We start from the raw sequence: 72,089 nt of genomic DNA, 5'->3' as shown, positions 1-72,089 counted from the left end.
TGTGGCAGCTTTTTAATGTGGTTGTTCCCTTCTCAAAAAATGTTTTATCTATCATCCCCATCTATCCTAGCTGCTTCCACCGTCTTGCATGTGCAAATGTCAAATCCCTAATAGATGATCTCTTTCTCCCCTTGACTGATTGGCCCGCACTAAGTTTTTACCCCATTGCAGTGCGTGGGATCGAAGCACAAAATAGCCCAGGAGAGTATCCCCAGGTTTGATTGATGGCTGTCCCTGTGCCAGATGCAAGCTATGCCTAACACTTGACATGGGCCTCCCATTTCTGAGGAAGCACAGTGTCATATGCCATGCTTTTCTTTGTTGGTACAGTTCTGATTCTACCATGCAAGCCACTTCGTTTTAATAAATTTTCCACATTCCAAAATCAGTATTTTGTGCTGCCTATGTTAACCACTGGGGTCAATTAGCAGCTTTGTTTTAAAACTAGAAAACAAACAAACCCTGTTTTATAATATAATTGGTATTTTGAGGGAAAAGGCTCTGAGAAAATTTTGAGATTTTATCAAATCCAAAATAAAACAAGTTAAAAGAAACTTACATCATAAGCAATCAAAAACATATTATTGCTCCTCAACTCCAAATTATAACATGAACCTTTGACTGCAGGGAATAATAGAGGAATTGTGGCAGAAAAATGAAGGCTAGAGAATTTAGCTTTGTGGTTTTTTAATTTAACTTTTAATATGGGGTAAATTTGATTTGAAAGAAAACATATATAAAAGTATTTCATTTATACTCCAGTTATGCATGGGATTTCTATGTGCATTTTTTCTAAGTGTACCTTGACCTACCTCAGTTCATCCTCAGCACTAGACATGGGCATGATTTGAAGGGTACTAGAAATATCCCACACCCCAAAATAATTATCTTTGTACTTTGGTACAAAAACGTATCAGAGCAACCCCTAGAGAGAATCTTCCTAGAATTCCATGACTGGTAAATTTCCGTCACCACCTTATGGACCAAGGCTTTTTCTTTTTATTATCCTTGAATGTCTCTAGCTTTCTCTGCTTTCTGGCTCCTGTTATTTCCGTCCAGTCAGTCACTTGGGTTTTAACATGACATTGTTCTGCAGTGAGGAAATTTCAGAATATTCAGAGTCACAGGAATACAGTGTGGCAACTTAAAACAGCTTTGATGCTTCTTAACTCACTAAACCCAATTTTAATAGATTGTTCCTCAAAATTCACTGCCAGGCCGGCTGGTAATTCAGCTTAGTCCTAGCCACCAGTTACTGCTTTCACTCCCAACTGAAGATAAAATGTTCTCTGCAACCTTCAGATACTGCTTGGGCAGTTGTATTTAATATTTGGATTCCATCCTAAAGCTCTTTATCAAATTTCTCATCTCAAGGTTCCTTCAGTCTGCTTAGATGAAGTGATTGAAGCTGCTGCTTCTTTTCAAGGCTTTTCTAGATAACTGATCTGTATAAAGCTTATGCCCTTCTCTCATTGGACTCTCCAAGCATCCTTGCAACTTCCTGTGTCTGCTCCAGTTTCCCATGCTTCCTGAGCTTTTCCCAAGTGTTTCTCTAACTCACATCCAGATTTAATTCTATCCATCCTTTTCTCTCATAGTTATATCTCTAGCCTTCTCCTGTCAGTATTTTCAGAACCTTAATCCTATACCACTTAGTACAACATAAAACCCATTTACATCTCAATTACTGCTGCCTCCATATAGACAGGAGTACTATATCCTTAAATCCACACACTCATTGAGGGAAGAATTATCTTTTTGAATCACAAGTTTTAATCAACCAAAATCTGGTTAGCAACAACAATTACTTTACAATTGAGCACCTGATTGAGATAGAAAGGTCTTACTATAGGGCATGGCCTAGAGCCAGGGAGTAGAGATGCTGAGGAACTGCATAGAAGAGTGCAGTAATTCATTAAGGCTCCAAATAGGATATAGCTATCCTATATATAATTATACATCCTATATATAATTTGGGGGTAAAGTCGAGGAAAAGTTAACTTGATATTAAAACTAATAAAAATTAGATGCACCTGCAGAAATAACTCCCATTAAGTGGTTTATAAACAAGCTCAAATAGAGCCACTGTCTCTTAGTCCAATTAAGGAAGTCACTGGATTTTTCAAAAAGCTGTAGTGTACTCAGTGATATTGTCAAATGCCTCAAATTACTGTTGTGCTGCCATACAGGAGGAGAAAAGAAATGCAAGAAAACAAATTGATACTAGTTTTATCCAGCCTTTCCAGAGGGAAGGGCACTTTCACTTTAGAAGACCAATGTCAACGTCTACGTAAGAATACACCTAAAATAGACCAGGGCAAGCTACATCTAATTATATAAAAATAGCCAGTAATTATATCTAACTATTTTTGTTGTAATTATTTTCATCAAGTGTTGTAGTAGGCAGAAAGAACTAGCAAGAAGAGTGCATAGGAATGTCATGGAGAGGAAAATAATGCACATTTATTTAGTTCAAGATGGAGAAATATATTCCCAAATGGAAGTTTTCAAGAGAGATGCATCTCAGGAGTGGGTGAACAGAAAGAAAGGCTAGAGAAAGGCAAGGGTGACCTACTGATAAGAGAACGTTAGGATGAGACATAATCACAGGGAGTGCATCTGTAGATAAATGCTGAATCTGAATGCTTGAGCGAAGAGGAAAATTGAAAGAAGATGTCCCATGGAGAGGTTGCCATAGTAAGCATTTTTCCAAATGAAGTTGATATTTTGTTATGTCAAGTGACGGAGGGGTAAGCATTTATGAGTATAACCAGTCAAATAAAGTAGGAGATAGGGAATAGAATGGGATTCATTGGATGGGTCAAATCAGCTATAAAGACACATTGTGTAAATGCTGCTAAAACTTTGTTACTAATATAAGGTGAGAAATAAATTCCCAAATTTTAGTCTTTGAGTTCTACCTTCGTCATCTTTGCCATATTCTCATACCATTCTTATCTGCTTAATATAATTCTTTAAAACAATTTTTAAAAATTCTTTACACTTTAGCTTCATTCTAAGCCACAATATCTAGGACACCAGGAGTTTGATAAGCTAGTTAGGTCTTTTGCTAACACACATTAACATAAATGCATAACCTTAAAAAATAAAAGCTCTTCACCTGGGTAAAAGCTAAAATCAACCAATGTACTACTAGTGATACCAAGATCCCATTCTGAGAAACCCTGAAATATATATTGTTTGTCCACAGTAATATTGTAGTTTGCAATGCAGGAAGGGAAGGTATTAAATGCACTTAGGACCCACTTCACTTTTGCTTCAGACTTGATATTGCTTTTGTTTGTTTATTTGTTTGAAACAGAGTTCCTTTGTCGCCCAGGCTGAAGTGAAATGGCATGATCTTGGCTCACTGCAACCTCCACCTACCAAGTTCAAGCGATTCTCCTGCCTCAGCCTCCCAAGCAGCTGGGATTATAGGCACGTGCCAACATGCCCCGCTAATTTTTGTGTTTTCAGTAGAGATGGGGTTTCACTAAGATGGCCAGGCTGGTCTTAAACTCCTGACCTCAGGTGATCCGCCCCTATCAGCCTCCCAAAGTGCTGGGATTACAGGCGTGAGCCACAGCACCCAGCCTCTCAATCTTGCTTTTTTGAGAGAAAAAAAAGCAGGAGAAAATAAAGTATCACTAACTTCCTCCTACATGGATGACTTCAGGGCTTATTTTAAGTTATTGAAACTGCTGGATTACTAGAAGTATAAGCCCTCTAGAGGAGCAGCAATTTGATAACTGGGCTTTAGATTAAGAGAAAAGCATGATCTTCTCTGATATGGGTACAACTGTAGGTCCTGATAGATTCTCCTAGATAGATACTCTGAATATACTTCTATCAGGGCTACAAAAGAGAAAATCTATATGGGAATGAACAGGTACCTATTGAAAGACAGACCTCTTTGAGGAAAACCAACTAATATTTATGCAAGTACACTCATACTGTGAGTTAAGAGAGCAGGTGAAGATCCCTCTTACCTGGACCCATCACACACCCTTCTACTGTTTTCACCATAGCACAGCACCAACAATTTGTTCTCTCAAGTGGATTTACCACTAAGAGAAAGAAGTTGTAGCAAATAGCCAATACTGGCATCTGAGGAGATGTAAATTCTGCCACCCATAAGTTCTGATACTGACTTCCTGACTTATAAAGCATCCTTTTGTGAGTTAAGTTAAGTAAACTTGCACACTTTGTAGGAAGTAAAAAAAAAAAAATCTAGTTTTTCAGCCCACAAAGCTAAAAGTCAATGGTTCCTCCACCAAGAAAACTTATATCACTTGTATTTGGGGCCCAGTCTAGTCTGAGTGATGTGCTTTCTTTGAAACTTCAGTAAGTACAATAGATACTAAAGACAAACTTAATCTCTAGTCTAATTTTCCAAAGGCTGGCCTTGTCTATTGGATATCATTATGAGGGCAGCCCTACTACATTTCAAGGCTATGACTTATATCTTACTGGTGGAGTCTCTGTCATGACATTCAATGAAAGCTATTCACTAATGGAGCTGTTTAAGAAATAAAATGAGTTTAGGTGGTAGCTAAGGTATTTTCAACATAGCAAAGAGTGGTTTGTGCCACAAGTCTTCATTTGGTAAGAAGCTTGGCACCTTGTCCTTGAACCACCTGTCTATTTTCCAAGTCCAAGGGATATGCTGACCTTCTTGTTAAATTGTATTTTTCTCACTTAGGTCATCAGTTAACATTCTCTGTTAATTAGATGCTAAGAGTACAATGTGATGTCTAGGTAGCAGAACTCAAGACCAACATCTAATTACATAGTATTGAAAACAAAAAGCCTTTGGCACTAGGTAAGTGCTCTCTGGAGCAGATTAGTGCATAAACTATATTCCTTTTCAACATTTCATTTCAGTTAGTCATGCTGAAAATGTCACATAAGTATTTGATGTCATAAAACTCTTAGAAGAAAATATAATGATAAATCTTCAGGGCCTTGGATTTGGCAATGAATTCTTAGATATGACACCAAAAGCATGAACAACAAAAGAAAACTAAACTGGACTTTTCAAAATCTAAAACTTTTGAGCATCAAGGGGCATTATCAAGAAATGGAAAAGACAGCTCATATAATAGGAGAGAATATTTGCAAACCATATATCTGACAAAGGAATTATTTCCAGAATATATACAGAACTCAACAATAGAAAGACAAACAACCCAATTTAAAAATGGGCAAAGAAGCCAGGTGCAGTGGCTCACACTTGTACTTATAGCACTTTGGGAGGCCAAGGTGGGTGGATCACAAGGTCAGGATTTCAAGACCAGCCTGGCCAACACAGTGAAACCCCATCTCTCCTAAAAATACAAAAATTAGCTGAGTGTGGTGGCAGGTGCCTGTAATCCCAGCTACTCGGGAGGCTGAGGCAGGAGAATCTCTGGAACCCGGGAGGCAAAGGTTGCAGTGAGCCGAGATCGCGCCACTGCACTCCAGCTTGCACGACAGAGCTAGACTCCATCTCAAAAAAAAAAAAAAAAAAAAAAAAAAGGCAAAGAACTCATATAGACATTTCCCTAAAGAAGATATGCAAATGGCCAACAAGCACATGAAAAGATGCTCAACAGTGTTAGTCATTAAGGAAATGCAAGTCAAAACAACAATGAGATGCAACTTTATATTTAATTGAATGGCTATCATTTTCTTTAAAAAGCAAAATAAGCATTGGTAAGGATGTGAACAAATTGGAACACTTGTATGTTGCTGGTGGATACGTAAAAGGGTGCAGCTGCTGTGGAAAACAGTGTGATTGTTCCTCAAAGGGCTAAACATAAAATCACCCTATGACCCAGCAATTCTATTCCTAGGTATATAGACAAAAAAAATTAAAATAAGTACTCAAACAAATTCTTGTACATGAATGTCTACAGCAGCACTTAGTCACAATAGCCCAAAGGTGAAAACGACATAGATATCTGTGAATGAAAGAATGGCTAAACAAAATGTGGTATATGAACACAATGGAATATTATTCAGCCATAAAAAGAAACAAAGTACTGATACATGCTGTGACATGGATGAACCTCGAAAATGGTATGCTAAGTAGAAGCCAAACACAAAAGTTCACATATACGATTCCATTTAGTTTAGATATCCAGAATATGTAAATCCATAGAGACAGAAAGCAGATTAGTGGTTGTGTCAGGCTGGAAGGAGAGAATAATTTTGAGTGACTGGGTTTTCTTTTCTTTTTTTTTTTTTTTTTTTTTTTTTTTTTTTTTGTAGAGACAGAGTCTCACTCTGTCGCCCAGGCTGGAGTGCTGGAGTGCGGGAGTGCAGTGGCACAATCCCGGCTCACTGCAACCTCCACCTCCTGAGTTCAAGCAATTCTCCTACCTCAACATCCCAAGTAGCTGGGACTACAGGCGCACGCTGCCACGCCCCACTAATTTCTTTTGTATTTTAGTAGAAACTGTTGCCCAGGCTGGTCTCAAACTCCTGAGCTCAAGCTGCCCAAAGTGCTAGGATTACAGGCGTGAGCCACCACGCCTGGCCAATATGTACAGGGTTTTCTTTTGGGATAATGAAAATGTTTGGGAACTTGATAAGTTAGTGGTTGTAGAACATTGTGAATATATAAAATGTCACTGAATTGTATACTTTAAACTGGACAATTTTATGTGAATTTAACCTCAACTTAAAACAAAAAGCAGTTGATAGTTGTTATTGAATGATCCGATGTACAAATTTGAAGCCAGAATCAGCGAACAATTGATGGAGAATTGGTTCAGAACAGGTGGCATTAACGAACTAGACTGGCTATCTGAAGTGACTGCGAGATCATGGGGAACTTGATAGTGTCAGATGACAAAGCTGATAGATACATGGCATGGCAGCTGATAGCTTAGAAACTATAGAAGTACATCTGCTATTCTGTGGAGTACTTATTAGGACCAGAGTCCACAAAAAAGGTGCTTTGGAAGAGCTGTACCTCATTCTACTAAAAACAGAGGAGCCTGTCAAGAGAGCGAGTTCTATTTTGTATCTATTCAATACAAAATTGAGGTAGAAGAATTAAGAATCCTTACAGAGAGGATGTGCTTTCCGCTTTATAGAAGTCAGTTTCATTACCTTCCAAAGAAAATGCATTGATATGATAAGCCACCTGAACCCTACCCCTTCATGGTCTGTAATCAGCCTCATTTCCAAACTGGTTAAAAGTTATTATCACTTGGAGGATGATTCTTGAACTGTGTTACATGCACATCTTGATAATGAACTGTTTGCATAGTACCAAACTATCACTTCTTTTCCATCCTTTCAAAAAGGTCCAGCTTACTTACTGAATCAAAGAAAAGTTATAATGATTATTACAGATAGAACAATCTTACCTAAAATAGATAATAAATGAAAAGTATTCACTTACCCTTTGGAGTGGGGGGTGGTTTTTAGACTGAAACTTAAAAACAAGTCTGTCATTAGACTGTTTTCTTGGTTGTTAAGTATTCAGAAAATCAAACTAACACTGGCTTAAGCTGAAAGTAATTTATTTGTCTCTCATAATTAGAAGACAGGAGATAGCAGGTTGGATCTCCTGGTGAGTGATGTCCTAAAAGACCCTGGCCTTTTCTGTTTTTTCATTCCACAATCCTTCACCTTATTCTTTTGGATTCATGGTCACAATATGGTCACCACAGTAACAGGTATCAGGTTCACATTTAAGGCATAAAGAAGAGGCGGGGGAAGAGGTAGTACCAACAACATCTGTTCCTTTATTAAGAAAGAAATGCTTTCCCAGAAAAAGAAACCTCATAGTAGACTTCTGCTTATGCCACCCTGGCCAGAACAGGTTCACATGGCCACCCCTAGGTGCAAGGGAAGTAGAAAAAAAAATATTCAGCATTTTCAGCCTCTCTAGTGGAGGACTGCAGATAGAGAAGAGGGCTGGGAATGGGCTTTAGGCTGGCCAGCTTTCACTATTTACCACACTTTTCCTTGTACAAATGTAAAAGAGATTCTTAGATGAAGAAATAAAATAACTAATTTTAGGCCTAATAAACAAGAACATGAACAATGTTTTGACTTTTATTTCAGCTGTCAACCTAGGAAGTACGTAGTGGCTCAAGTTTCACTACATCACAGGAAAAAAGAAAACTGACATTCTCCCCTTCATGATTTGTGGCCTTACTTTTCAGGTCCTAAAGATCTTGATGTATATTGATCTATTTGGTTTTACTACATTTAAGAGAAAGACACTGCGGGTTGGGAATGGGAGAGATGAGAAACAAGCTACATGACCATTTACTTACCTAAATTTAGAACTTTAAGGGGTCACGATTTGGAATCCAGGATATTTGGTAAGACACTCTTTCTCTACTATTCTCCCTACTTTTAAATGTCCAGTTAAATACATGCACACACGCACATGCAAAGTGATATAAACATAGTCACCACCAGCATAGAAGAAAGCAATTTTCTAAACGTTGGCCCGGGCAAATTAAATTTGTGACTGAATCCCCAACGTCAGGAAAATTATTTCCCTGGGGAATACAAATCTTTTAAGTTATCACACCTAAAAACTGGATTTATGCAGCAATATTTCAGGGAACAGTGGTCAGATTTATGACATAAAATTCATTCAATTTACAAAATAATCCAGCTTCCTCTTTGTTATCCACAGAACCTATCTTACCCGACCAGACAAAATAAGCTTAACCTTGACAAATTTTCTCCCTGCAGCAAATGCTTGCATCAACTGGCAGATTTTCCCGGCTGTGTATTTGTAATTACTTTCTGAATTTTGAAGAACAGATTAAATGACTACATAAGGATCTGAATATTACTATCCACAAATCTTTGTGCTAACTGATTACTATGAAAACCCATTACTATGTTATTAAATGGGTTTTCCATGTTTCATAAGCATTTCCTGTGCTGGTGCAGCTTTTGTGATACACCATATTGCCTCTGACAAATGATTCAAAAAATAAAATATTAGCTTTAAAGTAAATTAAGCCAACTATGTGGCAGAGTAGATTTCAAGGAAGATTTTATAGTATCCTAGGGGAAGAACTTTAAAACACATTTTCCAAGGGAAAAAAGCATATAAATGTTAAAATAAATTTTACCAAAGGAACAAAAGCCTTTATAGAATTCAACATTTATAGGTTTAACATTTCAGCTTTAAAAACTTGGGTTACAACTGTGATAGAAATTATCTGTAAATACCACTTACAGACAAAATATATTCTCTTATACTAGGTTGAAATGGTCTTCTAATCAGCTAGCCAAAGGGCACAGTTTATCTCTATGGCAACCATCTTTTTCATTTATTGCAGCCTCTGAAGAAAGAACACCCTGTATACAGCTGGGTAATGCAGTTGTCCTAGACTTCAATAAATTTGCTTTTCCATGCTATTTACAGATTTCTATCATATCTATAATCTTAGTCATTAAAGTTGAGAGATACACAGGGTCTTCATGAAGTTCTTCTACAGATATGTGGTAATATTAATCCCCTTTGACAAACTCCTACAGTACAATGCTTTATGTTCGGAAAGTACATTCTAATCACTTCCATTAATCTTCTCAATATCCGTAAGATGCAATAACTTCTGGACAGGGAAAGTGCTGGTTAATATGGAAGGCAGAGGAGGCTGCTGACCTTTCACAGAGATTTTATAACAACAATAGGATGTTGAGAAGACATCATCTTGTCACAAATGCCATAATAAAGAGGACATCCAAGGATGCCAAACTGAGAACCTAATGTTGGAACCCAGGAAAAGAGTTAGACCTACTAACTTTTGAGTGCAGAGAGAAAAGCCCGTGATTGTTGAGCTTAGTGTGCTGGGCACTGGTATTGCAGTTTACATACTTAATTGTCACTGAAATCTCATAAGAGTCCTGTAAAGAAGCTATTATTTCCCTCATTTTTCACATAAGGACAGGAGGTTTATGGAAATTTCTTAATAAGGGTTAGTATCTTTTCTGCTATTATCCATTATGATATTTGATGAATGATGACCATTCATTCACTCATTCTTGTATTCTTGCTACAAATATTTAATGTACAACTATTTAATGCAAGGCACTGTGCTAGTCATTGAGTAAACCAAAATAAACAAGGCCACCATAAGCCCTACCCTCATAGAATTAACTTTGCTAGTCTGTGTGGCCCAGAGTCTGTGTTCAAAATGATAATAGCAAATACTTGCATAGCATGCATTATATACAGGTGCTGTTCCGTTTGACATATATTAATTCATTTAATTATCCTAACGACCCTTTAAGGTAAGTATTTCTACTGTCTTACAAATGAGGAAACTCTGTCATGACTAGAGGTTGAGCAATCTACTTGAAGTCACGCTTGTTGTCATTGGCAAAGTCAGGATTTGAACTCAAGGTCTAACTTGAGGGACCACTATGTTAATTACTATACCATTCCACCTCTCCAAAATGGAGTGTTGAAATAGGTTGATTAGATACTTCTCTCACGACTCTCAGGGCTGTAGGATGTTAAATGTGGGATATTTTTCTCTAAGGGAATTTGAAATGAGAAAATAATAACATAATATCTCCTCAGGGCATAGGCAAAAGAGGGAGTTTTGGTGGATGTGACAAAGTAGAGAGGTCAGGAATTAGAGAAGACAAATGAGGATAAGACAGGCATAGTCCCTGTCCTCTTAGGGCTCGCAGTTAGCAGAGAAGTGCCATGGGATTATGTGACAAAGACATACCTGCCCTGTGGGGTCAGGAGAGTTTTCTCTGAGAAAATGATGTTTGAGCACACCTGAAGAATGTGAGACAAGCCGTGAGGGCAGAGGAGACATTTGTGGAAGGTCTCAAGGCAGGAGAAAATAAAACGTCATCAAAGAACTAAGAGAAATCCACCACAGACATAGAGGAGGAGTGTAGCATGAGATGGAACCCAAGATGTTGATGGAGAGGGTAGAGCCTTGATAATGCAGGTTAAAAACTTTGGACTTTATTATAATGGCAATAGCGAGCCAGTGAAATATTTTTTTAAGAAGAGAGTTGTGAGAGAAATTTGCTTTTTAAAAAGATCACTTTGGTTAAAGAGTGGAGAACAAATTAAAAGGGGCAAAATGTGCATAAAAAGACAGATTAGGGGGCCATTGCTATAGTCTGAATGAGAGATGATGGTGAGCTAGATTGGGGTGTTGGCAGTGGTGATGAATAGAAGAGGAAAGATTGAAAGATGTTTAGATGATGTTTAGGACCTTGTGACTTGATGAAGCGACAGCCAAGGACATCCAAAGGTATAAGTCTACTGTCTGGGTAATAACTAAGTGAACTAGTAGAAAAATGCTATTGTGTTGCAGAGCAGGTAAAATGTATGGCTGCTGGATGAGAGTCAGGGATCGATGGCCTGAGATGACAGAGGGGAAGAATGTTGGTGGTTGTTGGCAGAGTCTGCAAGTTGGGGGCTCCCCTACAGCTTCTTTGGCACTGTCAAATATACTTCTTAAACATTTTACTAAAATTCATTTCGGCTATCTGGTGCAGATTTACTGCTCAAGACAGAATTTAAAGAATAGAGAATTTGAAGAATGGAAATAGTTATTAGTACATTGATATATTAATCAATTATAAATACAATACAAATATAAAGAAAATAGTTTTTTGTTTTTTTTTTTTTTTTTTTTGGACGAGTCCTCGCTCTTTCCTCCGGTGCTGGAGTGCAGGGCCGGATCTCAGCCACTCAAGCTCTGCCTCCTGGTTTATGCCATCTCCTGCCTGAGCGCCTCACCAATACTGGAACACAGGCGCTCAGCCACCTCCCCGGCTAGCTTTTTTTGATATTTTTATAGAAGACAGGTTTCACCATGTTAGCCAGGATGATCTCCATCTCCGACCTCGTATCCGCACCTCTCGGCCCGCAAAGTCTCGGGATTTACAGCTTGAGCCACCGCGCCCGGCCAAAAATATTGTCTCTCAAACTCAAATCAACTTAACTGAACCCCTTACTTAATAAAGCATGCACTGGCTGATCATTAGTACTCTTCTACTTGACTCCTCTGGGAAAGGCATCACAACCTAACCCTGAAATCACCTTATGAAGATTAGTTGTAAGACCACGGTTGAACTCGTGCATACATAAAATAATTTATAATATGAATTTATATATTGATACTCATAAAATGTTTTATAATATCATAATATATGAATGATTGATATAGTTATAATATATAGTAGAGATTATATTATTATAGCTTGTTTATATATATATATATATTTTTTTTTTTTTTTTCAGAGAAAGGATCTCACTCTATCACCCAGGCTAAAGTCCAGTGGTGTGATCAGAACTCACTGCAGCCCCAAACTCCTGGGCTCAAGCAATCCTCCCACCTGAGCCTCCTGAGTAGCAGCTAGGACTACAGGCATACCACTACGCCTAGGATTTTATTTTCTTTTGTACAGACAAGGTCTCATTATGCTACCCAGGGTGTTCTCAAACTCCTGGCCTCAAGTGATCCTCTAGCCTTGGTCTCCCAAAGCTCTGGGATTAGACATGAGCCACCACACCAGGCCCCTATATTTTCCAATGAACAAACAAGACATAAATTGTGGATAAATTTCCAAACCAGTTCACAAGAACTTATTTTAAGCCTTAATGTAATTAGAATAGGAATTTTTTTTCCTTTCTTTTTTCTTTTAAAACTGGCAAAGACAATAGAATAGGAATTTCTACATGTTGCAAGGGCAGGTGGGAGAGGCTAAATGCTATTGTGTTGCGGGGCAGGTAGGCTGTATGACAGCTGGAGAAGGCAGGGATTGACGGCTTGAGATAACAGTGGGAAGAATGTTGGTGGACCTCTTCAGGCTGAAGAGATCCATCACAATTATTGAATAAACTCAATTGAGCACATCATGTGGTAGATGCCGTTTATGTGCTGAGAAGTTAACAATAAACAATGCAGTCCCCTGTAGTCTAGTTGAAAATAAGGGACTGAGAGTAAGAAGTTGTGACAAGAAGGTTTCCATTCCTCTTCTATTTTTCCTCATGTCTTTATCCTAAGAAGTGGAAAGCAGAAATTGGGCATGGAATATAGAATAGTGAAATTTACTAAAATAAAAATGTGACAGGCTTTCCTTCCTGCCCCTTCTCCCCTTCCCAGATGCTGACTAAAGTTTTCCCTTCCTTTGTGCTCCTTCCTTCTGCAGAATCCCCCTTCCTTCGCCAACTGGGGCTAACTAGTGCATCAGTGGTAGGAATGTGGGAAGGGGCAGGAGATGAGAAAAAAAAAATGGTCTTGGGAAGAACAAGACATAGTTACCAAGAAAAAAAAAAAAAAGAGAGAGAGAGAGAGAAGGAAATGTACAGCCCCAATAGGAGGAAAAAAATTCCTATCCAAACCAGAAGTAGTTCATATGCAAGATACTCAGATCCAGATAGTGCAGGGCTTTACCTTCTTTGCAGCATTCCCCACCAATCTTTTTTTTAAGAAAAATAATTATCAGGAAGGCAAGATTTACTTAAGAAAAGCTAATTAATTAGAACCTCGCTAATGTAACTTCTAAAAGGTAGGTTTCTAGTTAATTAATTGGCCAAGGACTATACACATCTAGGTTACAGCATCAGAAATTGACTTTTGCTAACTTCAGTAGAAAAGGAATTTGTTGCAAAGGTATAGAATGGCTCAAAGATTGGACAGGAAGGCTGGATTTGAAGGCTAGAAATTTGATAGGGGCCAGGGAAGGTTAGGGAGAAGGAACTAGGCCAAGGTCCTACTGCAGGAATGGTCTGTTTGGGATATCTCAATGGACATGACTGCCACTGCTGTAACTAGACGCATCTCCCTGTCACTTCAAAGCTGTCTCTGTACACTGGCTTCACTAACCCCAGATGCAACATCCTGGGCAGGAACACCCAATTGGCTTTGTCCCTAAGGGAGTAGGGAAAGGAAGTCTCTGGCTCCATCATTTCCAAGAATTACACAGTACGGATTCCATCAAAATAGATGCTGTGCAGCCAGGGAAAGGACAAATGTTTATGCACACTGCTTATGATAATTTATAAAAGTAGTATGGTAATAAAGGGGTAGAATTTCAGCCAAAGATTTCAGAAATGTTTTTAAGGGCAGCAAAGGAGCTCTGCCCATGAGTTACCTCCACTGATGGTGGTAACTCAAATAACAAATACCACTCAGGCCTACACTTGACTTTGATTCTTAGATCTTGAAGCAGATATCTTTATCAAGATTGCTACTTGCCTAGGGCACAGCATTGTCTCATTAGAAATCCTCAGCTCTAAAGGTGTGGGTGTGCCCACCTTCATATACCCATTTGACATAAGACATGACTGAATTTCAGAGGTGTTTTGCCCTACAATCACTTACTAGAGGCATAATTGATTATTATAGAGTACCAACAGATTTGGAGCAATTAATTTCTTCTACCTTATTTACTCTAACTTAAGCAAAACATGACTAGTAAAAGTATTTTAAGATATGTATTTCCTCTAGAAAATATTTCAAATTTTTTTCTCATAAAATGAATAGTGATTTGAAAGTCCCAGATGGATAAATAGGAAATTTCTTTGTTACAGCTGAAAGTGCATTCATTCATTAAAAATCAGATTGGATAATGCTCTTCAAAGCTTCATATTTCACCTGGAAAGAAATCTAATTAACAAGACTGCTTTTACAAATTAATTTCCTGACCTATTTTCCTATAGAGTTGAAACTAAACTCAAATATATTTGTTCTAATTCCTTAGTACTTACATTCGAGCTTGAAACTCTTATATTTGGGATTCTATATGCTGTAATAACACACGTAAATCCAAGTGAATTTTAAAATTAAAATTAGAAATTTTGAGAATAGCTTTGAGGAACATGTATTGTCATGACAAATGCAATATTTGGGCTTATCTTCCTCCCAATTCTAATTGTTTAAGGGAACTTTTGTGTGATGTTTTGATTAATAAGTCCTCGAGGGAAACAAGTTTCTTCATAAGGAAGTTCAAGGTGTTAAACCCAACAAAAACCTTCATAAATGATGCAAAGCAAGGTTTCCTGAATGTGTTAGCTGGAGAGCAACACTTCTATATAAAGTTTCTATTTCATCCCTGCTAAAGTGAAGATAAAGTTCCCTTTGAGATAATTATGAAGTCTGCAAAATTTGTGTTCTTCTCGGGTGCAATGCATGCTAAGACCTCAGCTCTTGCTTGGCCAATTAAGGGTTGCATTTACCAGGAATGCCTGCAGTACTCTCAGCAGTGTGGTTTTGCAAGTTTGGGCAGAATTCAGGGGTTCATCGGTGGTTGGCCAGAGCACAGAGGGAGGGTTTCTGTGTGGTAGTTCAATTTAGGAACCAGGAAAGACATATACCAAAGTGTCCATTATGCCAGTAATAAGCCAGGCATGGCTGGCAGCCATGAGGAAGCAGATTTGGTAGGAGCTAGTCAGGGTTCCATGACACTACTCAACATAGGGGCTCAGGGTGGAGCCACTTGGAGAAAAAATGGCAATTGGGATCTACACCCAGACCTGGGAGACACAGAGGGTCTAGGGAGCTTAACTGGATTCCAAGCCCTCATTATACTTCTTATTTCATTCAGTAGCACCAGAGGCAAGACTGAGCCTATGAGCTGTTTTTTGGGGTGTATATCAGGCGGCCTAGAATTATGGATCTAGGAAAACAGGCAGTGGAAATAAAGTTAACATTTGCCCCTCTTCCAGTGCCCTTTATTGACTCAAGGCCATCTGTGCTACTTACTCCTTAGTTTCTTCACCTCCCTCCCCATGTGAAAATACTGATTTGGTATTGCTATTTATTTTGATGATCAACTGATATGTACTAAGCATTTTATAGGCTTGCCTACCCACGGCTCATTTTGAAGACCCCCTACTTCTAGCCCAAGCTAAGACAGCTGTCAAAGGTAGACAGCTGTCAAAGGTAGACATCTGAAAGCTGCTAACCAGGGCCTCTGATGGAACACTGCTACAAAAGACCCTTCCCCTAAATACACATTTCTAGCTAAGTTTTCTTCTCTTAGGAACTGAAATTGAAAGACAGAGAGGTAAGTGGATAACTGATGGGGCGCTGGAACTGCAAAGTGATGTCAAGTCAGTCTGGGGCAGCCATTTTGGGACATGAAGAGCTGAAGCTATGGAAGAGTAGAAATTGTGAGGAAGGACAAGGTAATTAGTAAAGAATGTACAGAATAGAGGCACAAAAAGTCTCATTTTTGTGGCTATCTAGTGTCCAGCTCCAGAGTCCTGGATGTCTGGCCCAGCTATATTGGGGTTCCTGTACTTGGGTTTCTGTGTGAGATTCCTGCTCACAAACTGCTTGAAATGCCTTGAGGAAAATATCATTCCCTGTAACAAAATGATCCCCAGTCTACAAGAAAACTGTTTACTCAACTAACCACTGTATTTTAAATCTTTGTGTTCAGTTGCAGTAAAGATGTTTTATTCACTGAAGGCAGAATAGGGAATCATAAAATCATCCAGGCCTATTTTTAAAGCTAGGCCTATTTTTAAAGCTGGCCCTACAGATAAAACTGATTTTCTCCTTGGGTGGATGAATTACGGTGGGTAAAGAGCAGAAGATACATATATGTGTGTGTGTGTTTATGCGTATTACAATGTATATATTTTGCTGCTGGCTTGCCCTCTGTTCCTTTCGGTATGCATGGGCATGTGTGTATACCTGCTATAAGCCTACTTCCTGTCGCTGCTGGCTGATCTTGTCATGGTCCCATCCATCCACAGGATTTGCAGCACACTCAGCTCTGGCTCCGTGCCTCCATTTCTCACACCCACCTTCATTTTTACCTAATACTTGCCCTTTCTTATCCTCTGCCCTAAGACCCCCTAGATCTATATTTTGTGCTTTCTGACCCATTAATCTTAAGTACCCTAATGAAAGTTCTATCCCATAAGTTGCTTATCTCTCTGGAGAATATTAGCCCAAATCTTATAGTTGACCCTTAAATGACATGGATTTGAACTGCACAGCTCTACTTATGCAGAATTTTTTTTTCAAACAGATAAAAAATACAGCATTCATGGGATGTGAAACATGCACATACAAAGGCCCAACTTTCTCATACCCAGGGGTTCCACAGAACCGACTTTGGGGACTTGAGAATGTATGGATTTTGGTATATGCAGGACAGGGTTGTAGGGTCCTGGAATCCATCCCCCATGTATACAAGGGACAAATGTGTATTATTTGACCTAAGATAATAAATTTCTGATACAGATTGCTGGAAGTTTCTTTCATTAATAGTGCCATATCTGAATGACGGATCACAGATTTTGAAGACAGCCCTACTGTATTTCTACTCACTCATGCAATATCCCAGAACCAAATGGTGTTTGATAAATGCCATTCACCTCTGAAGGGCTTCTTTCCCCAGCAGGAAGTCAGGCTTTCCTCTTGGGCGCTACTATAGTATCCTGCTAAGACATCATAATGTACTGCAATTACTTGTTTTCATGTTTATTTAAGACTGAGCTCTTTTAGAATCTTTTATAGATTCAGTGCACAGTACTGAGACTAAATATGGATAATAGGACCTTCCTTTTGTGGTTCTTAGGAAAATTAAATTAAGTGCATGTAAAGCATTTGCAGTGTTGTAGATATCCGATAAACATTAGCTGCAATTGTTACTAGTATTAATTTAATAAAACTTGTGCCAGGTTTGTGTCTTGGCTATCTCTGTGGATGGTGTGTCATGCAGAGACAGGGAACACAGATGAAATTTAGGGGTTGGAGCAAAATAATGAGCTCATTTCTGGATACTGGCTTCAATGCTTGTGAAAACATCTGGCCACGAAGCTGGTATTGCCTTTGACTTAAAAAGGCACCTAGCTGGGACTCAATACATGTTGACTAAATGAAAAAATGCTCATTCAATAAATCATTAATTCATCCAGGTTCTTGGCCCTGACTTAATCTATTTAAATAACTTTAAGGGAAGGGAATCAAAGCAAACAATGTTTAAAATGTATGCACCATTAGCACTATTAGGTGTGTCACAATACCCCAAAACTAGAAAACACTGATCCATGTTTCAAAATCCCTGTCACTGGAATTAATTACTGATTTGGTATTTTCTAATATGGGACTTTAAGGCCCTGTATGAATTACTGATGTTCACTGGGTAGCAATCAATTTTGAATTTATTGCTCAAGCATTCAAGCTGACCACGAATGTTCCCTAAGAACAAGATGTCTTGATTTGCTGATTAACTCTTCTTGCCCATGATAATCCTTAAGTCTTTTCCCTTCCTTTTCTCTAAAAATACGATGATGAATGGGGAATATAAAAGAATGGGGCATATAGGTGCACAGGTGAACTTCATTCAACCTAAAAATCAAGTAATTTGAGTCCTACAATAGATCATCAGGCTGGGCATGGTGGCTCACACCTCTAAACCCAGAACTTTGGGAGGCCGAGGTGGGTGGATCACCTGAGGCCAGGAGTAAGCCTTTTCTTACCTGAAGGGCTACTGTAAATCCTTTGTATTTACTTATGTTTCTTCATTTCCATTAGTAACCCTTTCATGTTGCCACCATCCTTACTTTCTCAGGATTCTACCCTAACAACCTCAGTCCTTAAAACATATCTGTGCATTTTATTTCATAAGATTTTTACTCATAAAGTTGCATTTCAAAATGATCAAAACCATGCTCCCATTTCTAGATGAGTAAGACTTTAATTACAGAAAACAGCTCAGGTCTTTAACCAGTCAGGTTCTGTTGTGTGAAAGCCACTGAGACATCACTATGGAAACCACAGGTTGTAGCAGGAGGTAGTGCCAGTGACTCAGCAGGTGGAACAACTTCAAGGCAGTATTACCAAATGCCCTGACAAGATGCCAGGCAAACATCATACTACAGTTCATTCATTTTTTAGGTGGTATATCAACTGGGCTAAGGTACACTCAGATTTTAGATAAGCCAAAACATGTGCAAGAAAAGCAGAAAAAGAGAAAGATCAGAGTAAAGTGGTGAAAGGGAAAGGTAAAAAATAAAAAAATAAAAAAAATAAGGTAAACTTCTATTCTACCAACTTTGTAAATCACTTGAAAACTGGCCCAAGTAACTGGAATTGATTACTCAAGGGAAGGCTTTAAGAGACGGATGCTCTTTTCTGTTAGGCTTCTTCTCAGTGCCTGTAAAGGTTAACATATTGCTATATGATGAAACAGCTTTCCTACCTGGAATTATTTCTCCTTAATTAATTATAAGCTGCTCAAAATTTGCAGTGGAAGACAAAGAGGATGAGTATCTGTTTTGGTCCTTCAGGGAAAAGGGTTACTGACCACACGACCAACCTCCACCTTCTGAGAGATTACAATGGAACCATGGAGGAGTTGCTCCCAAAACCTGCAAGAGACAGATCGATGTGGTGCAAAAAGGTAGACGTTGGCAGATCTAGAAATCTGGAACAGGAAGCCCAGTTGACTGGCAGTCCTAGATGCCACCCCTTTGGATTCACTACTACATTAGCTGTAAGGCCCAGGGCTGCTCCCTGCCTTGGACGGCACAGTGATGGTATAAGTGCAAGCAACACAAACTCCTCTGGCTGGCAACTTTGGCTCGAGGACTCCCCATCAGCCTGGCCCGACCTTCTGTAGGACTGCATCAACAGTCTGAGATTCCTCCTACCAATCCTCCTTCCCTCTCTTATCACAGGTGTTAGGTTTACGGTAGTCTGAAGGCTCTCCCTGCCTACTCCTACTCCCTCCTCTTTGTCCTACACAAGTGAGTTCCTCCAATAAATCTCTTGCATGTCTTATACCATCTAGTCATCTGTTTCTTGAAGGGCTTAAACTGACAGAGGAGCTCACATTTATGGATCAGTATTTGCATATTCTTTGAAACCACACACAAACTAACAGCACTATAGGTGCACAGGTGAACTTCATTCAACCTAAAAATCAAGTAATTTGAGTCCTACAATAGATCATCAGGCTGGGCATGGTGGCTTACACCTCTAAACCCAGCACTTTGGGAGGCCGAGGTGGGTGGATCACCTGAGGCCAGGAGTTTGAGACCAGCCTGGCCAACATGGTGAAACCCCGTTTTCACTAAAAACACAAAAATTAGCTGGGCATGGTGGTGGGTGCCTGTAACCCCAGCTACTCGGGAGGCTGAAGCAGAATTGCTTGAACCCAGGAGGCAAACGCTGTAGTGAGTCGAGATTGTGCCACTGCACTCCAGCCTGGGTGACAAGAGCAAAACTCAGTTTCAAAAACAAAAAAATCATCAGAATTAAAAACTATGGTTGATCCCTTACCAGCCTTAAGAAAAATATATTTCAGATATCCAAGAAAGCATAAAAAAAAGAAAAAAATGCAGCTTAAGAAAATGTTACCAAAAGAGTTGAAATCTCCTGTGTACTGCACCCTGACTGCATCCTCCTCCCACTCTTGATTTTGATCTTTATCATTCCCGTGCACACTTCACATTTTTCCTATAAATGATAATGTACAGTCGGCCCTCCATATCTGTGGGTTCCTCACCCATAGACTCAACCAACTGTGGCTCAAAGGCATTTGGAGAAAAGAAATTGCATCTGTACTGAACATGTACAGACTCTTTTTTTCTCATCATTATTCCCTAAACAATACAGTATAACAACTATTTATTTAGCATTTACATTGTATTAGGTATTATAAGTAATCTAGAGATGATTTTAAGTATTTGGGAGAATATGCAGAGGTTATATGCATATACTATGCCATTTAATATCAAGGACTTTGGCATCCTTGGATTTTGGCATCCATTGTAGGTCTTGAAATCAATCTCCCACAGATACAGAGTGATGACTGTATTCTTTTTTTTTTTTTTTTTTTTTGAGACAGAGTCTTGCTCTGTCGCCCAGGCTGGAGTGCAGTGGCCAGATCTCAGCTCACTGCAAGCTCCACCTCCCGGGTTTATGCCATTCTCCTGCCTCAGCCTCCCGAGTAGGTGGGACTACAGGCGCCCGCCACCTCACCCAGCTAGTTTTTTGTATTTTTTAGTAGAGACGGGGTTTCACCATGTTAGCCAGGATGGTCTCAATCTCCTGACCTTGTGATCCGCCTGTCTGGGCCTCCCAAAGTGCTGGGATTACAGGCTTGAGCCACTGCGCCCAGCCGATGACTATTCTTAACACATTCTTTTCTTTGGATTTTAAAATCTCTTCTTTACTTACAATTTCCTAAAATTTGGATTTATACATATTTATAATAAAGTTTACTAAGTTGATGATTAAAAAAAAACCTATGTCACACAGCTATTTAGGATTTAGTGCGATTGAAAATTATTTACCAAAATTAGGCCAAAGTTTCAACGCTGAAAGGAACTTTTAATATCTTAACTTGACCCAAATTAATTATTTATAAAATTTATATAAATGCAGGCTGATTGTTTTGAAAGAGTCAAAAAGCCAAATATAAGCACTAGAAATAAATTCAGTTGTAAAAAATTGACATCCTTATTCTAAATGTTATGTGGAATCATAGGAAGAAACATTGCAAGCATTATTCAAAGTAATATTAAAGATAACGTTTAAGAGATGGTTTGGTCTTAAATGTCAATTTGAAGGTACAGTGTCTACAATAATGGATCAGAAAGAAAGTTTATCTGTAATAAAAACAAGAAAAAATGAGTTGCAAATACTGTATTCTACAATGAAAGAAGAATGCAGATTAAGGATAAAACAGATAGTCTTATCAACTAGGCCACCTTTAGGGATCATTTTTCAGGGTAGCTAAAAGGAATAACAATAAAGCTCTACACATAGAACTAAAATGTCTGCAATTAATCTAGTACCAGCACTTTTATTTGTAGAGTTCTCAAATCAAAAGTAACAAATAATTATACATCAGGATTGTTAGGAATACCAATTATTTTACAACTGCCACTATGTGTTTCTTCTTCTCTGACACAATTGGCACAGATCCAGGCTTGCTGTGTTTAATACGATTCACTTCCCTAGAAATAAAATATACAAAATATAAGCAAGTTTATGAGAATTCATCTTAAAACTTTCTCAGAAAAATCAAAGCATTTTCTTTCACTAGAAAACATCTATTTAAAAAAATAGTTTCACAATGACAATAGGTAAAAGGAAGTTAGTACCAAGAAATCAACTTTACTTATTTAATTGCTTCTTATCCTATTTACCTAACAGGGTCCTTCACTAAGTCTAAAAACTGCCACAGTTAATACAATTTCTAAAAGTGATTCTACCGCAACATCTACCCAAAGACAGAGAAATAATAGCCATTTGTATATTCTAAATGAAAAATAAAGACCTCTTAGAATTTCATGCATGACTTCAAGTATTTCAAAGAGAAGAATATTTCACAGGGGAAATGGTGGTAGTGGCAGTAGCTCTGCTCTATATCCAAAATGATAGATGTCATGTTATAATAAAGTATATTAGAAAATTTTTTACTTAAGAGCTCTACTATAGATTAATTCTTTAACTTGGAAGTACACAAAATCTCTGAATTCCAGCTACATCAGAAATTATTTTTTAAAACATTATTTACAATAATTTTAATATGAGCAAGTGTTTTCTTATTTTGGTAATTCATTTTCCTTGTTTGTCCTTTAAACATATTCTCAAAAACAGGTAATGGAAATTCTCCCATTCTCAGATAGTCATTGCTTCCCTTTATTGGGAAAAGGAAAAAGAAATGGCCTTCTGGGCTGGGAACGGTGGCTCACACCTGTAATCCCAGCACTTTGGGAGGCTGAGGTGGGCGATCACGAGGTCAGGAGATCGAGACCATCGTGGCTAACACGGTGAAACCCCGTCTCTACTAAAAATACAAAAAAATGCAGGGCATCGTGGCAGGTGCCTGTAGTCCCAACTACTCAGGAGGCCGAGACAGGAGAATGGCGTGAACCCGGGAGGCGGAGCTTGCAGTGAACTTAGATTGTGCCATTGCACTCCAGAGCGACACTCCCGCGTCTCAAAAAAAAAAAAAAACAAAGAAAGGCCTTCTGTAGAAGTCTTCAAACACATCACTAATGTACCATTAAATAACAGCACATAAACTACTCCCTTGAATGGCAGTTGTTTGTTTTCAGTGAGATTAGAGCAGAAGTCAGAAAAGGGTAATAGACAGAGTCAAATGCCTCAAAACATACTTTCGTCGACGAGCTTCTTTCATGATGCGCTGTTCCTGAATCTGGCTGTAGATAGATTTTGGTAGATGTCGATGACGAGCTATACGTTTTATATGAGGATAATGCTGAAATTTCTCCTTCAATTTCTGGTTATAATCTTTGGCTGCTTTTTCTCGTGATGTAAGCTGAAAATACACATTTTGGTATCTTAATGAATAGTGTGTTGTTTTGCTTCAGTATAAAGAAACTAGAAAGCACCCTTTTCCCCCAAACCTAAACTTTTATGATATGCAACCAAAATTGCCAATGTAATTCTACACTTTACAAGGTTATATTAGTAACACTAGCTCTGCAAGCACTGAATTTCCTTTTAGACAACACACTCGCCATGTAGAATAGATGCCACCCAGTAGAAAGCAGCAGTGCTGAAGGAGTAGGGCCGTGTGGATCACTGAGTTGGACCTTCCCTAGGCATCAATAACATAGAAAAACACCTAAATCACTCACTGAAAATTCTGGGGGTGGGTAGGGAGGTGAGTTAAACATAATGAAACAGAAAAGTAAAAATAAGTATCCAATTCCATAAGAACTAGACTTTGTTTAACAAATGTTAAGGATATGATTTAGAGGAACATTTAAGGATGGACCTAGGCACAATGCAATACTTATCAATCATTAAACTTAAAACAGAATTGCCTTTGATTTTCCTATCACGGCTAAGTAGCAAATAATAATTCACACTTACTCTTTACTTCTTAAACTTAGTATTTATTTCTAATATAAACACTCTGTATGTTTCTTATAGAAAATATGGGACATTAAGAAAAACATCAAGAACAAAACAAAATCAACCATAATCCCCTATCCTGGAGGTAACCAGCCAGTGATAACACCTGCTATTTTTTCATGGAATCTTTTTTAAAGTCTGAAGCTTTCTGTATTTATTAAATGTTCCATTGTGTCTTTGATATTAAAAGATCTCCCAGGGACTTGCAGCCTTTGAGTTGCTGGATGACTATTTCTCTAACAAAAGAGATATGAGCTCTTAAGTTCTGAGCTTCTAGTTCCTGCATCTTCTGTCCCTACCTCAAGCAAAACACAAAATACCAGTAAGACTCCATATTATCAAACATCTGAATTAACAAAGGTATTCTGAAGGTCTTAAATGTCAATTTGAATGTACAGTGTCTCCAACAGATCAGAATGAAAAGCTAGCCGGGCAAGGTGGCTGGCGCCTGTAGTCCCAGCTACTCGGGAGGCTGAGGCAGGAGAATGGCGTAAACCCGGGAGGCGGAGCTTGCAGTGAGCTGGGATCTGGCCACTGCACTCTAGTCCGGGTGACAGAGTGAGACTCCGTCTCAAAAAAAAAAAAAAAAAAAAAAAAAAAAAAAAAACAAATAATTATCAATACAACCTTGTCCATTTATTGCTAACTTATTTTTTATCATAGCTATGTCAATTTGATCAAAATACCCAAAAATACCTAAAAGTAAATTTTCACAATGTAATATCTAATAAAATTAGAAATCAGCTTTATGACAATGAAAGAAAATGAATTCTCTTACCACACCCAATTTTTCAGAAGCATTAGCTTTCCACAGGCGAATGTTCATTTCATCAGATCCACACATAATATACTTGCTGTCAGAAGTCCATTTTACACAGATAACATGCTGCATTCTCTTTGTGTGATATACCTCCCTATAGAAAAGGAATTAAGTTAAAACCCTTTGGATTTTGGTACAGATTTTCTTTGAGTAACCACTGCCTATTAAGTATCAGGAGATCGTTTCTGAGTCCTATAGGAGTATAAAATAAAAATTCAAATTATTGTCAATGCATTTTTATTGAACCCAACTAATAACATTCTGTGTTAAGTGCTGGGGTATTAAACAAATCTCTGCTCTCAGAGACCTTACTATCTAGTAAGAGAAATAAATATGAACAAACTAAGCAAAATCAGATGTACAGAAAAGTTCACAGAATAAAAGCATAAAATGCGGCCAGGTGCGGTGGCTCACGCCTGTAATCCCAGCTCTTTGGGAGGCCGAGGTGGGCAGATCACGAGATCAGCAGATCGAGACCATCCTGCCTAACACGGTGAAACCCCATCTCTACTAAAATACAAAAAATTAGCCCGGCATGGTGGCAGCACCTGTGGTCCCAGCTCCTCGCGAGGCTGAGGCAGGAGAATGGCGTGAACCCGGGAGGCGGAGCTTGCAGTGAGCCGAGATCGCGCCACTGCACTCCAGCCTGGGTGACACAGCGAGACTCCGTCTCAAAAAAAATAAAATAAATAAAAAATAAATTTAAAAAAAAGCATAAAATGCAAACAAAATATGATGTTCAACTGAGGTAACTTTGTAACAATAAGAAAGGACTTGATCTTAAAAGGCCTCTTCCCCATATCAAATCAATTCAGGTCAACACACTTTTTTCTCCCTTCATTTTACTGAAAAAGAAAGAAATGCAATGGTCTTCAAAGAGTACCTCCTGATATGCTGAATCTAATGCCAGAATTTTGTTTTGGTTAAATTGTTTAAAAAGCTTAATTAATTAGACCAGCATGGCCAACATGTGAAATCCTGTCTCTACTAAAATTACAAAAATTAGCTGGGTGTGGTGGCACACGCCTGTAATCCCAGCTACTCGGGAGGCTGAGGCAGGAGAATCACTTGAACCTGGGAGGTAGAGTTGTAGTGAGCCAAGTTCATGACACTGTACTCCAGCCTGGATGACAGAGTGAAATTCTGTCTCAAAAAAAAAAAAAAAAAAAAGCTTAATTAAAGTGAGTTGATGATTTACATGTGTGAAAAGAAAGGGAAGGCTACAGAAGTGTCTGATAAGTTGAGGTAGGAATCATTTAATAAACGGAGATGTCAAATACCTATTAGGAAAGGCTGTGAAATATGCTAGGTGAATTCACAGGTGATAATATATTAGTAAGTGTTAAGAAAGGCATTAAAAAGCAAGTAAAATACAAGGTCAGAAAAAGTAAGATGAAACTTCTGGATAAATAAAATTTCTGTGTCTGGATTAAATTATTCAAAATGCAGAGTACATAAACAGGAAGGAAATAGACTCAATAAACTATGCACGGTAAAAGAAAACTCAAAACAGAATGACTAAATCAAATATTCATACCTATAAAAAATATCTCTAAAGTAGGCAAGGTGTGGTGGCTCACACCTGTAATCTCAGTACTTTGATAAAAGGATTACTTGAGCCCAGGAGTTTAAGACCAGCCCGAATAACATAGAGAGACCCCATACCTACTAAAGATAAATTTTAAAAATTAGCTAGGTGTGGTGCTGCTCAGGAGTCTGAGGTAGGAGGATCACTTGAGCCCAGAAGACAGGGGCTGTAGTGAGCCGTGTGGCATCACTGCACTCTACCCTGGGTGAAAGAGTCAGATTCCATCTCAAAAAAAAAAAAATCTCTCAACCATACTCTCAAAACTAGTCTTTTACACTGTTTCTGATAGGTATGTTTTAAGCACTTTGATAAACCATAAGAAATTTATTTTAAAAGATTAAAAGAATGTCCTATTAAAATGAAAACTAGATGATAGACTGCTTTTCTTCTCCCCTCAATGCTCTGCTTTTGAAGACTCATTTCTTATAATCTCCATGTACCTAAGAAGCCCTTTTTTCCAAAGCAGTATAATGCGTTTGAAGTAGGGAAATTCAGTCAGGCTTCCATAACCATTAAACATAATCTGTTCACGTAGTAGACCGGTCAAATCCAATGGTTAGTCACTTAAGTAACTGAGAATCCTCCTCAATGATAAACTATGCTGAGTTCTTAACTTCTAGACATGTTTATGTCTGCATATATTCTAAGTTTATTAAGCTCACCAAAAGTTCTACTATTAGGGGCCGGGCGCGGTGGCTCAAGCCTATAATCCCAGCACTTTGGGAGGCCGAGACGGGAGGATCACGAGGTCAGGAGATCGAGACCATCCTGGCTAACCCAGTGAAACCCCGTCTCTACTAAAATACAAAAAATTAGCCGGGCGAGGTGGCGGGCGCCTGTGGTCCCAGCTACTCAGGAGGCTGAGCCAAAAGAATGACGTAAACCCGGGAGGCGGAGGTTGCAGTGAGCTGAGATCCGGCCACTGCACTCCAGCCCGGGCAACAGAGCGAGACTCCGTCTCAAAAAAAAAAATACAAAAAACTAGCCGGGCGAGGTGGCGGGCGCCTGTAGTCCCAGCTACTCGGGAGGCTGAGGCAGGAGAATGGCGTGAACCGGGGAGGCGGAGCTTGCAGTGAGCTGAGATCCAGCCACTGCACTCCAGCCTGGGGGACACAGCGAGACTCCGTCTCAAAAAAAAAAAAGTCTATTATTAGGAGACAAATACATTTTTAAAGCCTTAAATTTTTTATATACACGGTCACACTAATTTTTCCATGTGAACACTATTAATTTGTTTGTTCAGTAAATACTGAATGAACTTCCAACAAAAGCGTACTTCTAAATACTGACTTAACTGTAGTTTTAAAAAATTTACTCAAAATTTATTTTAAAAATATTATGCTTGAGCCATTTTAAGGTCTTTTAAAGGAAAATATTTTTTAAATACAGATTATTCATCCAAGCACGAGTTATCTGATGTTTATAATGATAGGAAACAAACCACAGAAACAAATTAGAACTGGCTTTCCAGCAGATAAAGGCAAAGGTCAGAGGGAACACTATTTATATCTAAACACAACAGGACGTTAACACATATTAAGACTGTGATTACAAAACCTCCAAACGACATCAGGAGACAATTCCTTGGAAATGAAATAGAAGAACCCTTTTTTTTTTGAGACGGAGTCTCGCTCTGTCGCCCAGGCTGGAGTGCAGTGGCCGGATCTCAGCTCACTGCAAGCTCCGCCGCCCAGGTTCACGCCATTCTCCTGCCTCAGCCTCCCGAGTAGCTGGGACTACAGGCGCCCGCCAGGTCGCCCGGCTAGCTTTTGTATTTTAGTAGAGATGGGGTTTCACCATGTTAGCCAGGATGGTCTTGATCTCCTGACCTTGTGATCCGCCCGTCTCGGCCTCCCAAAGTGCTGGGATTACAGGCTTGAGCCACCGCGCCCGGCCAGAAGAACCCTTTTATACAATTTTGGAATAATGAGAGCTTTCTAGCTAGACCTACATTCAGCTGTCCATGCTAGCTTTGGAATAATTCAGCCGGAACTCAGCTGCTGACCCCTTGGAATCATAGGTAACTACACAGTCCTGTTTTTTTCTTTGTTCTCTTCTCATTCTTTGTGCCTACTTACATATCATGTTGGAAAAATATTATCCTACTACCTTTGGAAGTTGTGGTGCCAAGAAATGATGGAGGACCATATTCTCTTGATTCTCAACATTTTCCAGAGGTGTGAGAAAAATGGAAGCTATTAATCTTGCCTTGGGCCTAAATGAATAATCCCAAAAAAACCCCTCATGACAATTAGGAGAATATCAAGGCAGCGATAAAGGAAGCAGTAGTCACATAGAAACACATAGCAGAAGCTCTACAACAGAAATGATGAAATGAAGATCAAAGCCATTAAAACACTCCTGTCAGTATGCTTCTAACTGAAGCACCTTCAAAATCAGATAAACAGTGATGATGACAATTATCTGCTGACAATGACGATACATGGTTTAGAAATTCATATGGCTTCCTCAAATTACATTGGAAAAAGACAAATATCACAAGTAAAACAGCAAAGAGTTAGATAAGCAGATTGGCTATGACCATAACCATCCAATTATCATAATTTTTTGAGAAAAATTATTTCCATTTATTTGGATTTATTTTATGCATGCTTCCAGGAACACATCTAAAGCATTACTAAGGAACAATGGGAATGTGTATAACAGCTCTTTGTAAACCATAATTCACTACACAGGGGGCTGTATCTGTACAGGACTTAAAGTCAGTCTATGAAGCGAAAACTAGAGAACAAAATTCCCCTTGCAAACTCCTTAAAATGCCATCATTTTCTGGTAAACTACCTCTATACAAAAATATGACACAATAGATGTATAAATAGATACTGTATTTAATAACATATAGTATGTAGTACAGGGCCAAACTATACAAAACACAATACAAATATTAAATATTAGAATCACACTCAATATGCTTACAGAATGAGACACACACACACGAGACTATGGGACAGCTGAGTATTCAAATCTCCTACCTCTCATCAACCAAGCCATATACCTACTAAAGTAAAATCGAGGACGATGGTCTTGACAATTTAAACTTACTTTTATTTCTTTTTTAATTTTTGGTTTGGTGTACAGAGTTGGATTTGACTAAGTAAAAAATAACAAATGTAAGGTATTATTACTAATATTTCTTAAACTGTATTGGGGCAAAAAACTTTATTAAACTTCAGGTACCCTCTCAGAAAAGATAAATAATAATCAGGACAAAGAAAAATGAAACAGAATAGTCATATGACATTTTGGTCAATGATAGACTGCATACATGACAGTGGTCCATTAAGATTATAATACTGGATGTTTACTGTACTTTGTCTATGTTTATATATGTTTACATAAACAAATACCACTGTGTTACAACTGCCCACAGTATTCAGCACAGTAACATACTGAACAGATTTGTAGTCTAGGAGCAACAGGCTACACCATATGACCACACAGCCTTGGGTGTGCAACAGGTTATACCGTCTAGTTTTGTTTAAGTGCACTCTATGATGTTCACACAATGACGAAATCGCCCAACAACTCATTTCTCAGAATGTATCCCCATTGTTATGACATAAGAATATAAATGGTTTACTGGTAGGCACATACCTGCTTCGACTTTTGTCTACAGGAAAGATTCGAATAGATTTATCAAAACTAGCAGACACAAACTCCTTCCCAGTGGGAGAGTAATCCACATCAAGCACTGCAGATACATGATCCATATGGACCATTACAGGAGTGTCCAGTGCACGCATATCAAAAGTATATAAGCTGTAAAAGAATTTTTAAATATTTGACACATTATTTCTAGAAAGATGCCATATGCAGTACTAAAAGATACCAGTGAAAACAAGACCCATATGCAAAACAATGCACATCTAAACAAAAAGCTCAATGCTGTACACAAGCAGGTGAGGGATAAGGAAAAATTTCAGCAGTTTTTATGATGCCTTAAGACTCCACTTACACATACACCGACACATTTTCCTCCTTATCAATCTCATTGTAGAAAATGTGGACATTTCAAAGCAGTACACGATACAAAAATTACCTTTAATTCTGCTACCCAGAGGCCAGTTATTTAGTGCAGCATAATTTTTTAAAAAACCTTTTCACCATACTATTTAAACGCATACTTTTAATAAAATTGAAATACTATGTAAAGCTTTATATTCTGATATTTCACGTAGCATATTAATGAGCATTACCCATATTATTAAACAATCTTTGAAAATATTTTAATGGCTGTATATATAAGTTCAAATAATTTATTTCCCTATATGTTTTTATTATACTTTAAGTTCTAGGGTACATGTGTACAACGTGCAGGTCTGTTACATATGTATACATGTGCCATGTTGGTATGCTGCACCCATTAACTCGTCATTTACATTAGGTGTATCTCCTAATGCTATCCCTCCCCCCTCCCCCCACCCCACGACAGGCCTCGGTGTATGATGTTCCCCTTCCTGTGTCCAAGTGTTCTCATTGTTCAATTCCCACCTATGAGTGAGAACATGTGGTGTTTGGTTTTCTGTCCTTGCGATATTTCCCTATATTTTAATAGTTTCCAACATTTTATTATAAATAATGCTTAATAAAATCCCAACGTTTGGATTTTTTGCTGTATTACTCTTGTCTTTTATTGCCTTTAACTGGAAGATGTCACTTAATTTCAAAACATCAATAAAGGTTAAAAAAAAAAAAAGCTTCAATTACTGTGGTTTGGTATTGCTAGTTAATGAGAGTCTAATTGAGCTTCTTTTATTATTTTAACACACCAGGGTCTTGTTCTGTTGGCCAGGCTGGAGTGCAGTGGCCCAATCACAACTCACTGTAACCTCAAACTCCTGGACTAAACCTATTTTTAGCAGAAAGTCATAAAAGATGCTTTTAGTTGGCACCACTAAAACATCATATAATAAATCTTTTTATGAGCTAATACTACTTTTTTGCTTTCAAATCTATATAGTGGAACATAAAACAATACAGAAGATCTAAAGTTCAATCCACCAACAAACTTCTGCCTTGTTAAAAAAACATGTATTAAGAATCTATCAAAGGCATAACACTATAATAAATGCTTTGTGGCAAAAAAAGAGAAGACACTCCTTCCTCCCTGGGAGATTAATCTCCCTGCTTTAACATCTTAAAAAGGGGATAACGTGCATGTCCCACCTACCTTATATGGATACTGAAAAGATAACCATAATTTTTCTTCCGTCTGACTGAATAGTGATAGCTGATGACTACATGAGTATCAGCTACCTGATACTCATTGCAATAAACATTGCAGGCAGATATTTTCATTTCCATTAAAACATGTATGGTTCAGTCATTATTTATAAGATCTACATCAAACATCAGCCAACTTCTTCTGTAAAGGGCCAAATGGCAAACATTTTCAGGCCAAGTGGGCCATAAGGTCTCTGCTGCAACTATTCAACTCAGGCATTATAGCACAAAAGCAGCCATATCCAATATATAAACACGTGGGTGTGGCCATATTCCAACAAACCTTTATAAAAACAGGCAACAGAAAGGATTTGGTCCGCTAGTTGTTTACTGTCCTTGGTCTACATCATTCTAAATACTGACAAAATAAATACTTTTCTAAGAAGTTCTTCTCCAATTTGGAAAACTTTTTAAAGCTAAACAAATGAGTTTTCAAACTTTATAGGTATACCTACCTAGTGGTATATATTTTATTAGTACGACTTACACAATTAAGCCATTCCTGATAGAAATACACAAGTTTTTAGAAGAGGGAAACTTACTTATAATCTTCATTTGCTGCTGTAAAAATGAAAGCTTCCATAGGGTTCCAACAGATTGTATTTGTTCTCATATCTAAGATAACCTGAGAAAGGAAGCATATACTATCCCATTACCATGAAATTAATTACCTCTAAAATGGATGAATTTCCCACTTCCTTTCGCTTTTTTCCCCACTGATTTAAGCAAATATTTCATAAACACCTATTATGTGTAAAGTACTCAGCTCAGTGCAATGGGAAGAGAAAGCAATCAGTAATTGCTTCTTAAATACACAGGCATAGTAGTAAATATAAAAACAGAAATGATTAACTGCCAGTCCCCTAATCTCAAACAACTTACAGTTTAGTCAGAAAAATGTGACACATAATAAAAGTTAAAATATAAACAATAAAGTAACAAATGACTAAGTATCAAATTAGGGGCAAAATTAATGGTGAGCTTAGGGTTAACATAGAGAACTGTTTCTAAAGACAAGTATGATTGGAACTGACCTGTGAAGGATCAGTAATTCAGTGTTTCTCAATGGGAACACTATTGGCATTTTGAGCAGGATTATCTTTTGTTGTGTATGACTATCCACTGTAGGATATTTTGTCACTCAGGGACCTCCCACTAAATGTCCCTCTTGCATTCCCAGAACTGTACCTGGTAGGGGACTACAACCCCTGATTAAGAACTACTACTTTTATGAGAGAAAGGATAAAAGAAACATTGATAGACTAGTAGATGGAGCAAAGAAGCAATAGAAAGTAGCAGTGTCTAACAATCCCTACATCTATCAAAGTGACCTACATGTAACAAACTCCAATTCAATGTTACCTTACTGACTAAAAGAAATAAATGAGTTGCAAATTAGAACCAGATTTCAGAGCACCTTGAAAGCCAGGCTACATTTTCTTCAACCTAAAATTAATGGAGCTCCATTAAAAACTGAGAATGTGCAAAGCAGGAGGCAATAATAACAAAAAATAAACTAAATTAAAAAAAAAAACAGAATGAGTGTTAGGTAGGTGGGAGGGGGAAGAAATGACCATTTATTAAACTAGTACCTCATGTCAGCATTCTGCTAAATGCTTCAAGTATCATGTTTTATTCTCGGCAAAGTGCTGTGAGATAGTTATTAATACCACCACTTTACAGGAGAAACACAGATTAGGTTAACTTGCTTAAAGTCTAAGACCAAAGTTCATACAGGATCTTCCCATTAAATCACATGAATGAATGAAATGATATAAGTGATACTTTGGAAAGATTATCATATTTATCTATTTCAAACTTCAATGAATGTACTCTCCTAATATCTCTAGTTTATTACCTGTTGTAAAAATGATTTAGGAGTAACAAAAGCAAGTATTAAAAGCATTTCTTTTGTATGTGAACTATGAAAACAGACTTGTGGCATCTGAATGATGCCCAGCCCTTTCTGTCACTCAAAATTCTAGTACCTGAGATAAACTTTACACCCTTTTACTTACCATGGCACTCCTTTCCTTACTTATAGACAGTACCTGTCTCCCTCTTGGAGAGTTAGCTTAAGGTTGTATTATTAGCTTTGATATCTAAGTCCTGAAATTATTACTTTAGAATTGTTAGGAAATCTGTTACTTTGAACAGGATAGTGCTTGCCTAAATGTCAAACTAGTATTGATCAGCATGTAACTGAACAAAAAAAAGCTGGTTATGTGAATGAGTTCTAAAACTTTCTGGAATAAAATACTGTATATGTCACATGATAATCATGGGGCTTGAATTTAATTGAATATTATTTGAATATTATTACATGGTTAAGTAACAGGATGCAATACCCTTAAGAACTTTCAATTCAGTAAGTATTAATTAGAGGCCTAAAATGTACTGGTATCATGGAAGACACAAGGATGATGACTAGGATACAATACCTAGTAGAAATTTAAGAGTCTCTAAAAAGCAATGAGGAGCTGAAAGAACACGGCTAGCATCATGGAGAGTTCTAAGAACACCTGTACAAAAAATTTTTTTAATTCTGAGAAAACATTTGCTCCATATTTTTAGTCACTCTATTTACAGAGGAATATATAATACCAACTGTAAGAAGCAAAAGTCAAAACTGAAACTCACCTTTTTCAAAGGAGTAGCTTGCCTCATATCGTACAGTACTATATTCCTGTCAGATGCACAACTTCCCAAGAGAAAAGTCTAAAAACAAGTATAACAATTACCAGTTAAAGTTTGCTACCAGACCTGGCAGCAAACCACATCCATTCAGTAAACAAATGATTTAATTGCCCTTAATATTTATGTTAAAAAACAAAGTCCATTTTAAGAGGGTACAATAAATCATCCATAATCTCAGCAACTTAAACCAAGTATTTTCATTGTAAAATCCCCATGCTTGTATTTTATTTTATTTATTTATTTATTTATTTAGAGACAGAGTCTTGCTCTGTCACCCAGGCTGGAGTGCAGTGGCACAATCTTGGCTCACTGCAACCTCTACCTCTCAGGTTCAAGCAATTCTCATGCCTCAGCCTCTGGAGTAGCTGGGATTACAGGGGTGCACCACCACAATGGGCTAATATTTTGTATTTTTAGTAGAGACAGGGTTTCACCATGTTGCCCAGGCTGGTATCGAACTCCTGACCTAACGTGATCCACCTGCCTCAGCCTCCCCAAGTGCTGGGATTACAGGCATGAGCCACCGTGCCCGTCCCCCATGCATGTATTTTAGATGTCAGGGATGATAATGTACAGATATTACTGTGTTCTAATTTGTAATAAAACGTATTTTACTTATCCACTCTTCAACTTAAGACTTGTTTCCTGTTTTTTACTGTTATAAGTAATACTTCAATAAACATTTCCCCCCCCACATTTATCTCTTCTTTTGAATTATTTCCTTACGATAAAATTTCATGAATGACATTACTGAATCAAAAGGTATGAACAACTTTATGTCTTTTGATATTTAGGGCTAATTATTTTCCAAAGAGCTGTACCAGTATACACTACAATGTGGGATACGTCCATTTTAATGCAACTGGGCAGCACTGGGTAGTGTCATTTAAAAGTTAGTATCTGTATGACAGCATTTCCTAGCTGTATAAATTTATTGTTTTATTAGTAAATGTTCCTTTATGTTTAACTCTCTATAAATTAGGCCTGTCTTTTGTCCAACTGCTTGAAGATTTTTCTAATTATTTTATTTGTAAGTCAATTATAAATGTGCATGGTACTTACATAACCCCTTGGCATTAAGTAAAAATAAGCCCTTTATCATCCAGTGGATCCCTAAAACCCTCTCTCTGTAGCATCATTCCTCCTCACTCATGGTTCCTGACACTCACAACTGTTGGCTTCTGCCTACAATTACTTCCTATTGCAAGTATGGGGGCTGCAAGAAGAGCTATTTACTAAATAGTTGCATGGCCAGCTAACTCCTCCTACTGTCTGTATACAGTTCAAATAACATATCATAAAGCTAATGTTATGATCATGATTTCCTCTCAGTTCTTTCTGAAAACCTGCTATCTTAATGGCTGCTTTTCGGAGACTTCCCTAGTGCGGTCCCTCAACCTTTCTTGGTTTGTTATGTCAATGTCACCTCAGGGTCTGACCAGGTTCCATTTCTAAAAAGAAAGACTTTGAACAAAGCAAAACAATCTACCTAGACCAAATGCCAACTTTCACACTGTAAAACGTGCCAATGATCAGCATAAACTTTTGGCTTTACCAGAATTCTACGCTTCAATATTTTCAGAGAAAATTAATTATTAATGATTAGAGGAGACAAATACAAATACACTCCATTTGTTCACAGCAACATGCCCTTTCCATTAAATTTAAAATAGGATAAGAGACACGCACACCATTTACTTTTACCACTAAGTTCATAAGGTTAATAGTTATTAAAAAAAAAAAAAACAGCTGAACAAATACAGCTGTTATACAGGCAAGTTTGAAAAACATGGTCACTAGGTCATCCCCAATAATTATGATTTTAGAATTGGTGATCAGCTCTTCTGACACAGATGTTCACCAAAACAGAGAAGCAAAAGACTTTTTTGTTCCTCCAAATAGTAAGAACCAGTGTCTGTCTGGGTTTTGTTTGTGTTTTTTTTTTTTTTTAGTAAGTAATACCATCGCCATCTTCAATTTGGAGAGCACTTTTAAAAAATGTTCACTTATGTTATCAACTTTTACAGTTGGTCCTGCTCTGCAAGGGTAGATGCCTTTCCATGCCATTTCTCTCTTCTACAACCAAGGGGAACATAAGGAAGGAAGATGGAGGATAGAGTGAGAAAGATATAATAGAGACAGATACTCCAGACCAGGCATCAGAAAACTTTTTCTGTAAATGGACAGAGAGTAAGTATTTTAGGTTTTGTGGGCCATATGGTCTCTGTGGCAATTACTCAACTCTGTCATCATAGCACAAAAGCAGCTACAGACAATAAGAACGCAAGAGAACATGGCCGTTTTCTAGTAGAGCTCTATTTACAAAAACAGGCAGTGGGGCCACATGTGGCTCACAGACTAGTTTGCCAACCTATTCTAGACCTGTAGCCTCTCTAGAAAGTGTGTGTGTAAGCATGTGGTAGTTGCAGGAAGAGTGTCCTCTGACTTCTCAGCAATTCCTCAAGGCCAAGCTCACATTGCACTGCAGCATCTCATTTTCCAGTACATTCATAAAACAATGTTTATACCTATTTTGACTCAACCTTACTTCCTACCCTTTATCAGGTTGAGTCTTTAAGAGCATAACACTTGCATATTAGGACTTTTCTGTCATACTACCTAAAATGGTAGCCTCACAATAACTGCTAAAATTGGCTTAGATATGCTGTGATTGCCTTTTCTTTCAGCAGGAAAAAAGTATCCCTACTGAGTATTTTGGACAATCAGTTCATCTATTGTTATGTATTAAGAAAAAGTTCAGAGAAAGATCTGGAGTCCAAGGGTTAGCTTAGCCTTCGGGACAGCCTCCATTCCTAAATTCAGACCTAAACAGACAATATGTAGTGGCCAATCTCCAACTCTTCCCTTAGGCCTGGAGGAACTGGGAATCACAATTCAGACTTCTGAGCAAAGAAAAATATAACTGTAACTAATTACCATGCAGTTCAACAATAATCACAAATGTTTTTATGAAGCATTGGTACCTTACCAACTACAAATAGACAAAATGATGTTCAATGCTCCTTCTTCTGACCGCCAAGTGGGGTAGAAAAATTAACATTTTCCTAAATGTAAAATGACATAATCTATGGCACATGAGGTTGAAGGCATGAGTAAAACTAAAGTTAAAACAGGACTATATTTACTTGGATTTTACCCCAATGGGGAAATGCACACACCACTCCTCTAACAATGCTTAACTCTAGTATCTGGGACTAAACTGCTGGGAAACATGTTGGGATTTGAGCAAAGGTATCAGAACTCATATACAATCAGGAAAATTGACAAAATGCCAAAACACCATTAAAATTCAGAAGTTTCTATCATACATTCAAAAGTTTCCTAAACAGAACTGAAATTATTAAGCAATAATAAGGAAACAAAAAGCAAAACATACTTTAAAAAAACACATTACCTCAACTGGATTAAATTTAACACTACTTATACTGTCAAATCCCCAGGTCATTGAACATATAGGATTAGTTCTTTGTTCATCCCAAATGTCTACTTGCTGTCCACATGTGGCAAAAACAGCTTCTTTCCAGTGATGATCAATCCCAGTATAGACTGTCTTTAAAAGCAAAAAGATTGTTATCAAGAGGATTGTTTTCATTACCAATTCAAATCTGCAGAATAATATTTTAAACATATTTATCTACACTATCTTTTTTTGAGAAAAGTCCTGTTCACAAAGAAACTTCTTTGAAGTCCTTACTTAAAGGGGGAAACAATACCATAAAGAGACAAGACATTTTAAGAATGAAACCAATTTTGTTTTAGAAATTACTAACGTGTTTCCAACTACAAATTATCTCTACTCATACCCCATTCCCCTACCCCTTTAAGAACATTTAGAACTTCTTGAAACCTAAAGCAGAACCTATATATTATATACTAACTATAATACTGAAATGACAAAGTGATTTTTAAAATGTATATTTAATTTAAAGATTAAATCTAATTTCGGAATTGTTAGGTGAATATAAAAATGTAAACATTATAAAACAAAACCACCCATCATCTGATTTGCAGAATAATTTGGTAGAAACATTAATAAGATTTATACATGATGCATAATACTATTAAATTTCTTCATTTCCTAAAGGAGTCTTTCAACTAAGAAATTCTGAGTTTTGTGTAAGATCTATGATGATATAAACCGGACAAGCTGAAGCATTTTCTGAACGTCTATCTTTTCTCCATGGTCTTGCTATAGGAAATGTTTCATTGTATCCTCTAACTAAAACAGAAATCAAACTCTACTACAATGAATATCAAAAAAAAAACCTGTTAAAATTCTTTAGCATCAAAGGACCTTAGCTGCGTTAAATATTGCGTAAATGGGTCAACAATTACAGCCTAAAGTATTTCGTTTCTTATTTGCATCTTCTTCCCCATCTCTGGAAATTATAACTATAAAATAATTTCAAATAAAAGAATTTTAATAGGCAAGCTATTAGTCAATTTACTTTTGTACCTTTCCTAATATTGTATGTAATGGCTCTTCCTCCTCTCCATAGCCTGGCCCATCCATTTTCCACTGCTTCACAGTTTTGTCATCACCAACCTAGAAATATTTGTTTTATTATGATGATGATAATGAACAACAGTTATAAATTAAAACTTGCCAACACATATATCAAATTATAACTATCTTGTTTAAAAGAGATAACATACCATATCATTCCAGTATACTTATTGATGCATTTATATCCCACCTTGTTTTAGTAGAGATTTGTGACAAATATATAAAGTACATAAAACTAAAAATATAATGAGTAGAGCAAAAGAAAAACAAGAACAGTGGCAAAGTTAGGTCATGCATATTATGATAAACATGGCATTTCAACTTAGAGAAAAAATGGATTATAAAAAATGGTATTATAATATCAGGTTAGTCATTTTTAAAAATTGAGCCAATTTGATGCCTACATGAAAATAAAATTCCAGGTAGTTTTAAATGTAAAACTAAAATGAAAACATGAAAATACTGGAGAGAAGGCATTGTTATAATATTGAAATAGATAAAGTCCTTTTCTGCATGAATTGCAGAAACTACTAAGTCAGTGGTTTTCAAACTGTGAACTTTGGGCCTCTGGAGGACCCTGAGAACTTTTCAGGGTCTACATGGTCAAAACTATTTTCATAATGTTAGTAAAGACATAGTTTGTCTTTTCACTGTGCTGACAGCTGCACAAATAGTAAAACAGCAACAGTGAGCTGAATTGTTGGCACGTTAGCCCAAATCAAGGCAAAGCAACAAACTATGGTAATTTAGACATGGGTATTTGGCAGACATGTTCAAGCTATCAGGTGAAACAGACTACAAAACAGAATATATAATATAGTTTGAGGTTGAAAACAAAATCATAAATGTGGTACTGTATAACTGCATATATACCAAACTGCTAGTTTTAACTTAAAATCTTACATTTATATATTAGATACAATCTATATCCACTTTTTGATAAAAACATTAACAAAGATATATTTATCTATGGGAAGAATATGAATGTAGCTCTTTCCTTGCAGCAAATTCAAAAATGAAAACACTTCTTGCAAAACCCTTTACAGTGCCCATGAGATGAGAACAGGTAAGTGATCAGGAAAGGTTTTGGTACTAAGATTACACAGGGATGTCTTTTGTTGAGGATGCCAATGAACAGAATCCTTAACAACATCTTTGTAATAGACAAAAAGTATTTAATAGGGCTACATCTTATTAACAACTCTGACTCTGAGCCACTGGCACTATAAACTCAATTCTAGAAACCTGATTCTACCAGGAGAATGTAAGATGTAATCTAGGTACCAGGTCTTGACTGACCTGGCTTGACCCAAAGAGACATTTTAGCACCTACAGAACACAGGGTAAACTGTGTCCCCAAGCATCCCATTCCTGAAGACAGCATCCCTCCATCAAGTTTCTGATAGTATCTGCAAGCTCAAGACTGAATTTCCTTGTAAATGACCAAAATGTTCTGCAGTCTATTGAGTACAAACCTCAGCAGACCACCAATTCTGGGAAAGGTTTTCTCATTTTATAGAAATGAGTAGCCAAACAAGAACATGTGCCTGGCTACAACAACATCTCATCTCCAGGCTGGTTATGCTGAAGAAGGAATTGTTGGTATTACAAATTGGGAAATCTTAGTGAAGTTCATGTAATAAAAATTTATGTTTTGCAACACTGTGTACTAAATTTTTTAAAAACATTCTTTAAGTTGTACCAGCAAGTAATCTTCACATGTCTTATCTCTGACAAAGCACACATTACTCAAAAATATCTCTATGGCTGGGCGCAGTGGCTCACGCCTGTAATCCCAGCACTTTCAGAGGCCAAGGCGGGTGGATCACTAGGTCACGAGATCGAGACCATCATGGCTAACAGTGAAACGCCATCTCTACTAAAAATACAAAAAAAAGAAAAATTTGCCAGGAGTGGTGGTGGGAGCTTGTAGTCCCAGCTACTGGGGAGAGTGAAGCAAGAGAATGACATGAACCCGGGAGGCAGAGCTTGCAGTGAGCAGAGATCGTGCCATTGCATTCCAACCTAGGCAACAGAGGGAGAGAGACTTCATCTCAAAAAAACAAAAAAAACTTTTTGAAAAAGGGAGAAACAATGAACTGAGCATGGTGACTCATGCCTGCAATCCCAACACTTTTTGGGAGGCTGAGACAGGCTTGAGCTCAGGAGTTCAACACCAGCCTGAGCAATATAGTAAGACCCTGTCACTTTAAAAAAATAAAGTGGGGGAAATAAGTGGTGAATATGAAACATTTTCAGTCTTTATTCATTTCTTAAAATGTTTTTATTTAATTCACCAATAAAAGTTATATATATTTATGATGTACAACATTGTGTTTTGATATATGTAGGCACTGTGGAATGGCTAAACCAAGCTAATTAACATATCTATTACCTCACATACTTATTGTTTTGCGGTGAGAACATTTAATTCACTTTCATAGCAGTTGTCAAGACAGCATATTGTTATTAACTATAATCCCCATGTTGTACACTTTCTATCCATTTGAAATTTTGTCTCTTTTGACCAACATCTCCCCAGTCTCCCTCCATCAAAGCCCCTAGTAATGACCATTTTACTCCATTTCTATGAGTTTGGCTGTTTTAGATTCCACACAAGTGAGATCACGTGGTATTTGTCTTATTTAACTCAGCATCATGTCCTCCAGGTTCATTCATGTATGCTGCAAATGAGAGGATTTCCTTCTTTCTGAAGGCTGAATAGTATTCCTGTGTGCACGTATGTGTACTATTTAAAAAAATTCATTCATCCACTACTGGACACTTTAGGTTGATTCCATATCCTGGGTATTGTGAATAATGCTGCAAATGAGCCTTTATTCATTTTAAGCATTAAAATAAATAAATAAATAAATAAATAATACACTAAGTCTTCTGGCTGAGCTATTAATCAATATATCCAAAAGAATAACCAAGTGTAAGAAGCCTTAGTTGTCATCCATTCCCACTTGCCAACCAATTCCTTGCACAATATTGGGCTTGCAGGGTCAGGCAGCTTATCTGCACCCCTCTAGTGAAAAGTAACTGAATGCTTTGCAAGGTAGCCTATTCTGCTTTTTGACAGCAAATAAGTTTTTACACCAAAACCAAATCTTTTAACATTAACACCTATTTCCAGTGCCTCTCTATGGAGCAACAAATTAGTCTATTTTCTTTTTCACATGACAATCTTTAAAATTGTAGCTATCAGGTTTCCCAGAAGTCATCTTTTCCCTTTATTATTCTCTTGTAATTTGGCTTCTGCACCCAGCCAACCTAGATTGCAACCTACACTTTATAACTCAGTTCAACCTGCTTTTTAAAAAGTCACCAGTAAATCAAGAATAAGGAAGATCTATTTGACTGATTAGTGCATGAGTATATAAAAACTGTTGTATAGGTAGGTCAAAACACTTAAAAAGACATACACTAAACTAACAGTGTTAGAAGTGAAAGACTAGAATTACATGATCTTTAACTTTCTATTTTTTACATCTCTACATTCCTAAAATGTTTTTCTCAGTCTTCATTTCTCATTATTCTTTGTAGTAGTTCACACAACTGACTATTCCTTCCTTCTAGGACACTATGCTCATTCAGATTCTTTGAGCTCTCTGGATACTCCCAGAGTTTTCCCACTTCCCAGAGGTGGGCATTCTCCAAGGCTACTTCCTTGACATCTTTGTATTTCTATATTTTCCTCTTCATTTCCTCCCAGTGATGCCGTACTATGGCTTCAAGGATTAATTCTATATTGATGATGTCAAGTTCAGCTCTGACCTCCCTCCTGAGCTCCAGACCTGAATCTGTAAAGGTATGATAGACATCTTCACTCGAACAGCCCATGACCAGTCCAGTTTGTCACATCATATCCTTTCCAATGCCACCCTTCCAAACTTGCTAATGCTCCTCAGCAACAGGAACCAACCTCTTCCCAGGCACCTCTCAGTTGTCAAACCTTTCAATCCTCCAAAGTGTTTCTAAATCCAACCAGTGATTTCTAGTTTTCAGTCTCCATAATAAGGTAGCCTCTTATTATTGCCTACCAAACTATTAAAATGGCTTTCAAACTAATCATTAACTGCTGTCAAATAACTCAAAGCACAACTCAGATTTTGTCATTCCCCTTGTTAAAAAAGACCTTCAATGAACTTGAACTGGTATTTGTACACCAATGGTCATGGCAACACTATTCACAACAGCCAGAAGGTGGAAACAAATCAAATGCTCATTGATGAATGAACGGATAAAGAAAACGTGACATACACAATGGAATGTTATTTAGCCATAAAAAGAAAGGAAATTCTGACATGTACTACAACATGGATAAACCCTGAAGACAATTATGTTAAGTAAAAAAAGCCAGACACAAAAGGCTTATTCCACATACACAAAATGGTATAATTCTTTAAAATATGTTTCTATTTATATGAGGTACCCAGAATAGTCAAAATCACCAGAGGCAAACTGGTTACCAGGGGTTGGGGACTGAGGGGAAAAGGGAGTTATTGTTTAATGACTCTAGTTTCAGGTGGGGAAGATGAAAAAGTTCTGAAGACGGATGGTGGTGATGGTTGCACAGTGATGTGAATGTACTGGATGCCACCAAACTGTGTATTTAAAAACAGATAGTAAATTTTACGTTCTGGATATTTTGCCACACACAGGCACAAAACTTCAATGATTCCTTACTATCTGACTAACGGAAGTACAAATTACTCATCTTAGCACCAGAAATCCTCCAGAGTAAGCCAAACTCTTTCTAGACTCACCTCTCATTAATTCCACTTCTGTGGTAAATTGAGTATTAGTTTAATCATGTTACATTATGGGGAAGGCTGAATTACATAAAGAAAACTAGTAATTTTCAAGGTTTAATAAGCTATTTTGCATTGTGAAACTCCAAAAGGGCCTAGGAACAAATAAATGAACTTGAAAAAAATGTATTCAATTAGATTATTCTTACCTATGTCGATCAAATTGAATGACTTAATGGTGTTATACTTACAGTGAAAAAAGAAGTCCCACAAAAGCGAGTACATATTCCTCGTACAAAGCCTTCATGTGCTTGTACTGTACGGATACAATTCCGCTGAGTCAGGTTCCAAATTCTAACCTATGATAAAGCATACCAGGAAATTTCAGTGAACTATAAATGTAAAATGTTCAGGATAAATTCAACATTGACAAGGCTACAAATCACTCTACTGGGGAGCCAAAACCAAAATCCTTTGGATTAAAACAATGCAATGCATATGGATAAGTATATCGACGAGCAAAAAATACAATCTGGCAAATACTCTGTTGATTGTAGTTTAAAGTGTTGCAAAACCTTTTCACTTGCCACAGTAGGAAATTAGGTGTTGACATCTTCTGTGAAAACACTCACACTTAAATACTTAAATTATAAAAATGATTATTTAATTTACTATCAAATTGATCCTTAAACTACTGCATTTATAATTTCTTAGGTTTAAAGAAGAAAATACTAAACTTAGTATTCCCAACAAAATTTAGTCTTGAGAAGTAAACTGAAATCCAATAAAGTAAAACCTACAGTAACTAAAAACTAAAGGAAAAAACATTTGTAATATAACTACTTTTAGTTGAAAATATCAACATTTAGAGTGACACTTGCCTCTCCATCGCATGCCCCAGAAAGGACAGTAGCCAGGTTCTTTGGATGCTTTGCCAAGCAATTGACTCCATCACGGTGACCATCCAGAGACGCAAGGAATGGTTTTGCAAATACTCGTTCCAGTTTGGTAGCATTTAAAGCTCTTACATATTCTCGTGGGACCTCAAAAGGATGTAAAGTAGGATCATAGTTTCTTGGAACTGAAATAAGAATTATTCTTCTTGATAATTCACACTTAATATTTCCTGCTGTCTTCCTCAGTTAATCACTCTGTTATTCAATAAGCATTTAGTTAGTGACATTGTTCTATATCTAACACTAAGAATACAAAAGTAGAAAACCTGCTGTTCAGAAATCTTTCTGAAATTACTTGAAAATCATGGGATGCATACATCTTGCAAAACAATTAGACCCTAGATATATATACATACAGCCTTTCCCTTTTATATGTCCTAGTACACTCTTCAACTGGGTGGTAAGTGTTCACTGTCAGAGCTTCCAATACACTTCTCATTTGTATTTCCTTATGCCTAGCACAGTTCCTGGGACAAAACATGTGCATGATGTTTGCTCAACAGAACTCTAAGCTTCCTGTGGGGCAGGGAACATTATTAATCTCTGGTGCTAAATACTGTGCTGATAGACACATGAAGTTGTGATTATGATGATATTACCCAGCTATTATTTACTGAGCACTTTCTATGTTTGTTTACTTACTTAAAAAAGACTCACATGAGAGTTCACCAGGTGCCAGGCACTGTTCCAAAAACCTTAATCGTTTAATTTCCACAGCATCCTATGTGTTAAGTTCTATTACTATTTCACACTTTATGGATGGGAAAACTGAGGCACAAAGAGGTTAACTAACCTGAATATTACATGGTGCAGACAGGATTCAAACCAAGGTAGTATGGCTCCAGAATCTATGTTTTAACTGTCCTGATATGCTGTTAAACACATTGTCTTGGTTAATAATCATGATTAGGGCCGGGCGTGGTGGCTCACACCTGTAATCCCAGTACTTTGGGAGACTGGGGTGGGCAGATCATGAGGTTAGGAGATTGAGACCATCCTGGCTAACACAGTGAAATCCCATCTCTACTAAAAATACAAAAAGTTAGCCGGTGGGAGGGTGGTACGTGCCTGTAGTCCCAGCTACTCGAGAGGCTGAGGCAAAAGAATCGCTTGAACCTGGGACGTAGAGGTTGCAGTGAGCCGAAATCGTGCCACTGCACTCCAGCCTGGCTGACAGAGCGTGACTTCATCTCAAAAAACAAAACAAAACAAAACAAAACTCTCTCTCTATATATAAATATGTATATAAATATATACATATTTATATATAATTATGCTTAGTAACTTTAAGCTCATATGTCTAAAAAACTCAATGTGTAAAAAGTAAATGCATCTTCTTACCCCATGACTTCACCTTGCTGTTTCTTTCGGACTCCCTGGTAATGGTATTATACCTAACATTCAACAAAGCTCTACCCTAGGTCATTCTTATGTATTCCATCTTCCATATTCCCTCCTACCAAAACTCCAAGTTCTATTCATCATGTCTTTGCAACATTTATCCATCTTTCCCTTTAACTATTTCTAGTAACTTTGTTTTTTTTTTTTTTTTTTTTTTGAGATGCAGTATCACTCTGTCACCCAAGCTGGAGTGCAGTGGTGTGACTATAGTCTACTGCAGCCTCAACCTCCAGAGCCTAAGTGATCCGCCTACCTTAGCCTCTCACCTCAGCCTCCCAAGTAGCTTGGACATGAGGCATGCACCACCATGCCCCATTAATCTTTAAATTTTTGGTAGAGATGGGGGTCTCTTGAACTCCCGGACTCAAGTGATCCTCCCACCTTTGCCTCCCAAAAAGTGCTGGGTTTACGAGTGTGAGCCACTGCATCCCCAGGCAGTTTGGGTCTTCATTACCTTATACTTGTGCTACTGTAATATCATCCCTACTTGATTTGGTGGCAATTTATACTATTATGAGATGTCATCTTAAAACAGCTTTTTACATGTCACTCCTACGCTTAAAACTTCCAGAGGCTCCCTATATAGCAGTCTTCAAACTTTTTGCGCGCCCCGTTAATAACACAGTTTTGAGCAGATCCCTTCTCCTCAACATATGTGTATGTTAATGAGGGCCATGTAATTAAAGTTTTTTTTTTTTTTTTTTTTGAGACGGAGTCTCTCTCTGTCGCCCAGGCTGGAGTGCAGTGGGCCATCTCGGCTTCACTGCAAGCTTCCGCCCCGCCGCCGTTTCACGCCATTCTGCTGCCCTCAGCCTCCGAGTCGCTGGGGACTACAGGGCGCCCGCCACCACGTCCAGCTAATTTTTTGTTATTTTTAGTTAGAGACGGGTTTCACCGTGTTTACCAGACATGTCTGGTCTCCTTACCCTTGTGATGGCGCCCGTCTCTGCCTCCCAAAGTGCTGGGATTACAGGCTGAGCCAACCCGCGCCGGGCCCAAATATGTCTTTTTTGTTAAGAAAAATCTGATTTTAACACCGCAATAATATTTAAGGTTCTAAATTTCAGGCTAATTCAATGTTGGTTTTAACGGCTACTATACAAAAAAATTCAGGCAGTAACTCACTTTCGCCACAGTACTGTATTAACTGGATGACATGCATAGTGGAATCCATTACCCACTTTGCAAAGTTTCCATGGTTAACAGATGTGATTTCAATCACCGTAAACCTCTCAAAGAGTGTGATTGGTTCAATTAATATGGTACTGTGCAAACGCAGAATGCCACCTGTACTTCACAAAAGACAAGGCATACCCAAAGTGATAATGTCCATAGTTGGCTACATTTTATTTAATACTATTAATTTTCATCTATCTATCAGTTTGCAAAGATATTTTGAAGTCGAGAAAATTTCCAATCTACTTCTGATGTCAGCAGCTGTTTCTACAACTAAAAATTAGCATTTAATAATTTCAACAAGTTTAAACCCCAAACAAGATAATCATTTTGTTTCTAAATCTCTCATGGAGGCAAAAGACGAATCTTTAGTAGATGGAGAAACAGATATTTATAAAGCAACTATTATGTGCTAGGTGCTGTCTAAACACCAGGCATACACAACATGATTCTTCCCCTTTTTGGGACGCTAAGTCTGATGGGAAAGATATAACCAAAATAATGAGACAATGTGGATAAACCACTGTATGAAGTGATAGAATCATTAGAATTATCGGGTGCTGAAGGGGTCGGGCTCATGCAGGAGGTAAGTAGGAACAGATTATTGTCAGTGAAAGTTATTTCCAGAGAAAGTGGCTAAACTGGGTAAGTTCGTGCCACAGGAAAAGCCTTAAAAAGGATGACTTGAAATGCACTGAAGATTGGCAAGGGTGATACTAAACCACTTGTGGGAAACGTTAGTGGGATGACAAAAGTGACAAGGAAGGTGGGACCAGAAATTCAGGACTGGGAATGAATGACAAATCTAAATTTATATTTATAGAAACATTACTGCCCTTGTGACAAACTGTAACATCTTTTGAGCAAAGACTTCTTAGCAATGCTGACACACATGATTGATATCACTACTCAATCAAAATAGTGAAATACTGTTCATCGCCTCATCTCATCTCGCTACTGTAACCTCCCTCATTCCAAACTCTAATGGACACAGCCTTTCTTTCTATGCCTTTAGGCTCATTCCTGCCTGAATGACCTTGCTCTGGCTTAGTCTCTTTACTTAGAACAATCTGCTTATGCATGGTTGGTCCCTTGTCATTTAGGTATCACCTAAGGTACAATTTATAAGTGGTTAGCAGTCAATGGGGGAACAGACACCAAGGAAGATTAAATAATTCATTTTAACTATTCTTTCATCAAACGGTCTTAAGGGCATGTAAGAGAAAACTGAAAACTGATGCTTTTAAATTCATCTTGTCTCTTCCAACTCCAGAACAATTGAGAGTAGTTAAAGTGGCACGAAGAGCAGTTAGCAAGATTTTATAAAGCCTGTTTTAACTCTCAGCCCTTCAACCCACGGAGTTTGGTTCTTCAAGTCCACTTTTCAGTAATAGGACCTGAAGACACTCCTAAGAGCAGCAGCTGGAATCTTTTTCTCCCACTATAGACAACTATTTCCCACTCACCACTCATGAGGGAGGGGGTGAGGGGGGAGGGAGGAGGGAGGGCTTGCATTGGGAGTATATACAAGATATAAATTGATGAATTGATGGGTGCTGACGAGTTGATGGGTGCAGCCACACCACATGCATAAGTATACATATGTAACAAAACCTGCACGTTATGCACATGTACCCTAGAACTTTAAAGTATATAAAAAAAAAAAAAAAAAAAGAAAAGGACTTTAACAGACTTTACTTGCTATCCAGTTCCGCAGCGACTCTGTAAGCACAAAGTTTGCCTTAGCGAAAGGGAACTTGGGAAGAACCAGCCTGGAGTGCCAGCCTCCCCCTGCTTTACTCCGCGAAAGCCGAGGCTAGACCCAAGGACTCGCGGAAAGCGTCCTTTTCTCCCTACCAACTTATCTTACCTCTCTGTAAGTCCAACTTGGTTTCGCGGACATAATTGTCCGGATTCCGGCTCAGCATCTTCACCTTCATCTTGCTTGCTCCAACGGCCGGACTCCACGAGCTCTCCGGTACGAGTTCCGCCCACCGCCGCCTACTGCCACAAGAGACTTCCGCTTTCCCCAGACTACTTCCAGTCACGTGACTCGCGGAGCGGAGGCCGGCTGGCTCAACTGGATCCTGCGGCGCTCCGTAGTTTTGCTGGCAAACGTTAGCAAGGGGCGGTTGTTGCTGTGCGGTGTCTTCCGCGTCTGTGCGCTGGAGCATTTGTGGGCGAGGCAGGGCGGAGACTCGGCCGAGTCTGCCACCTCCCTTCCCTCGCGCCTTCCGCCGGCGTGACGTAGTGGCTGCTCCCCATTCATGCCCCCTTAGTACTAGAGTCTTGCGGCTTCGCTCACGCGCCCTGGGCGTAAGAATTCTTTCGCCGGTCCCGGAGGTGGACTTGCGCTCAAAAGGGGCGACCGTCGCCACGGTGGCGGCCACTGCATCGCGTCCTACCTCCGCGGCCCTGGGCGCCGTGGTGTCGGTGGGCCCCGAGCCTATGACGGGCCAGGGCCATTCGGCGTCCGGGTCGTCGGGGTGGAGCACGGTATTCCGCCACGTCCGGTATGAGAACCTAGTAGCGGGCGTGAGCGGCGGCGTCTTATCCAACCTTGCGCTGCACCCGCTCGACCTCGTGAAGATCCGCTTCGCCGGTAAGAGCCCGCCCGGACACCGGGCTGCATCCTCTTACTGTCAGCCCAAACCGGGTGGTAAAGATTCAAAAGGAGGCCTGAATCTCCTCCGCCTTTTCCGTTCTAGGAGGAGGAGGAGTGTTGAACGGGGTGCTGTCCGCCTTGGCTCACCTGAACTAGATTTGAGGAAATGTGCTTGCTCTATAGAGGGGTCGGCCTGCGGTCGATCTTCCACGCTCCTCAAGGCTAAGGGAGGGGGCGTGTATGTAGAGAAGTCTGAGAAAAAACATCCTCATTGGCAGAGAAGATGGGATTTGCCTGATTTGTAAAATAAGAGATGGTCACATTTTAAGGTTTAGTCCTCACACGTGCAAATCGTTCACTCTTGGAGGAACTTTGAAATCTTAGCATACCCACGTGGTTTGGCAGCTCTACTAGTATTGGGATAGGACGTAATCTTCAGCGAATGGTTGGGAGATTTGGAATAGAATTTTCTTGAATGGTTGTTTTTTGGCTGTTATGGAATGGTACAAGGTCCTGTGAAAGAATAGGTTGCTAGAATCGAAATACTATTTTAAGTGTATTAGATGAATTAAATATGTTGAAATAAAGCATTTTAGAAGTTAAACTCGACACTGAAGTCTGGAAAAAGAGTTTCGAAGATGATCTTTGATAACTGAAATTGCAGAAAATAGTTTCCAAATAAAGTTGTTACAAGTTAAGTTCTGCCTTGAGAATTAAATCTACAGAAGTTGTTTATCTTAGCATTAGGTAATTCAGTTCACTTGATTTATGTTCTCTTAATGTTTGTAGACTGCTGTATGGGCTACAGAAGTATCTAATAAAGTTCCTGCCTTCAGGGAACTTAGAATTTAATTGGAGTCGTTAGACTTAGTCATATAAAAGGTAATTCTAGACAACATAAAATCAAGAAATACGAATACAAAATATAAACCGTCAAGAAAATTCTACAATGCTGATGGCCATATGTATCTTTAAGGTTCAATGGAAGATTGGGGCTTGGGGTTTCCCATAGAAGGGCTAATATTTTGACAGCTGGAGGAAACAAGAAGCCGTTCTATGAAGGAAAATCATCGAAAATTATGAAATATTATCTCTAGAAAAACACAAAGGCATATAATTTCATGAAGTTTTATGATGCATGCACAAATAATTATTGACAGGTAATCTTTATCGAATGTTTACTAGGAGCAAGGCAGTGAACTATGCTTTAGATGCATTATCTCATTTATTATCCTGTAAATCTATTCACAGGAACAATCCTGTGAGTTTATGATCCCTGCTATACAGGTGAGGATAACAGAAATTGACTAACTTACCCAAGTCACAAGTTTGTAAAGATGGATCTGGGATTTAAACCCAGGTAATCTAACTCTGGAACCCTCTGGCACTTAACACCTCACCATACTACCCCTGTAAGTCCCTGTTATACAATGGTTTGAACATTACAAGAATTTTAGACTTGGCTGCAGGTGCAGGCCTGTATGACTTAGTGTCTCTCTTCAGTAGCATTTTATCTAGGAGCAGAAGAGGTGATAGTCGAGGTGATCATTGAAGAATAGCGTGGTTGGCCTGATGAATTTAGATAGTGCTTTGAAGCATATCATTCCTGAGGAAAGGGAATTCTTGATACCTGAGAAGATTAACAGTCTTGATGAATTGGGAAGAGTATTGGGAGACTAGTGGGGCTGAGGTGACAGATAAAAAGATTGAGATTGGATTGGAGGCCTAAATCTAGGAGTGGAAGCAGGACTTTGTAATAATAAAGCTCACAGTGTAGCTCTGAAATGATGATAGGAGGAAAATTTAAGAAGATAAATAACAAATAAAAATTTATTGATTATCAGCATCAATGCTGAATAACATACTGTAGTTTTTATGCTCCCATGTAATTAAACTCATTTAATAAAATTAAAATCTAATGAAGACAGGATATGGGGGTTAATTCTGAATGCATGCGCTGTTAAACCAAACCTGGAATTTTTCTGTGAGTTCAAGTATAAATTGGAACTCAGAGGTGTCCAGAGTGGTAGAAAGATTAGAAATTATTTCATATGAAAAATGACTGGAGGAACTAGTTTAGCTCAGGAGAGAAAAAAAACTCAAGATATTTAGAGAACTTCCATGTGGGAAAGGGGGCTGCCTTATTGTGGGTTGATCCTAAGGTCAGACACAGGTTGAATGGAAATTACAAGAAAGCAGATTTTGGTTTGGCAACGTGGTAGTGCTCAGAAATGAAATTGATGATGACCAGAAGTGGTTCAGATAGTAGTTGGATGACAAAAATTAGAAGATATTCTTGTATTAGGTGGAAAGATTGGATTGGATGATTGTTCAGGCTCCTTTTAACTTTACTGTGTAATTTTAAACCCTCAAGAATGATGAGAGAGTCCCAACAAAGAATGTGAATGAGATATAAAAATAATAATTTTCTTAAATACCCAAAAGCCTAATCTGCAAGTTAAAGATATGTGTGAGCTCTTGTGAAGAATATAGAGAGTATGACTACATCCAAAATATTAAGGAACCAAATGTAAAATTCAGTGACAGTAGTGCAGAGTAAAGTTGTATAAGTATGTGGTATCACAAGATCCAGTAGCATAAATAAGCTAGTACTTATTGAGTGCTTGCAATATGTCAGGCATAATTCTAAGAGCTTTATATGTACTAACTCATGTAATCCTTTATAATTTTTAGAGTTAGGTTCTAGTATTTTCCTATCTTATGGAAAACTCAGGCAGAGAGTAATCAAGTGACTTAGGGTTGCAAAGTAATTGCTAGAACTAGGAGTCAAGCTCAGAAAGTCTGTTTCCATAACATATGCTGTTAGTTTGAAACCATGAGTGGGTAGTTTAGTATAGCTAAAGGGTAAATTAAAATGCTAGAGATGAAAATAAAGAATGATTCCAGAAAGTTAAGCTGCCAGATTGACATTATCTTTTATGCCATGTAAAAATGGAAACTGGCAGTAAGACCGCAACCCTTAGTAGGGCAGGATGTTAGGAATGAGACATCAGGACTAGTAGCACAGGGATGGCAGTTGAAGCCGCTTAATGGTTGAGACACCACCCCTGTTTGGTGGAAATTGTGCCTATAAATGAACATTTAAGGATGGGCAGAGAAAAGGGGGCCCAGGAAATTTATTGGCGAAGAAGCAAGAGGACATTCAAGATAGTGTGAGAAGAGAGGGCTTTACACAATATCAGGTGTATTAAGGGGTTCTTAAGAAAGGACTCCAGAGTGCCTTTGAAGGTTCTTAATTAGAGCGCTTGCAGTAATTGGTAAAGCTCAAACCAGATTGCAGTGGGGTGAGAGAGTCTCTGCTGAGATTGGGAGGGGGAGGGGCTGGTTTTCTCATTGCAGACACTTGATGAGGAGGCACTGGGATCAAAGAGGAAATACTTAGGAGAAACTTAAGTCTGTTTAAATACTAATGGGAAAGAACTGAAATCAAGGAAGATATTGGGAAATGGAGGCAGGAGGATAAGGAGTAAGGTATCTAACTAAGGGGGTTTGTCTGAAGAAGCAGGATCCAGAACAAGCTTTTTTGACCAAAACACTTAGTAGGAAATAAATTTTACCTTTGCTATCCAGTGCATACACATATACACACAAACATTACTGAAACACAAGTTTCATGAAACATTACTTATCCTTACTACTTGTAATGTCATTTATATTTGTTTTCAATTCCAGTCTGATTTTAAAGAAAAGATACTAGCTGTCTGTTCAATTGGTTTCTTGATTCATCTGCAATTTTGAAGACACCAATATAGAGCACAGGTAGGGGGGAGATTAATTTTCTTAAGAGAGACAAACTCTTAATTGTCACAGAGCTGTCACAGAGGAAAGGAGGGGTAAAACTAATATCCAGCAAATTAAACAGGTTGTGTTAGGGTGATAGTGCTAGATGGTAATTTTTAAAAAGTCATTATATTGTCTTTCTTTGAAAATGAATTTAAAATGAGTGTCCCCTGTCTTGGCTCCTTTCTGTGCACCAAACTTTTTATCTTCAGCTTGTGTCTATTGGCATTTTTTAGTGCTATGATAGGCCATTGTAAGTTATTTGATAGATACTTAGATCAACATACTAATTCATTAGTGGCAAATGTTTTTAAAACAGTCATGAGGTTATTTAAGCCAGTGGTCCCCAACCTTTTTGGCACCAGGGACTGATTCATAGAAGATAATTTTTCCATGAATGGGGGTGAAGGAGGTATGGATGATTTCAGGATGAAACTGTTCCACCTCAGATCATCAGGCAATAGGTTCGCATAAGGAGTGTGCAGCCTAGATCCTTTGCATGCACAGTTCACAATAGGGTTCAAGATTCTGTAAGAACCTAGTACCACCACTGATCAGACAGGAGGCAGAGTTCAGGCAGTAATGCAAGCAATGGGGAGCAGCTGTAAGTACAGGTGAAGCTTCGCCCATACTCCGCCCACCTAGCTCACTTCCTGCTGTGCGACCCAATTCCTAACAGGCCATGGATTGGTACCGGGAGTTGGGGACCCCTGATTTAGATCGAAAAAATTTACTGTATTTCATCTATATAACAATTTTAATTTTATGTTAGGGAAATTATAGTTCAGCATTGGTTTATACCTATGAAAAGAACAGGTAGTGTTTTTATGGTTGGTTTTGCTTTTTACCTCAAGAGAGAAATGGTATTATGAGTTTATTATTGAGAGGCAAATGGAAAGTTCTTAGAAAAAGGGATCTATACAGAAGAATGAGACACACAGAATACAGGGGAAGCATCAGAAAGAATATAAACTCTGCAGGAAAACATTTCTCAAGAGCCTGTCATTCTGCTGCCTGCCTTTAAACTTGTTGTCTTATATAAACCTCAACCCTGTGAGTTACATGACTTATCCCCATTTTATAAATGAGGATGCTGAAGCTCAGAAAGGGTAAGACCATGTAGCGAATTAGGGAAGTTACATATCAAACCCAGGTCTTCTGACAAAACCTGATGTACTGCAATCTTCCTTCATGCTGTAACATTGCCGGGTTAATGATGAAAGAAATTGACTTTTCCCCCTTTGCCTGACAATGGTAAATAGTGATTCTTCTTTGCCAGGCTGGATTATACACAGTGAGGTAGTGGGAAGGGGACAGTGAACCAGGGATGCTCATATGGCTAGTGGGGTGTAATTTGTATAAACTTTCTGGAAGGCAGGTTCAGTATGTATTTGCAACTTAAGTTTATACCCATTGACCCATATCAGTTCCATTTCTAATAGCTGATTCTAAGGCAATAATAAGTGTTCATGCAAATTGTTGTACAGAATGTTCTTTAGAGGACTTTTTGTAATAGCCAAAAAAAAAAAAAAAAAATTCATATGTCAGATGGAGGAATGACTGTAAATTATGGGATATCTATAAGATGGAAAGCCATAATATCATATGTTAAAATCTTATTTGGGGAATCTATTGAATAACAAGGGGAATGCTCACAAATAATCTTGAGTGGAAAACAAAGCTGTATACAAAATTATATATAGTAAAATTACAAGCTTGGATATACTATAGTATAATGTAGAATGGTTTGCATGATGTAGAGTGCCATTGCCGATTACTGAGATACTTAATACTCAACTTATATAATTGATTTTTCAAAACAGTAAAGAAATAATTGATACTGTATTATTCCTTGTGGTTTTCTACAACCTGCTCATACCTTTGTAAATAGTCCTTTTAACTCTCCCTCATGCCCTAGAGTTACCCTGTTTTGAATGTGCTTTCTGTTTCCTACAGAGAGGTGAAATGAAAAAGGGCCAGATTTATAATCTAGATTATATTTTTTACAAAATTGGCAAGAAGACTACTTTAAATGCTGATGATGCTAGTTGAAAATGGATGGTATCTCAAAGTAGGATGATGGCAGTGTGAACTGAGACATAGACAGGTGCAAGAGAAGTTTGTGATATAGAATCAGAAAGACTTGTTATTTGATAAAAAGGGATGGGAGGGAGGAGGGTTCATGGATAGTCCCCAGGTATCTGGCGTGGGCATCTATGTAGATGATGATAACGTTTGTTGAGCTATATGGAACACTCGAGTTAAGAGCAGCTTCGGAAGGGATGGGGAAAACTACTTCAATTTTGAATGTGTTCAAGTGAAATACTTTTCTACTTTCTACTTGGATTTTGACGTATGTTGGTGGGGAGGATAAAAAGAATTTCCAGGAAAAAAGTTACCCCATCCTCTGCATTTTCTTTCCTGCCATTCCTCAGGTCTTGCTAGCACTCGATATAATTGAGGCTCCTAGCTAGTTTATTTTTTGAGTAATATTTTTTAACATTCAAATCCTTAACCTTGGAGCGAAAACAAAACCTAGGTGTCGAAACCTAGTTACCTAAGAGACTTTCGGATTATTTAAGAACTAATCTAATATTTCCTAAAATATTATTTGAGTGCTTGGTATGCCCCCAATAAACACTTGAATAAATTCATGAATGTAGTTTTAAAATATTAAAGCCTGGGCTGGGCATGGTGGCTCACTCCTGTAATCCCAGCACTTTGGAAGGCCGAGGCGGATGGATCACCTGAGGTCTGGGGTTCGAGACCAGGCTGGCCAACATGGTGAAACCCTGTCTCTACCAAAAAAAAAATACAAAAATTAGCTGGGCATGGTGGTGCGTACCTGTAATCCCAGCTACTAGGGGAGCTGAGGCAGGAGGATTGCTTGAACCTGGGAAGTGGAGGTTGCAGTGAGCCAAGATCGTGCCACTGCACTCCAGCCTGGGCAATAGAGTGGGACTCTGTCGCAAAAAATATATATGTATGTATATATTTATATAAATGTATATAATAAATATATATATAAGCCTGGAAAATAATTTTTCCATCTAAAAAAATTTTTTTTCTATCTCCTTTATATAACCGATTGTGCAGTATCTGTGTTTATATGTGATACAGAGCTAGAACTTTGTTCTTACCTGACTTTGTATATCCCTTAATGCAGTGAGCGATGGATTGGAACTGAGACCAAAATATAATGGAATTTTACATTGCTTGACTACTATTTGGAAACTTGATGGACTACGAGGACTTTATCAAGGAGTAACCCCAAATGTGTGGGGTGCAGGTTTATCCTGGGGACTCTACTTTTTCTTGTGAGTAGATTTGGGACATTTTACAATATTAAATAAAAAAGGAATTTTGTTTTAGTGATTTTACATGTCACATGATGAAATAAGATGAGTCATTTAATCAGTTTCTCTGAATTGGAAGGATCAGAAAGAACAAAATGGCTTATTAGTTAGTTTGATTAGTTTGATTCAAAATGGTTTATTAGTTTGATTATCAGAGGCATTATTTGGTCTGGAAGAAAGTTCTTAATAGGAGAAACGCTAAGAGATGAGGTGGAGTAATACTCTTACAGAAGCCATTTCTGTGGGGTGAATTCAGGAAGATGAAATGTTTATCTGATTACTTTTGTAAGCTAAATACGTATTAAAGAGAGCTTTTTATTTTAGTTAAAGCCATTTGAAAAACAGCCAACTCCAGATAATTTGCAGTGAAATTGTAGGGCCCCTTTGGTGTTTTATTAGGTGTTTTGGCCATATCAGTACACACTCTTGAGCATTTCTAGTAGAGTCAAAATATCACTAGATTAGAAAAAGTTGAATCAGTCGGTTTGTTATTTATTAGTGGTTTTGGAAAGTGTTGTAGAGACTGGAAGAGCTTGCAGCTGTTGTCCAAAATGAATCCTGTGGATTTCAGCCCTCTTTGGTATTCAGTTTTGATAAAGAAAGATTGTTTAAATAACTATGTTATTTTCTCCATTTATCAGAGATTAGTTGCAGAGTGCCCCAAATAGAAAATTTATAAATACAAGTTTCATTAATTTATTAATATTCATTAATTTCATAAATAGAAAATTTATAAATACAAGTATCATTAATTACTTGTTTATCCTCAGCCAGATTCCCAAAATATTTGCAATGGCTTACAAAAATACATTTGTTTATGATGAAGGTGGAAAAGCAGGAGAGGATAGACCTTGGGGTCCTCATATGAATATGTACCATAGGAAATCCCTGTTGGGAACAGAAAGCAAAAGCCAGTGCATGGCCGAAAGGGTTTGAGGCAAATTGTTTCTTCTTGTTTGACCTGCCCTATCATCTTCCCAGCTCATTCCTTTCCTTCCTCCTTCACCAGTCAGATGTCATCACCATTTAAAATAACTGCTCTCACCTGCCTCCTGAAGAAGCCATGGAAAGTTCCTGTGGCAGGCACATTCAGCTTATTTAGTGAAAAAGAGCATTGTCACAAAGCATCATCACACTGTATTGCAGGAGCATGCGCTGCTCTGAGCATGCCTCTGATCCGTGAAACTGAAACCATGAATAAGGAAGCTTTTCTTTGCTTCAATAGGTTTCATTGTTAGGAAAACATCAATATCTATCTAGTGTATTTGCCTTTGTCTTCTTTGTGTCATATATTTTGCTTGATCTCGCATATGTTTATGGCAGTATCCAAACCAATCTTAAAGTAACTTTTAAGTGAAAGCAAAATAAAATTCAGCCTTAAAGTTGTTTAAATGTTTTTTCTCTTTTTCTTCTCTTTAGAGAGGTGTGTGTGTGTGAAACTATACACACATACCCCTTGACATATATAGATGTATATATACACACACACACACACGCTTTATGAACTCAAGTTATATAGATTCTCCAAGACAGTGTCTAAGGACAAGCCATATAAAATTTTCACGATAAGGATTTCTTGGGCCAGGTGCAGTGGCTCACACCTGTGATCCTAGCACTTTAGGAGGCCAAGGTGGGAGGATCACGTGAGTCTGGGAGTTCATGACCCGCCTGGGCAACATAGTGAGACCCCCATCTCTTCAAGAAATTTTAAAAAAGAATTAGTCTCTCATCATGATGCTGCATGCCTGTAGTCTTAGCTCATTGGGAGACTGAGGCAGGAGGACTGCTTGAGCCTAGGAATTCAAGGTTACAGTGAGCTATGATTGTGTCACTGCACTCCAGCCTGGGTGATAGAATGAGACTCTGTCTCTGAAAAAAAAAAAAAGAATGTGTTCACTTGACATCGTCATCCAAGCGAAGAGTAGAAATTGGCATTAAAGGAAATAGGCCGATTTGACTCCCTTACTCTGAAACATTTAATGGGTATATTCTACCAAATAAAATGCAAATCTCAGTCTACCACTCAAGTGTGGTCAGTTTTCCCTGTCTTCCCACCCACCTTTATTACTTTTCACCATGCTCATCTTTTTCCCTGTTGAAACTGCCTGTCTCAATACTACCTCCTACACAAAGCTTTCTGTTGTCTCAGTCATAATTCCTGAATTTCTTCTATTGTCTGTGTTGTCTTTTATTATTTTTTTTGTGTGCCACTTAATAGTCCTTATTAATTTGTTAAGAAAAATTCATCACATGTTTATCTTTTTATCGTCTATTAGAAAGCTAACTATAGTAGCTGAACACAGGTGTTCAGTATATATTTGTTAGGTACTCCTTCTTTGGTCCCTTTTGTCTTTTATGACCAGTCTGTGTACCACTACTGTACTCTCACCTCCTCCCGGTTTTCCTGTCTTTTGAGATTAATTGAAGAGTGTCTGATTAAAATATTTTACATTTGTATTGCTAGCCATATTCATTTGAGAGGGAGGGGTGGTATAATCTTGCAGCAAACCACTTCCAGCAAATTCATTCTTGAAAAAGGTCTCATTTTGTGGTTGCATTATGCATTGACTTTTGCTTTTGGGGTACTGCTGTTGAGTTACATACACTTTAAAACAGACTTTATGACACCTGTTCAAATTAAACTGCTCGCATTTAATTCTTTTAGTTACAATGCCATCAAGTCATATAAGACAGAAGGAAGAGCTGAACGGTTAGAGGCAACAGAATACCTTGTCTCAGCTGCTGAAGCTGGTAAGGCAATGTGTGAAATATAAAAATGTCACCTTCCAAACTTAATTTTCAGTTTCTGTTTTTGATTTTTTTTCTTTGAACACCTCAGTTTAAATATGCCCATCTAACCGTGTTAAATCAGTTATATGGAATTTCTTTTTTTTTTTTCTTTTTTTGAGATGGAGTTTTGCTCTTGTTGCCCACGCTGGAGTGCAGTGGCGTTATCTTGGCTCACCACAACCTCTGCCCTCCAGTTTCAAGCGATTCTTCTGCCTCAGCCTCCCAAATAGCTGGGACTACAGGCACGCGCCACCAAGCCCAGCTAATTTTTTGTATTTTTAGTAGAGATGGGGTTTCACCATGTTGGCCAGAATGGTCTTGATCTCTTGACCTCGTGATCCGCCCGCCCCAGCCTCCCAAAGTGTTGGGATTACAGGCTTGAGCCACCACGCCCAGCTGTTACATGGAATTTCTTAGAAGAAATTCTTATTATTACTCTGTGCAGATTTCAAGAATTTTATTTACGACAGAGTGGTAAAGTTTAGAAAAGTTATGAATCCCTAATGGTTTAAAATGATTTGGTATAGTGTTTCTTTAAAGTATAATTTTAGTTTTCAAATTTTACAATTTAGTAGCCTTGTTTAATCGCCTCACTTGTGTATACTATCCAGAAGAAAAAAACAGTAAGAGCCATAAGTCTTTATAACTCCTACTTTAATACCTTGATTTCTTAATGTTTGATTAGTCAGAAACTAACTTAGTCATTTTGAATAAATAGCCACTAGCAAAACCTGAGTCATAACAGGACCAAATATTTGTTGCATAAAGGACCACTTAGGAAACCTGGCAAATGAAAAACTTAACCAGATGAGTTTTTTTTTAAAATTGTCACTCTATAAAGGATGTAAAATGTGACTTATTATATTACATAATTATTTAATTTTTGAGGCATAGTAGTTACTTTGGATTTGAGAAAGATTGTGATAAAGTTGGGGTAGAAATATGTTTCACATGCACAGATTATTGGGGTGCCAGATTCCTGGTCCTTTTCGCCTATCTTAAACCCCTCTCGGATTATACCATGTGCTACACCTGAGGTCTGTATCTGCTTACCATCTGTTCTCTGCACCAGGCCACATTATTTAGGAGTCAAGACATTTTTGCTATCCTTACACTTCAAAGGGAAAGCATTTCACATTTCCATTTCCCTTTTAATTTACCTCTCACTAACTGCATGAGGAACTTTTTATGACTACCAAAATGACGTCTACTGTTTGACCCTAAGACTGTGCCTCAGAGACTACATTTCACAATTTCAGATATGGTCCTGTGCATTATCTTTTTTTTTTTTTACATAAATGTGCTGTTTTTAATTTGGGTTGTCGTAAGTGCGAAAGTATCTGTATGCTGAATAATCTTATTGAAATCTCATTTTAGGAGCCATGACCCTCTGCATCACAAACCCATTATGGGTAACAAAAACTCGCCTTATGTTACAGTATGATGCTGTTATTAACGCCCCACAACGACAGTATAAAGGAATGTTTGATACACTTGTGAAAATATATAAGTATGAAGGTGTGCGTGGATTATATAAGGTAATAAATTATCAATATATTTTAAATAACTGAAAATGGCAATTTCCATTGGCTCTGTTGTCTTAGTTCTGAATGACCTATAGTAAGTCCTGAAAAGAAGCCAAACTTAAGCAAGAAACAGTTTAATGAAAACCGAAATATAGTTAATAATACTGAAATTGTACTTTAAGCTGTTTGTCCCCATTAACATAGGATGTATCATCATGACATTGGTGGGCATGAGATCTGTCTAAAACTTTGTCAAGTATCTATTTGATAAGTTACACAACCAGGTCACTTATTCCTTACTCCATTCCTTGGAAGCTGTGGTCTCTTGGGAACCTGGGATAATGTAGTCTGGAGAAGACAGTAGCAGTCCTAACAGGATCTTATTTTATTGAGTTTTTTAATTCATCTCAAATCTTACATAAATTAAAATAACGACACAAACCCAACCTTTTGCCTGTTGTAATATTTTAAAAATTTCTTCCTAGTGTCAAATCTGTTTTCTGATTTTATAACTCCTTTTTATTTTCCCTTTTTCTATCTTCTATTCCCATCTATTGCTTACCCCATAAAGAAATTTTAAGCATACATAGTTTAAAATCAAAGTTAGACACATTGAATTTCAGCTTGTTTTTCAAGATTTGAGTAATAGCTTTTAAAATCATTTTGAGGCTGATAGGATTTTACTGACCTGTGGGCAAGAATTTTGTAAATATATTACTCAATTTTATGTTTTTTCATCACTTTCTGCTTTATTCTTTTGGAATACCTATGCACAGTTCATTGATTTACCATTACCTTTAGTTTCTTAACTTTCCAGAATTTAATTTCCCACTCAACGCCTCAAATCTTGACAGTGTGGGTCTTCTTTATATGTTTACTATTTAAAGAAAAACTAATATATGAACATCCAAACCTTTAAAAATAAAGTAGAAGAGAATACTACCTGTTTCTTTATATTACTACAAGTTTTAACCCCATATTTTAAAATGTGACTTGTGCAAAATTAAATGAATTTGCATAAAGTGCTGTAATGAGAGAGAAGAGAAAGTATTTTACTTAAATATATTGTTCTTCAAACATATGTTGTTTTGCTTTTTAAAAATCATTCCCTTGTAGGGATTTGTTCCTGGGCTGTTTGGAACATCACACGGTGCCCTTCAGTTTATGGCATATGAATTGCTGAAGTTGAAGTACAACCAGCATATCAATAGATTACCAGAAGCCCAGTTGGTAAGATGATTCTTATAAAAATGATATCATTTCCTTTTATGGGTATTTAATAGGTAGAAATTTTTGTCATGCTTACTTCAGTGGTAGTGCTGTGATGATGAGTACTGGCTTTGCCACTGATTTATAGTTAAATATTTATAGGCTGATGCCACACAAATGTCAAAAATAGAATCCCTTGAAGATCCATTTAAATGTTTTTTCTATATAATTTTTACTTCTGTATTTTAAAAGAAATCCTGTCTAAAGAAAAAACTGTTTTGTGTTGCCATTTTAGAGCACAGTAGAATATATATCTGTTGCAGCACTATCCAAAATATTTGCTGTCGCAGCAACATACCCATATCAAGTTGTAAGAGCTCGTCTTCAGGATCAACACATGTTTTACAGTGGTGTAATAGATGTAATCACAAAGACATGGAGGTGAGAGCATGCGCTATATCAAAAATTGTTTTGATAAGGTACCTTGCATATCCTAGACCATCTTGTTGATACTAGTTTTATAGCGAAGGCCAGTTTGCTGTGGTGAAAACATGATGGTGGTCCCTGCTTTCCCAATTATTACGTATGTGACCATGGCCTTAATCTCTCAGAGGCTTAATTTCTTCATTTGTAAAATAAGACTTTCTAGGCTAATAGGTTGTTATAAGAATCAAATGTGTGAAATTGTTTTTGAAAATAAAATTTAGGTGTTATAAAATATCTGAATGGTGTTGAATATAAGAAGTCATAAGCTAGCTTAATACATTCAAGAAGGCTCCACACCTGCTACTGGCACCATAACTTTTACAAATACTTGTTTCCGTATAGGAAAGAGATGGTTTGTTCTTCAGTATGAGATTAAATTATTATAGGCAGACATCACCATATTTCCCTTTAATTCTAAAAGAACAGAGCGGAACATTTAGGATGTTTAAATTTAATTCAGTTCAAGAAATATTTAATGAACACCTAAGTGACAAATTTCTAGGCCATATTCCATATTATTGGCATTAAGGAAATAGAGTTATCTTTGTATGTGCTGTATTTAATGTTGGCTAGTATTTATCCAAGCTGTGAGGTTTTTTAATGCCTACATTAGGTCAATTAAAGCTCCTGCCTATTCATACATTTAAAAACGTTTGAAAGATAGCTAATTGAAAGGACTTTTTAGTTCAGTTTTGAGATGTTCTGACCCTCTCTTCCTCAGTCCATCCATAAAAGGAATGTAAATCCCTATAAATGGCTTATAAACGACATTAATTTAGGACATTGAAAACATGAACTTAAATCAGAGTGAGGTTTGACTGCTGCTTGCTCCATGCCTTGTGTCAGTTAAAACTTTCATGTTTTCAAGCTAGCTCTATAGAAAATTAAGCATTATCTATTTTTCCCTCTAAAGGAAAGAAGGCATCGGTGGATTTTACAAGGGAATTGCTCCTAATTTGATTAGAGTGACTCCAGCCTGCTGTATTACCTTTGTGGTATATGAAAACGTCTCACATTTTTTACTTGACCTTAGAGAAAAGAGAAAGTAAGCTAAAAGAGGACAATTCCAGTATATCTGCCCAAGGCAGCAACAAGCTCTTTTGTGTTTAAGGCATAAAAGAAGAATTCTGCATAGAAACGTGGCTCATATTCGAAATTGGTCTATAGTCATCAGAAGCCAGAGAACTGCTAAGTCTTCCGCAATGTATTTCTGCTTTTTGCCTTCCCCATATATATGGAACTTGGGTACCTCTGCCTGAAATGGCTGCCATCCACACAGTGCTAAAACTGACATGAAGTATAGAGTTTCACAGATTTCTGCCTTTTATTGGTGGAAGCTGATTCACAACATTTGCTAAATGGATTAGATGAATGTACTTCTTTTTGTGAACTTAATTGCCTAGATTGCTTTAAAGTTAACCTTTGTGCAATACCAAGGAAATGGCTCCTTAAAAGAATGTCTTTGTATGTCTCAAGGTGAATTAAGGATTTATTGAATAAGGTGTTGACCAAATCCAGACCATTTTAGAATTGGGAAATTTTAGTGAGAAAAAATCCACTGTAAATATGCTTTAGTTTTAATTCAGTTGGGATGCACTACCTAGCGAAAATGGAGAAACTATATACTTCTCAGAGAAATATCTGACATCTGTTGTCATCCCATTGCTATTTTTTTTCCCCAGAGACTTCCATAATTTAAAATAAAATTCTAGATTAGTTTCTTGTTTTTTGGCATAAATACTTAATCTATTGTAAATTTATAAAGTCTGAGCTTCTAGGATCCAGCTGTGTCAACCTTTATTTAGCATATATAGTTATAAATCACTTATTACAGATGCTAAATCACCTTTTACAGATGCTGAAATGTTTGGGATGTGTTTGTCGACAAAGTGAATGGAAAGGAGAAACTTTATACTTTAGTTTTCAGATATATGGATCTAGATCCCAAATGAATGATTAATTTTCATTGGTTTCTCAAATTCAGGTTGAAATACAAATTAATAGCCTTTATTGATTTTTACTTTTATGAGTCATTGTAGACATCTATAAATATAAAAGGGCCTTGTTCCCAAAGGATGCCAGAATACTAGTATTTTTATTTATCATAAACATCCATGAGTGCTGTTGCACTACCATCTATTCGTTGTAAATAAAACAGTATTGTTTTCAAAGCCATCTTTAAGTAGTTCTTTAAAAATAGGTCTATTTTTTTATATTTTGGAAGTGGCATTGTTTTTAAAGTAAAGAGAAAATGATAAGTACCTAGTTGTATTTACTGTAATATCTTGTAACATGCAGATGAATGCTTTATCAGTTAAATGTGATGTATTTTTTCATACTTCTGGATTATACTATAATTCATATGAAATCTTGGTATTGGTCCCCATATGGAAAAAATGAACTGCAATTGATATTTGGTGTTTAAGACAGCACTATTATTTAAAAACCTCCTATATACTCCCAAATGAATAAAACATAATTCTTGTCCTCTGAGAGCATACAAGCTTGTGTGATAAATGCATTAAATAATCACAGCTATAGATTAAGAACATGTAAGGAATATCTCACAAAGCCTGGTAAGAGTTCTGAGAGAAGAGAACTCAATTTCAGTCATTCAACAACCAATAGTCACTCAGTTCCTGCTCTTTGCCAGGTATGTCGCCAAGCACTGAGGATATAGCAAATAAGCCAGACAGTATTCCTGCCCTCAGGCAATTTTCATCTTGGTGTAAGGGACAGAAAAGGAAATATATGCATAATATAATTTCAGGTATTTAATGCTATAAATAAAACTGCAGAATTTGGGGAATAGTGTTGCTATCTTAGGTATTATGGTTGGGGTCAGGAAAGGTCTCTGAGGTAATATTTGGAACATTTTGAAAGAAGTGAGGAAGCAAGCCACAATGAGAGGAAACACATTTTAGGCAGAGAGGATAGGAAGTAAAAAGGGCCTGAGGCAGGAATTAACTTGGCTAGAGGGGATGGGTGAGGAGAGAGAGGAGGTTGGAGAAGTGGCCATTGCAGTATGGTGGGAAGGAGCTCAGGTTGGACCGCCAGGCCCTCTGGCCTCAAAATTCAGCTTTCCCATTTTCTGTTTGACCTTAGGCAGGTCACTTCAGCCCTCTTTGTCTTAGGTTTCCTGATCTGTAAAATGGTGTCTTAGATCAGTTCCTCTGTAACAATGCCAGAGATGGGGATTCTTGGGCAAGTGATTGAGGGAGCACTTTCAGGAGAAATCTATAATGGAGTAAAGCAAACAGGATAAGGCTGGGAGAGTTTCAGGAGTAGTGTAGCCTCAGCCTGACCTTATAGGGCACTCTGCCGAATAAATTGGGCCACAGCAGATGTCCTGCCCAGAGGTGAAGGGGCGGAGCCATTAGGTTCCCACATCAGGTTGTCACTGACCACTGGCTATGGGGAGAAGGGATGGAGGAGTGACTAGGTACCTCTCAGCCAAGGGCAATCCTCCAAGTAAGGGCGGAGGTGTCAGCTCTTACCAGCCAACACCTACAGCAGCTAGGGTATGGGTGCAGCAGTCCTGTAAAAGGGGTCTGGGTAAGTCACTAACAGCATCTGCTGCAAATGAGGATATTAAAAGTACATAGCTGTAGGATTATTGAGAGGATTAAATTAATGAATTTTTAAAAAGCTCTTAGTGTGCCTGGGCCAATAAATGTTAGCAGAGACCAGGCTTTATAGGCCATGGTAAAGAGTTTCGATTGAGAGATCATTCTGGGGATTGTATAGAGGAAACAGGAGAAAGGCAAAAAAGCAGGAATACTAGTTAGGAAGCTTTTACAAATGTCGAGTCATGAGCAGGTGGCAGCTTGGACCTGGTTGATGGAGTCCGAAGTGGTGAATTGTAACTTGGGGGAACTAGAGCAGGGTTCATGGAGGGGGAAACATTTAAGCTGGGCATTGAATGAAAATTCCAGAGGGAACCATGGAAAAAGGAAAGCACAGGTGACCTGCCTTGAACAGTGAGTTGTCAACGTGATAATAAAAGGAAAAGGAAGAGAAAGCTGGAAGATTGGGACCAGGACATGAGAACTCGGAGCCTGAGAACCTGTGTGGGCTTTATTGGGTAAAAGAGAAGTGAGAGTAATTAAAGAATAGAGAGACATGGCTACTGCTTGGGGGTGACAGAGGAAGACTGGTCAGATAAGACGAACAAATTCGAAACAAAGTGTTAGTCAACCAATAGATACTTCAATAGGATGAAGATTGATGCCACTGATAAAGCAGATTCAAATTATAGAGGCTGATGATGCATTGCAAGCAACTTAGGGGGTGGGGTGACTGTAAGTATTCATTTCACTATGGACTCTTCTTTCCTGGATTTTGGCAGTTGAAGGTAAAGAACTTTAGCTTGTAAATGTACTGCAATTCTACGAGGGAGTGTGGGTAGGAGAGGTTGGCAAAGGGGAAACCCTTGAAGATAAAGATACAGGATAAGGGGACAGGCACAGTGGCTCACACCTATAATCCCAGCACTTTGGGAGGCTGAGGTGGGCGGATCACAAGATCAGGAGATCGAGACCATCCTGGCCAACATGGTGAAACACCGCCTCTACTAAAAATACAAAAATTAGCTGGGCGTGGTGGTGCATGCTTGTAATCCCAGCTGCTCTGGAGGCTGAGGCAGGAGAATAGCTTGAACCAGAGAGTCAGGTTGCAGTGAGCTGAGATCACGCCACCATACACCAGTCTGGTGACACAGCGAGACTCTGTCTCAAAAAAAAAAAAAAAAAAAACTTGCTGGAGCCATGCACCAGAGAATGTAATCAAAGACAATGGACAGTGATGGGTACCATGCCTTGTGAAAAGAAGGCTATTACATTTCAATATGTGCTTTTGTAGTGTGACAATATTTAGAAAGTTATGTCTTCTAAACACTAAAAAAGGGATATCAACTGAAAAGTATGTTGGAGTTTATGAGTCATCAGAGTTAATATTGTCTTTTGAATGTGGACACTTAATATAAAATCCTCCAGATAAAGTATGTATTATTACCATTTTTAAAACAAGGTCTCTTTGGCTATTGTAAAATAGCTTATACAAACAAAATCCTGTGAGATGATTTAGTTACCTTTATGCCTGTTTTCCAAAGATGTGTTAGGTAACGTGTAGAAATTATGTGAAGTTTGGGGTTAAAGTCTTAAATTTCATTCTAAAGGACTAAATAGAAGAAAAACTCTGGAAGTACCTGTAGTGAATACTGTTGATTGGCTGCACAGCATCCATGTCTCCTCTTCCTTCTTGGAGTAGTAGTCTGAAGTTTTTTTTTTTTTTTTTTTGAGACAGGGTCTTGCTCTGTCACCCAGTTTAGAGTGCAATGACATGATCACATGATCATAGCTCACTGCAGGCTCAAACTCCTGGATTCAAAGGATCTTCCCACCTCGTAGCTGGGACTGCAGACATGGGCTACCTCACCTGGCCCCTGAATTTCTTTTGAAACCCACCCCTCCCTCCATTCTCAGTTTTGTGATTTAGATGGGATCAGCCTCACCTGCACCAGAGGTAGGCCCTAATAAACAGAGCAAATCTGAATGTGCCATCTCTATCCATAACGAGTAGTTTGGAATTGGCATAGTTACTTAAGCTGGTCTGGTCAGAGTGACTCTTAAAGTCATTTTCACCCTGATTATAGTGACATAAATTCTCTCTTTGCTGTTTCATGAATCCTCATTAGGGGTGACAGAGGAACCTCCTCATTCATGAAACAGCAAAGAGAATTGATGTCACTATACTCAAGGTGAAAGAACTTAGAGCTAATTTTTAGAGCTTCTCAAAGCCAATTTAGAATCGTAGATTAAACAGAATGAGTTTGTCCAAAATGGAGTCAGCACCAAGGAAGTAACAATAAGAAATTGAAAGAAAACTAGGTACTTTGTTGTGTTACATGGGATTCTGCATCAACCCGTACACCTAGCAGCATGTACTTCTGGAGTTTTCAGTGGGTGACCCAGTAGATTTCCTGGGTTATTTTGTTTTTGAGATGGAGTATCGCTCTGTCACCCAGGTAGGAGTGCAGTGGCGTGATCTTGGCTCACCCCAACCTCAGCCTCCCAGGTTCAAGCGATTCTCCTGTCTCAGCCTCCCAAGTAGCTGGGACTACAGGCGTGTGCCAGCACACCTTGCTAGTTATTGTATTTTTAGTAAAAACAGGGTTTCACCATGTTGGCCAGGCTGGTCTCGAACTCCTGACCTCAAGTGATCCGCACACCTCGGCCTCCCAAAGTGCTAGGATTACACGTGTGGGTCACCGTGCCCGGCCGACTTTCTGTATTTTTAAAGCTAGTCTCGGTTTGGTTTTTCTATCACTTGCTGCAACTGAAAACTTCCCGGATGGCACAGAATCTGTGATACCCTGAATTCTGTATGTCACTTCCTCATCAGCTGTTTTGTTCTAGGTGGACTCTTGTTTTTGTGGAAATTGAAGTCAACTTTATGAAAATTGAGCACTTTGGGACCATTGTGTGATCACGTAGTTTCTTTAAAATGTGTTCAGTTTTATAGGAAAACATCGTTTCATATTTATATAAGTTAAAGAGATTATTCAACTCATGAAAAGCACAAAGGTAGAAGATTGATAGACTTAGAAAAATAAAATATGCTTATGGTGGAAGGTCCAACTGTACAAAAGTTGAATGATTTGTAAGTTCTCCCTGGTGGATTTTCTGAGATGTAATATTCCAGAATTGTGTTTAGTATTAAATTTCAATATTATGATATTGGACTTGTACCACTGTAAAGGCTAGGAAATTATAAAACCTGTTCACATTGAACATATCAAAAGGAAAAGCAGCAAGCTGTTTTTGTTAAGTGATTCACATTGATCTCTTTCCCATCCAAGTTCCAAGCCAATCCAGACATAGACAAGAGGTAGAGGGAGCATGGGATATTGCCTTTATTAATGATAAAGCTAAAATTAGAGAATGGGGCTTATATAGATGTAAAAGTAGGTTTCCTTATACCAAGCCCCAGAATCATATACCCATCTAAACCGCAGACAACACTGAACTAAGACTATTTTATGGCCTGCTCTTGTGAAAGCTACAGCAAGGAGAAGTGGGGCAGAATGCATTTTCTCTGTAAGCAGCTTATTTCCAAAGAGAGAGGAGGGAAAGAAAGTGCCACTCGTGCTAACTTCCCTATCCCAAACTTAACAATCAAATCAATTACATCTGTCAGTCTAGGTTCAACCAGGAGACAGAACACACCGTAATTTAAATACGCTAAGTTTAAAGGATTATTATGCTGTGGTAGAACAATATAAATATGTTTAGAGAATCTAAACTATTCTAGGGCCAAGGTTGAGTAGCCAAAGAAGGACAAAGTTGGAAGAGAGTCCCCCTCTGGTGTTCAGACTTTATTGGAGAAGTTGTGGCTGCAGACCACTGGATGATGTGGAAGTTTGCTGGAGTGCCTCGGGCCAGAGGTGGTTTAGAATTGTCTGATAAACAGGAAAGAGTCCTCTGGGACACAGGCAAGCCAAGGTTAGTGAGCAGATTGCAGAAAGAGTTAGGACATTTCTGCAGGTGTAAAACTGGGGCAGAACTTACACACATTGGAAGGACCTCAGAAGCCTACCTTTAGGAGAAAGGAAAGCTGAGATTAATGGGTGGGCATACAGAGAGAGTCAGGGCACTGCTACAGGTACCTGGCCAGGAGCATGTGGGGTGCATCTCAAGAGGGCTGCAGCAAGGTGGTCACCAGGCTTCCTAGGCTGGGACTGCAAGGTAGACTGTATATTCTGTGTGCAACCGGAGCAAAACACCACCAGATGCATACACCACTGACCTTGCAGTGGGAGCAAAAAAGAAAAAAAAAAATGAGCACACCGACACCAGGATGAGAAATTCCTTTCCTCCTGCAGTGCCCCTCCAATGTCCTCTACTTATTCTTGTTGTAAAGGAGAAATGCTTATTGTTCAATCTGTTATCACAGAGTAAATACTGAAGGATGAATTTGGAGCTGAGAAGTGATAAATTGACAAGGGGGCCCTTTGGACTGCTCAGCTTCCATACGCACCTTTCTACACATATTTGAACTCCTGCACAACAACAGAGCAACTAACTATATTTTGGCCTAGCAAGATAGTTATCCTTCTGATAAGTGAAGCTCTTGCTGTTCCCCAAAATAAGACACAAAGTCTCAACAGTCATTGGATTCATTGCTGCATATATTAATTACTCCTCAATTCAATCATCATCCCACCTAATTTTCTGTTAAGACTGAATTGTAAAGTTGACCTTCAGGAACCTGTATAATAAAAAATAGGGAGAATGGGAAATTAGAAAATAAAAATAAACACATGCATACAAGCAAAGAGAAAATATGCAGAGCTACAGTTCTTGTTTCTGTGATTGGTCACAAAATTATGGTTGATAATCTATAGCTTCCGCCTCCAACTACCTCTGTATTTCCCTTTCCCACAGTCAGAATCAGCTGCTGTGGGTTCTTTGCCTAGTAGAGGGCTTCAAGCCTTCCTTTTTGAAAGGTCTGAATCCTCAATCATCCTGCCCTTTTCTGATTCTTGTGGTTTTCCATTTGACCTTTACAGTTGGACATGAAAGTATTAAGAGGCATCTTAGAACATCTCCTGGGTTCCAGAAAGTCCTCCTTGCTTCCATTTGCAGAAGCAAACCAATGTACCTTGGAAATTGAGATCAATCACTGCAGCCAATAAATTAACCCCCTCTTTTTCATCCATTGGTTAAGTGTTATATGAAGTGCAAAATGACCAGGTGGCAGTCTGATAAGCAGAATTCTAAGATGAATGCCATAACTTTCCCTCTCTTGTACACACCCTGTGTAATCTCCCCTTGAGGATGGTTGAGACCTGTAAATATAATTGGATAGCACCTCCATGATTATGCTATATGGCAAAGGGTTCCTAATCAGTTGACTGTAATCCAAAGGGAGATTATCCTGTGTAGGTATGATCTAATCAGGCAAGTTGTTTAAAAGCAGAAGAGTTATCCTGCTGGTCTAGAAGAAAAACAGCCTGTTGTGAAAGTAGGGACCATAGGGACCTGAAGGTGACCTCTAGGAGCTGAGAACAGTCCTCAGCTAATAGTAAAAAAAACGAGAACTTTAATCACAACTGCAAGGAACTGCATTGTGCTAACAACCACACGAGCTAGGAATAGGATCCTAAGTCTCAGATGAGATCATAGCCCAACCAATGCTTTAATTTCAACCTGGTAACACTGAGCAGAGGATTCAGCTAACCTGTATCCAGACCCTTGACCCACAGAAACCATGAGATAAATGAAT

General features: G+C 38.1%; 2 protein-coding genes and 1 long non-coding RNA gene across 3 annotated transcripts; 1 reads left to right on the top strand and 2 right to left on the bottom strand.

Moving 5' to 3' along the window:
- Window positions 1–21,748: 21,748 nt before the first annotated feature.
- DCAF13 (DDB1 and CUL4 associated factor 13) lies at window positions 21,749–49,221 on the bottom strand. Its single transcript, XM_017885167.1, has 11 exons — window positions 48,902–49,221; window positions 44,380–44,579; window positions 43,750–43,857; window positions 38,691–38,780; window positions 37,629–37,784; window positions 34,157–34,234; window positions 32,059–32,141; window positions 29,888–30,052; window positions 24,643–24,778; window positions 23,099–23,262; window positions 21,749–21,931 (listed from the first exon to the last, which is right to left on the bottom strand). The coding sequence occupies exons 1-11, from the start codon at window positions 49,203–49,205 to the stop codon at window positions 21,844–21,846; spliced, it is 1,572 nt and encodes a 523-aa protein (XP_017740656.1). The 5' UTR covers window positions 49,206–49,221; the 3' UTR covers window positions 21,749–21,843.
- On the bottom strand, window positions 44,577–46,000 carry LOC108537589 (uncharacterized). The gene is made up of 3 exons (XR_001887859.1): window positions 45,796–46,000; window positions 45,248–45,326; window positions 44,577–44,649 (listed from the first exon to the last, which is right to left on the bottom strand). It is a non-coding gene; the product is annotated as an uncharacterized LOC108537589 (long non-coding RNA).
- Window positions 49,222–49,277: 56 nt separating the features above from the next.
- On the top strand, window positions 49,278–65,304 carry SLC25A32 (solute carrier family 25 member 32). The gene is made up of 7 exons (XM_017885168.1): window positions 49,278–49,633; window positions 56,604–56,754; window positions 59,459–59,544; window positions 60,961–61,121; window positions 62,226–62,339; window positions 62,614–62,759; window positions 63,718–65,304. Exons 1-7 carry the CDS (start codon window positions 49,480–49,482, stop codon window positions 63,851–63,853), a joined length of 948 nt encoding a protein of 315 aa, XP_017740657.1. The 5' UTR covers window positions 49,278–49,479; the 3' UTR covers window positions 63,854–65,304.
- Window positions 65,305–72,089: the final 6,785 nt, after the last annotated feature.

The sequence above is a fragment of the Rhinopithecus bieti genome, unplaced genomic scaffold, assembly GCF_001698545.2.
Source record: "Rhinopithecus bieti isolate Rb0 unplaced genomic scaffold, ASM169854v2 scaffold_13352, whole genome shotgun sequence".
Classification (NCBI taxonomy): domain Eukaryota; kingdom Metazoa; phylum Chordata; class Mammalia; order Primates; family Cercopithecidae; genus Rhinopithecus; species Rhinopithecus bieti.
The sequence above is the reverse complement of the archived record's forward strand: the minus strand, read 5'-3'. Positions and strand labels throughout refer to the sequence as shown.

What these genes read in the sequence shown, in the direction of transcription:
- DCAF13 (XM_017885167.1), bottom strand. Translation starts at nt 49,205, where the DNA reads ATGCTCCAGCGCACAGACGCGGAAGACACCGCACAGCAACAACCGCCC. An exon ending in AAGCTACTCCTTTGAAAAAG is followed by an intron (nt 32,142 to 34,156) that starts GTGAGTTTCAGT and finishes TTCCTTTCTCAG; the next exon opens with GTTATCTTAGATATGAGAAC. An exon ending in GCAGCAAATGAAGATTATAA is followed by an intron (nt 30,053 to 32,058) that starts GTAAGTTTCCCT and finishes ATTCTTTTACAG; the next exon opens with CTTATATACTTTTGATATGC.
- SLC25A32 (XM_017885168.1), top strand. Translation starts at nt 49,480, where the DNA reads ATGACGGGCCAGGGCCATTCGGCGTCCGGGTCGTCGGGGTGGAGCACG. An exon ending in TGGGGACTCTACTTTTTCTT is followed by an intron (nt 56,755 to 59,458) that starts GTGAGTAGATTT and finishes TAATTCTTTTAG; the next exon opens with TTACAATGCCATCAAGTCAT. An exon ending in TGTCTCAGCTGCTGAAGCTG is followed by an intron (nt 59,545 to 60,960) that starts GTAAGGCAATGT and finishes ATCTCATTTTAG; the next exon opens with GAGCCATGACCCTCTGCATC.